At 43.6% G+C, this 72089-nt stretch overlaps 1 protein-coding gene across 2 annotated transcripts; it reads right to left on the reverse strand.

Annotated features, from left to right (window-relative positions):
* Nucleotides 1–21282: 21282 nt before the first annotated feature.
* Nucleotides 21283–54523, reverse strand: LOC143887592 (Acyl-CoA N-acyltransferase with RING/FYVE/PHD-type zinc finger protein). Of its 2 annotated transcripts, none has more exons than XM_077391682.1 (9): nt 54274–54523; nt 51580–54052; nt 50758–50890; nt 50524–50612; nt 26755–26993; nt 26122–26208; nt 24912–25011; nt 22587–22800; nt 21283–22503 (listed from the first exon to the last, which is right to left on the reverse strand). In XM_077391682.1, exons 2-9 carry the CDS (start codon nt 54028–54030, stop codon nt 22073–22075), a joined length of 3744 nt encoding a protein of 1247 aa, XP_077247797.1. In that variant the 5' UTR covers nt 54031–54052; nt 54274–54523; the 3' UTR covers nt 21283–22072. The 2 variants fall into 2 exon arrangements, with proteins under 2 accessions (XP_077247797.1, XP_077247796.1); XM_077391681.1 differs by having other exon boundaries at nt 51580–54172.
* Between the last annotated feature and the right edge of the window lie 17566 nt (nt 54524–72089).

Here is a 72089-nt window from a genome sequence, read left to right on the forward strand (position 1 = left end):
AGTTCCTTGGTGGGGCTCTCCTTCACGTGGATGATCCCGAGACTCGCGTGGGGGCCCGTCCCCCCGCCTCTCTCGGATCGGGGTCCACAGAATGGCGACTCTGCTGGGGACTTTTTGAAACATTGCCTAACTCTGTAAAAATGTCGTTTTTAATTAATTTTGAGGAAATTTGGGTCAAAACCAAGTTAAATGGTAACGTTATCGTTAGAAATCCAGGGGCACCAAGTAGGTGCGTAAATAAAACAAGGGATTCACACACTGCACATCATGCATTATCATATTCTTTATTTCTTTCATTATTTTCATTATTGGCCTCAGGGAATAGATATGACGCGTACCAGATGGGTAATTATGACCTTGAGGGAACCGTTGTATCTATTTCCGAGCTATGCGCCGGAGCTGCAGCCGTAGACACTGGGTGTGCTGGTGTTCTACAGCAGCCGATGAGCAATGAACATACTTTGTATAATGCTGGGTGTGCTGGCATTATACATCAAGGGTATGGTCATAAGCATAGTACCCTGCAGAGATGCCTGGGCCCTACTTTTACTTCATTATATTATGTATGTATATATTAGTTGCTCCCTTTAGAACCAAAATTAGGGAACCCTTGCTAGGACACTATATATATGTACTCATATAGGACGAACATGTGCGACCAGCATATGTGAGCCTAGGATAGAAGTCAGCCTACCCATGTAGTGTAGAAGGGTAAGCCACACCGTGGTTACCCGTCGCGTTATCTAGTACACTCACAAGCACTTTTGAGTCAAGATTTTCTTGGCTCCGCTAGATCAGGTTAGGGCCGGTGCCCCTGGTTAGGATATGTATGTATATATGTACGTGTATGTGTTGTATTTATTCTCAGATTAGGACCTGTCTCCTAGATTAAGTTTCTGCGTCTGTCGCAGTCGTGCATTCCTTCAAATCTGATCGATGACCCTCACTCTTGCTTGGTTGTCAGCTAGATCATGATTTACCCTGTGATCTCTTATCATATGGTCACCCCGGTGTGTTGGGTTCATGTGTTTGAGTTGTTCTGATCCATTATCATCAGGTAGAGTCTATTCCTTCTTTCAGTTTGGGTCTGGCCGACGGTTTTGTTCACCACCTTTCATGGTCATGGTCCAGTCCTTGATTCCTTATTTTCCTGATCGGTCTTTGTGCTAACTTATTAGACCAGGGTCTGTCTATCAATAGAATTTTCTGGTCTAACTATCAGCTACATAGTTTCATTCCCCAGTCTTCAAAATGGTTAATCATTTTCCCTGGTCTTTATCCTGATCATGGTCTATGTTTTGTCTCCTGAGTGTACGGTGGTGTTGTTCTTTTGTACATGTATTACTCGCTGAGTCGATGTACAGTTTTGCCATCTTCTTGTACATACCCTATTTGTCGAGTCGGTCGTTCGGATCAGGCTCCCTTTTGCAGTAGGTGTTCCAAGCCTGAACCATCCTATTCGCACTACTTCGATGCAGTCGATAGTATTTCTTTTACCTTTGTTGAGACTATATCTGTCGTTTTGTCCTCAGATTGTACAAATCTCTTTGGTATGTTCTGTTTTGTCGGTTGGTTAGATCAGAACCCTCTTTTCCAGTGAGGGATTCCTGGTTCAATCAATCATATGTACATTCTTTCAGAGTCACCTGGTTAGTGGTCTATACTCGTCACTCTCATGGCCATTCATGTGTCATAGATCCGTGTTGTGTGTGGATATTACTCATTGGGTTAGATTTTCGCTACTTGCATGCTCTGTCTTAGATGTGGTTGATGGCTTGTCCGCTGTCTCTATGACCATGATCTATCATTATCGATCCTCTTGATCATACATTTGTCAATGTCCATCATCAGATTTGAGATCCAGTCTATGACCTACTTCTGTCATTTTGTGGCCGTGGTCTACCTTTCTGATCTATTCGAAAGTCTATGATTATTGATGAACAAAATCAGTGTCACCCGTTGTATCCTTCCCATATGATCGGTCAAGTTTATCCCTATTATTTCGTTATTCAAGGTTATCTTCACTCTCTTCTGATCTTATCCTATCTGTGATTAGGTTAAATCATGTCGAACAAAGTGATGAGGGTTTGGATAAGTGAGTCAATTCGAGCTCTCCCGCGCGAGCATGCAGCGTGGAGTATGGCCGACAGGTTCATCAGCACGTTTAATAATTTGAGCGCATCCGGTGTGAATTGGCAATTTCTTCAAGCAGCTGCAAGACTCTGGGATCCTATTCTTCATGTTTTCCAATTTGGTCCCTTTGAAATCTGTCCTATATTCGAGGATTGGTGCGCCCTATTAGAACTCCCACCCGAGGGACTCTGGATCCAACCATCGAGTATAGCGTCTCCTCGTTCCCTTTTCTGTAAGCTTTTCGAGAACAAAACTGTTGATGCTATGCCTTATTTCAAGGACACGTACGTGCAATTCGATGACCTCATTGGGCATTTTTCTAAAAACGTTGACCCTATCAATTCCCGTTTTCAAAATTGTCGACGCAGTGCCTTAATCTTTCGTGTCCTTGCACGTCACGTCGTCCGTGAAGACTCCAGTATTGCCCCTGTGACCTTACTGAGTGTAGTCGATCAAATTAGCGAAGGAAGGAATCCTGTCCCAATCATGCTAGCAGAAACCTTCTCTGGGCTGGATCTAATTGCTCGGCAAGAGGTGAAGGATAATTTCCATGGGTGCGTCAAGCTACTTTATTTATGGCTCAGTGAAAAACTCACCATCCTTCGGCCACAGAGCTCCCTTCAATACACCCTCAAGGATCATCTTTCGTGGCAACCAATGGCCAATAAACCCCAATCCATTGATGAGTGGCATAATTGGTTGCAACACGTGGAGAAGGATCAATTTCACTGGGTGAGTCATTCATGCTTACATGTCATCACTAGCACCTGCCCGCATCCATTTGTGTATCTTATGGGTTTGGAAAGGTCAACCTTTTATGCACCCACTCGTCTGCTTTACCAGATCACGGGAAATCCATGTCCTCCCGGATTTGTAACCCCTCCTCCTTGCGAAAAGCTTACTCCTGGTCTCATAAAGTCTATTGTAGCAGCTTGGGGAAACAAGGTTACCGCTAAGAGATTTGCTCTATCATCTAAAGTTCATCGGAAGGAGTTACCAGAAGAGCCTGCGGGAAAGAGAGCTCGGATCATGGAGCATTGAAGACCCTTTTCATACAAATTGTCATTTTAATTTCAAGTTTCATTATGCTCACTTGGTTCCATTTACTTGTAATTAAAAGTGACATGTTTTATCAATCATAACTGCAGTTTGATTTATGATCAATGAAAATGTGTTCTCTTCTATTTCTCTCGTCTTGAATTTGTGTGAAGTATTCCATCTCAATTATCAAATGTGCAATCTAACTAATTAACTTCCATTCAGGAGTCTTAGCGGGACATCATCGCTCCCAAGAAAGTCAATTCGAAATCGGCCTGGTCCTGTCAGTCTTCAGATTCCAGGCTGAATAGACTTTCTTTTTCCCCAGAATCCTTCACCTCTCCTGCGCCGCTTCTCCTTGGTCGTCCAGAAATTCTTTCATCCTCTCCACTTGCATTTGAATCAATGGAAGGGACCGGAAACAACAGTCCTGATACGAATGAAATGATGAAGGCTATTCTCCTTCAGTTGATGAGTGCCATGAAGGATGATATAGCCCTCCTGAAGAATGATCGTCTTTCTACCTCTAAAGACCCGGCCAATCAGCAGTCCCCAGTTATACCTTCCGTTCCTCTTGTTTCTCCTAGGCCAGCTGTATTGCCTGAAATTGAAGACTTTGATGAGTGCCAATACGCAGCAGAGAACTGTCTTCCTAACCTGGGAAATCCTGATAAAGCACAGGAATTGGCTGACCAAATTGAGAAGCTGACCCGGGATATGGAAACCATGAAGTGCCAAGGTCCCAAAAATTTGGATATGTCTGAATTCATGATAGCTCCAGGGGTCGTGCTTCCGCCCAAGTTCAAAATGCCAGACTTTGACAAATACGACGGAATGGGGTGCCCTCGTAGCCATCTCAAGTCAGTCATTCCTCTGTTGCAGCAGCACGGTTTATCCCCAGAGCAGATTGCTTTAGTGTTTCCTAGGACTTTGACTGGGACAGCCAAGAAGTGGTTTTTGCATCTGAAACCAGAAGAAAGCAGGACCCTTGAGGGTGTGGCTAACAAATTTGTCCAGCAATTCTCCATGGAAGAGGGGATTGACGTGACAAAAAGGGACCTGAAATCGCTGAAGCAGGGACCCAATGAGACCTTTACTTCCTTCATTCGGCGATGGAGGAGAAAGGCAGCCCAAATGACCCACAAGTTACCGGATGACGATCTTATCAAGATTGCCGTCAAGAATCTTTCCCCTTTTTACTTTCCTCATATGTCAATCCAGTACTTCAATGACTTCGATCATCTGATCAAGACCGGGACTAGAATCGAAGACATATTGGCTAAGGGAGGCTTGAGAACTAGGGCCTCCTCATCAGATGTCAGAGAGGGGAAAAGGCCTATGGCGCCTCCGAAGGAAGTTAACAATGTGAATACTGCTCGTCCAGTTAGGAGAGAAGGTCCCGGAGGAGTTCGTCAGGAAAGAACCGAGCCCAGACAATTCACCCCTTTACCCTATTCTCTATCTGTGGCTCTCAAAAATCTGTTGAGGGACAAGAAGATCACTCTACTAGAACCCCGGGAAGCCCCAAATCCTCTCCCGAAATATTGGAGAAAGGATCAGTACTGCGAATATCACCAGAGTGTTGGGCATTTGACTGACAGATGTATGGCGCTAAGGCATAGGATCCAGGATAAGATCGAGGCAAAAGAAATTGCGCTGGAAGCTTTCCCTAATGTCACCAGGAATCCATTGCCAACGCATACTATGCCTCATCCAAATGTCTATGCTATTCTCACTGAAGAGGTTGTCCTGGATCATTCCCGTATATGTGCCGTTATTTCTGATGAGCCGTATATCCTGAGGTGGGAATCCGATGATGAGGAAGTTAAACGTGAAGAGCCTTATGTCTTGTCCTCTGCGCAAGAAGTTGGGGAATCCTCTGGATGCCCTTATGTCCTCAGATTCGAGGGGGAGGAAGAGAAAGGCGAAGTCCCGTATGTCCTTAAGCTTGAGGATGATGATTTGCTTCTGTTGAACGATCCCTGTGATGAGGTTCGCCATGTTACTCGTGGTGGACGCGTCTTTAAGCCTCCCGAGCTGAGAGCAGAGAATCCCGCTGAGATTGCCAGAGCTGTTGAAAATCAGAATCAGAGGTTGCGTCCTGAAGAAGATGAAGACGTTTTGTTGAAGCAGCTTAGAAAGACCCAAGCTAATGTTTCTATCTGGGGTCTGTTGATGTCATCACCTAAGCATCGTCAGGTTATACTTCGCGAACTGAATACAGCACAGGTGTCTGTGAATATAACCCCTGACGAGCTGGTTGGGCTCGTATCTATGTCCAGAGCAGCTATGACCGTGTCTTTTTCTGATGAAGATCTGACTCCAGAGGGTAAGAATCATATGAAATCTCTCAGAATTACCGTCGTGTGCAATAAGAAGAAAGTGCCGGAGGTTTTGGTTGACAACGGGTCAGCTTTGAATGTGTGTCCTTTGAGCACCGCTACTGCCTTGGGGTTTGGGCCAGATGACTACATTCCGTCAGAGCAGGGGATATTGGCTTACGATGGGACCAGAAGGGATGTCATTGGAACTTTGGTCACCGAAATCGAGATTGGAGGTGAAATGTTTGACATAGAATTCCAAGTTCTGGATATCAAGACCTCCTTCTTTCTCCTTCTCGGCCGACCTTGGCTTCACAAAGTCGGAGTGGTTCCTTCCACTGTCCATCAGAATCTCAAGTTCATCAAGAATAACAGAATTATCACAGTTAGAGGGGACCCAGAACCAGAGGTTGGACAGATATCCGAAGAGCAGATTGGTTCAAGCACCATAGATGTCAGTCTGACTGGGTTTTCACTCGAAGTTTCGACCATTACTATGGCAGAAGCTATGAGCGAAGAAATTCTGTTTATGTCCAGTGCAAATGCGCAGGTAGCCCGAATAATGCGCAAATACGGGTATATTCCTGGAACTGGTCTAGGGAGAAATCTGCAGGGTTTAACTGAGTGGCCGGAGCTGAAGGTCGCGAACAATCTGTTTGGGTTAGGATATGAACCCACTCGAAAAGAGATCAGGGAAAGAAAGCAGTACATGCTGAAGTGGGCAGAGCTGCGTCGTCGGGGCCTAGAGCTGCCTATGGGACCGTTCAGTATGTTGATGAATGGTAGGTACAGGAAAGAAGGAGTTGATCGCCCGTTCTGTGGTTTCCCCGAGCCGTGGTTGGATGAGTCTGGGAAAGAGCTGCCAGGTTTTGAAATCTTTTTCGCTGATGAATTGCCGGATGAGTACTTCCATGGGCAGATTACAGCTGTCGAAAAACAGGAATTTGATTGGGCGGAGAACTTAGAACCGCGCCTTCTAGACTCCCTCTTCGAGGTTGAGGCACCGGTCACTGCCATGATCGGAGAAGATGCGCACATCCTGAACCCTAAGGGCCGAATTACCCCAGCTGAGGTACCCCTTGATAACTGGACCTCTCAGGTCATTCCTCAATTAGTCCTTCAGCATAGTCACGTTCCTCCAAAAGAGTCTAAAGTTTCTAAGTATGTGTCTGTTTCCGAGTCAAATATAAAGTCTGTTATTTCTAACAATTCTTTGGATGCAGGTACCTTAGGAAGCTTAGACATTCCTGGTGTGGGTGGCGAGTCCTCCGGTATAGATGCTGTCTATGAAGATGAGTCTGTTATAGAATATACCACAAAGTCCATACATAGTCCAGTTGAGTCAGGTGTCAATATTTCAGTTGACGATACAAACTTTTCTTTTGAGCATACTGTAAAGCCTGCTGTGGGCCAATTGATCAATGATGTAAATTTTGATTCTATGAATGAAATGAAAGACTCGTTTCAGTATCTTCCTGTCTCTGTCTCTGTTTCTGCTTCTCAAATTGATAAAACTAATAACAATGATCAAGACTCCCCCTCTTATGAGGATGCCGACGAAACTCCCCCTGAGATCAAACACATGATTACTCAGGAGGAGTAGCGTCGCGCTAAACCACTTGAAGAAGAAATTGAAATCGTCAGCATAGGCGATGAAACCTTAATCCGGGAAATACGGATTGGCAAAACGTTATCCCCGGAGGAGCGTGAAGAATTAATCACTTTGCTTAAGGAATACAAAGAAGTTTTTGCTTGGTCCTATGATGACATGCCGGGATTAAGCGAAGACATTGTCCAGCATCGTCTTCCCCTAATCCCAGGTGCCAAGCCGAAAAAGCAAAAACTTTGAAAATTAAAACCAGAATGGGAATTGAAAGTCCATGATGAAGTCAAGAAGCTGTTAGACGCGGGCTTCATTCAAGTGGTTGAATATCCGGAATGGCTGGCTAAAATAGTACCGGTGCCCAAGAAGGACGGAAAAGTCAGAATGTGCGTGGATTTCAGAGATTTGAACAAGGCGAGTCCCAAGGATGATTTTCCTTTGCCGAGCATCGATCTCCTGGTGGATAATACAGCTGGTCATGCTTTGCTATCCTTTATGGATGGGTTTTCCGGATATAATCAGATCAAGATGACCCCTGAGGACATGATAAAAACTGCGTTCACCACTCCATGGGGAACATATTGCTACAAAGTGATGCCGTTTGGGCTGAAGAATGCAGGGGCAACCTATCAAAGGGCGGCTACCACCTTATTGCATGACATGATTCACAAAGAGGTCGAAGTTTACGTCGATGACATGATTGTTAAATCTAAGACTCGACCAGAGCATGCCGTAGTCCTGAGGAAGTTCTTTGAAAGGATCCGGAAGTATATGCTTCGCTTGAACCCGAGCAAGTGTGTTTTCGGGGTTACTTCAGGGAAGTTGTTGGGATTCATTGTCAGCGAAAGAGGGATCGAGGTAGATCCTCAAAAGATCAAAGCAATCCAAGAGATGGAGCCACCGAGGACCGAGAGGCAGATCCGTGGTTTCCTGGGAAAGGTTCAGTACCTCCGAAGGTTCATAAATCAGTTGACAATGACGTGCGAACCCATCTTCAAACTATTGAAGAAAAATTCTCCAAAGAAGTGGAATGATGAGTGTCAGGAAGCATTCGAGAAAGTCAAGCGGTGTCTAACTTTGCCTCCTGTCCTGTCACCAGTTATTCCAGATCAGCCACTGTTGCTGTACCTATCTGTCACCGACACAGCTATGGGTTGCATGTTAGCCCAGCAAGACCCTGAGTCGAAGAAAGAAAAGCCTATCTACTACATCAGCAAGAAGATGCTGGAGTACGAAATCAAATATTCTATCTTGGAAAAGACTTGTCTGGCACTGGTTTGGGCAACTCAGAGGCTCAGGCACTACCTGCTATCAAACAAGGTTCTCTTACTCTCACGGATGGATCCGTTGAAGTACTTGTTCGAGAAGCCCGCCCTCACCAGGAGAACATCCAGATGGTTGCTGCTATTGTCTGAATTTGATATTGCCTATGTAACCCAGAAATCAGTTAAGGGGCGTGTGATAGCTGAGCAGTTGGCTGATGCGCCTGTAGATGAGAATGCAGTTCTAACGGCAGATTTTCCTGATGAAGAGATCATGGCTATAAAAGATGAGGTCCCAAGCACCAGATGGTTGATGTACTTTGATGGTGCTGTGAACAACCGAGGTCAAGGGGTTGGGGCAGTGTTGATATCTCCGAAGAAAGAATACATCCCCGTATCCATCAAATTGCAGTTCAAGTGTACCAACAATGAGGCCGAATATGAGGCGTGCATTGCTGGTCTCGAAGCAGCCTTAGCTTTGCATATTCAAGAGATAGATGTTTTCGGGGACTCAATCTTGATCATTTGTCAGATCAATGGTCAATGGAAAACAAAGGAGGATAGATTGATCCCGTATCACACGCATCTGGATTCCCTGGTCAAGAGATTCAAGAATGTTACATTCACTCATCTGTCGAGGACAAGAAATCATTTCGCGGACGCTTTGGCTACACTGGCCTCAATGTTAGATATCTCTGCATCAATGGAAGTTCAGCCTCTAGCAGTGCGGTTACAATGGGCTCCAGCGCATGTGAACGCTATAGAGATAGCAGCTCGATGTCCAGATGGAAAGCCATGGTACACTGATATAAAGAATCTCATTCTAGGCCAAGGGCACCCCCCTGAAGCATCAGGAAAAGAGCGGAGGTCTCTCCAGAAGTTGGCGGCTAACTTCATTATCTACGGCAATGAGCTCTTCAGGAGGTCATTTGATGGAATCCAGCTTCTTTGCGTAGATGAAGATCGAGCAGCTAATCTCGTAGAACATACGCATGAAGGAGTCTGTGGGCCTCACATGAACGGGAAGATGCTGTCAAGAAAGATCCTGAGACTTGGGTACTGCTGGCCAACCATGGAAGCTGACTGCTTCGCATTCGTGAAGAAGTGTCATAAATGTCAGGTTTACGCCAACCTCATTCATGTGCCGCCTTCTGAGTTACATTCTCTGACTTCGCCGTGGCCGTTTTCAGTCTGGGGAATCGATATTATCGGAAAGGTGTTTCCGAAATCTTCAAGTGGGCATGAGTACATCCTGGTAGCCATCGATTACTTCACTAAGTGGATCGAAGCCGCATCGTTCGCATCGCTGACTTCAGCCTCAGTTGCCAAATTCATCCGAACAAACATCATCTGCAGATATGGGGTACCGCATGAGTTGATCTCAGACAATGGATCGCACTTCAAGAAAGAAGTGGTACGCCTATGTGAGGAGTTCAAGATTAAGCATCACAAGTCCTCACCATACAGACCCCAGACAAATGGAGCCGTCGAAGCTGCAAACAAGAACATCAAAACCATCATCAGCAAGATGACAGAGACGTACAGGGACTGGTCAAATAAGCTACCATATGCTTTGTGGGCTTACAGAACGTCAATCAGGGCCTCTACGGGAGCTACGCCATATTCCCTAGTGTATGGGATGGAAGCGGTCCTACCAGTTGAGCTGAGAATTCCTTCGTTAAGGGTAATGATGGAAGCTGGTTTGCCAGAATCAGAATGGGCAAGGGCCCAGTATCAGGAGTTGCAGATGATTGATGAGAAGAGGCTCAGAGCTCTGTATCATGTCCAGGGGTATCAGCGTCGAATTGAGAAAGCCTTTAACAAAAAGGTGAAGATCAGAGATCTCCAGAAAGGTGACCTCGTTTTGAAATCCTACAGGGCACCGGTCCATGATCCTCGAGGGAAGTTCAGACCAAACTGGTCGGGTCCTTACATTGTCGATGAAGTCCTGCCTGGAAAAGCCGTCAGACTCCTTGATCAAAATGGTGAAAAACTAACAGAACCCACAAACCTTGATCAACTTAAAAAGTATTATGCCTAAGACACCAGAGGCCGTCCTTGGTCGATCTGAGCTTCAAGTCCAAAAATCGAATTGAAAAAAAAAAAGAAAAGTCAAAGACCGTTTGCAAACCCTTTGAGCCAATAAGCAAAATCAAAATTTCTTTGTCACCCTCAAACCAGGGGCATCTTTTATGACTTACGCTATAAAAGACGCAAAGCCTGAACTACGCCATGACCTGATCCCTTTCCACAGGGTACGTAGGCAACTTGACAACGTCGGGTTCGGTCAAATCTTTCAAAATTGCTGAAAGGAAAGAAAAGAAAAGGAGAAAGCAAATCTTTCAAAGCTGTTGAAAAAAAAAGAGAGAACTTTCAAAAAGAAAAAAAAAGGAAGTCAAATCAAAACAATCTCAACCCAAAGTCCCCAATGGGCGAACTACGCGGACCTGATCCTCACTCTTTGGAGGTACGTAGGCTATCTGGAAGGGTCCAGATTCGGTCCAGTCAATGCAAACACCCTGATCCAGTTCTTTCAAAACCTAACCCACCTAGAAGTCCTCCTGGTGTGATAAGGCAAAGGTTTGTGGAGAAACAGAAAAAGAAAAAATAATAATGGAGTCTTAGACCTGTTAGACTGAAAACCCGAAAGGGCGGTCTAGGCAAAAGTTAGGGTCATTCGCCCGCTAAGCTGAAAACCCGAAAAGGCGGCTTAGGCAAAAATCAGGGTGCAAAGCCTGCTGGATGGAAAACCTGCAAGGGCAGGCAGTCCAGGCAAAAATTAAGGCAAGCGGTCCGCCAGATTGAAAACCCAAAAGGGGCAGTCTGGTCATGGCAGTGACTTCTCGTAAAGGACTAAATTTCAGAAGCTAGCAAGACCTTCATACCTGTATCGGCCTCACTTCCAAGGTCTGAATAGTGCCAGCAGGGCTTCCTTTGATATTCTTCTAAGCTAAGGGTTAAAACCGAGCAATCCAAAGGGTATAATAACCATGACTAAATACCAGAAAGAGGCGAAATCACCTTAAAATGTGGTATTCAAAGAATTCCAAGAGTGGTAAGCTGTACGATCTTAAAACAATTATCAAATTAAGAAGCAGATTCAGTCTTTCCTGAAAGTCAGTCTTGTAAATCGGTTGTGTACTCACCAAAAGTCCTTTGTCAAGCAGTTGTCAAGGTCATTCTTTGTCAAGTCAAAGTCATGTACTCAGTCGAGTCAGGTGTGTCCCAAAATGACCTATTTGGGTCCAGTATCCTTTCAAAAGCTGGGGTAACAGGTACCAGAAAATGAAGTCGCATCTCCAGAAGGCGAAATGACTTATACATGGTCTAGAAGTGCGGCAAGCTCTCGGGCCCATTTGAAATTCCTGCAGCAGGCAGGAGGTTGAAGATGTGTCAAGCAGAATTAGTCTGCTTGGAAGTTGAAAATCATTGTAACCTGAAATTCTGACATCTAATGGAAAATTGAGATTGTTTCAGGCAGAATCAGTCTCTTGTGCGTTTTGAAAACCTTTGAGGCCCGGAGCCCTGCTATTGGCATAAAAGTGTTAGGCCTTTCAGCAAGAGTCAGTCTCTTGTTCCTTCAAAATCTTTGTAACCCGAGTTTCATAAAAGAAAGCTTGAATCAGTTTGAGTTTTGTTAAGACTCCTGAACTGGAAGCGAAATTATACTAGGCATCTTTTATAACCTGACGAAAGTCAGACCATAAAAGATACCTAGCATGCATTGATGTTTGAGATATCAGTTTGAACGAATCAAGATTTGAGAAAACTTGAACGCATTTTTCAAATCAATTTTCCAATTTAGGTTTGATCATGATGCTGTCTAATCATTCCGCTCTGTTCATCTGTCAAGATGCTGTCTTCTCAGATCCCAATTTAGGTTTGATCATGATGCTGTCTAATCATTCCGCTCTGTTCATCTGTCAAGATGCTGTCTTATCAGATCCTAATTCAGGTTTGATCATGATGCTGTCTAATCATTCCGCTTTGTTCATCTGTCAAGATGCTGTCTTCTCAGATCCTAATTCAGGTTTGATCATGATGCTGTCTAATCATTCCGCTTTGTTCATCTGTCAAGATGCTGTCTTCTCAGATCCCAATTCAGGTTTGATCATGATGCTGTCTAATCATTCCGCTTTGTTCATCTGTCAAGATGCTGTCTTCTCAGATCCCAATTTAGGTTTGATCATGATGCTGTCTAATCATTCCGCTTTGTTCATCTGTCAAGATGTTGTCTTCTCAGATCTTAAATTAGGTTTGATCATGATGCTGTCTAATCATTCCGCTTTGTTCATCTGTCAAGATGCTGTCTTCTCAGATCTTAAATCAGGTTTGATCATGATGCTGTCTAATCATTCCGCTTTGTTCATCTGTCAAGATGCTGTCTTCTCAGATCCTAATTCAGGTTTGATCATGATGCTGTCTAATCATTCCGATTTGTTCATCTGACAAGATGCTGTCTTCTCAGATCCTAATTCAGGTTTGATCATGATGATGTCTAATCATTCCGCTTTATAATCTCCAAATCCCTGAGTGGCTTAATTAGAGGCTGTCTAATCATTCCATTCTGCAATTTGTAAGAGTCTGTCTCGCTATCCTTGGAGAGTCCATCTCAGTTTCCTTTTCGAGAATCTGTCTCGTCAATTCCTCTTATCATTCCTTCTCGATGAGAATCTGTCTCGTCGATCCATCTCGCCCCCCCCTTTGCATCCCTTCCATTTGAAATTCTGGGCCAGTCAAAATGTGTTGTCTGCTCGACTTTGGCTTCCGTGCGACAAGCACACTCTGCCAAAGAGGGGCATCTGTAGACACCCCATTTTGACAAGGCCCTAAAGTCCCCAAAATTGAATATCCAATAGAATTCCCGAATTTCGAGTCCCCAGATGTCCCGAAATTAATCTCAAAATTCCTGAGGGGTGGCCCTAAAGTGAGAAGAAGGCTCGTGCTCTGGGCATCGGGTTGTGCACATTTATGGGTACAAATCCCCCAAGAGGTTGTTAGTATTCTCGAGAATCCCCCTGCAAAATTTCAGGGCAATCGGGCGAAAAATAGAGAACAAGGCGGGCGAGTGTGTGCCATCATCAAAACGGGCTGTGCTCATATCATTCCCCTCGTTCGATGCAAAATGAGGGTGCGCCCATGTCGGCCCATTGGTCAATCGGTGTAAAAATTCGGAACAGGTTAGCGCGGCTATCGAAGCAGGGTAATATTGGTGTTATCTCTCTTTATTACGAAAGAGGGGGTTGAAAACAACCAAGTGAGGGTGCTCATTGATGGAAATAAAAGCAAGTAGGGCATAATGGCAATAGGGTAAAATCGCTTTATCTTGGGGGGCATTTTATAAGGATGGGCATTACTTCCTTTGCAAGCAACATACTTAGGCCATTGGATTAAAGAGATGAGGTGTAGGGTCTAGATTAGTTAGAACACTTTAGGGTTTTAGGGTTTCTAAAATGGAGTGTTTGTGGAGGAAGTAGATCAAGGGTGGAGATCACCCAAGGAAAGGAAGATACCACATAGATGGTTAGGATTAGAGTTAGGGATTTAACCCTAAGTATAAAGCAAAGAGAATCCTTGCATGAAGGAAGAGGAGCTAATTCAAAAATAAAATAAAATCAATCAACAGAGGAGGCCTCATTTTCTTTCAAAAAAAAAAAAAATCAAGAACAGAGGGAGGAGCTCTGCCACCACCTTCCTCTTCCTCCGGCCGAAATCCGGCAATACCCAAGCCACCATCACAACCCCCCATTTCTTCTCCTCCACCACCATCGGCACCACCACCATTTTTTATTTTTTTAAAACCTCCAAACCCACTTCAAAAAAAAAAACCCAAAATCCGGCCGGCCCATTCTCAGCCACCATCGCCTTCTCCTCCACCGAACCACCACTTCGAAAACCCATTTTTTAAAAAAGATCAAACCCTCTCCCATCAGCAGCCGGCTCCACCAACTCCTTGAAACCCACTCCCAAGCCCAAACCCGTCTCGTTTTCATCTTCATCTTCTTCCCACCATTTTCAACCTCCAAACCCATTTTTCCCTTTTTCCACCTCCTCCTCCATCTTCTCCGATCCCACTCTGCCGGAGCTCCGGCCAAACCACCATCTCCAACTCCCCCAAAAGTTAAACCCGATCCATTTAAAAACCCATACCAGCCATCCTCATCTTGTCCAACCCCACTTGCCGTCCATCACTTGCAGAACAGCCACCATACCCCTAAACCCATCTCCGAAGAACCACCGGCCATCCTCTCCCTCCCTGCAACTCCACCAGACCCTAAAAAATCTAAAATTTGCTGAGAGAGAGAGAGAGAGAGTGAAGGAGAGAAGAGGGGTTGTCGTTTTTTTTATATATATAAAAAATAAAAAATAAATAAATAAATAAAAAAAAAAGAGAGCATTTTCCGAAAGGGGAGCTCGAGCTCCGCTTTCCGGACACTCCGACCAACCCCGTTTCATCCGCCGAGGCCCCATCTCCCCATTTCGTTGTCCGCCATCTGCTCTTCGCTTAGGTAACTCAAATATCTCATCCATTTATTTACTTTTATGTTTATTTATTTATTTATTTATTTTTATTCTTTTTGTCTTTCTAATGTTGCATTGCATGTGTGGTTGTTCGAAGTTGATTCTTGTTTTATTTAGCTTGGTTATTTTGGTAAACTGTAATTGGATCCTACCAATGCTATTAGGTCATATTGGGAACTTGTAAATACGATTGTGATGGGTTTAATGCTGTTTCATTTATTGTTTCAAATTTTGTGAAGCCTGATTCATTATCTCCTTGCGTGAGTTCACTTCCCTCATCATTGGAGTCGATACTCATTCCAAGCCCTCATTTGGTCTCCGTCTTAGGATTTATCTAACCCCCTTCTAACCCTCCGACCATAATAATGGATAGATCTCAATCTCTTAGGATGCTTGGTGAATTAGTAACTTGAACTCATTGAACTCTATTTGGTCCATGGAATACCCTTACTGATCCGAGTTCCTGGGTGCTTACCTCATCTTTGGCTGTCATGGAACTTTAATCCTTGTATCAAAAAAAGAAAAGATCAGGAATGAATTTTGTTCCTTGACTCATTTACTGAACCTCAATTGTGGACAAAGAGAAGAGTCAGGCCTTGTGGTTAAAATCCCATTCTGAGTTTCGAGCTCGTCGGCTATGACGGAATGCTTCTTGAGCCAACTCCTTCCCTTCCTGCCTTAGAGTCTTCGCAGGTTAATGGATTTCTTCCTCTTTAGAGTCAGTCCTAGAGAGTTTAGGAGTCAGTCTTACCATCCTAGGGTTTAGGTGTCTGTCCTTCCCCTGTAGAGTTTAGGATTCTGTCCTATCCCTTCATAAAATTTAGGATTCCGTCCTTGCATCTTTCAGAGTCAGTCTTCAGCATAGGAGTCAGTCCTTCAGTCTTTCAGGAGTCTGTCCTATCATCATAGGGGTTAGGATTCTGTCCATCCCCTCATCAAGTCATGTGATTTTCATCCGCTCCTGCAAGGTATATGATGCTGTCTAACCCTTGCAGAGTCGTGATTCTGTTCATTTCCCCCCGCAAAGCATAGGATGCTGTCCAACCTTTGTGGGGATATCAGGAGTCTGTCCTCCCCTTATGATGATAGGATTCTGTCCTCTTGTGTCGAAAAAAATCAAAAACATCTGAAAAATCAAAAATCTCAAAAATCTCAAGTCATTAGAGTGTAGTTAGGAAAATCTGGTCCCTAGCTGAGGGGTACGTAGGCAGCTCAGGCGTGCAGCTGGCATCCTGAGTTCAGTCATCTTTTTTGTAAATATTTCTCACAACCTTCACAATTTTCACAACTTCAAAACCTTCCAAAACTACAAAAATTCTTCAAGATAACCTTGCAAACAATTTTCAAAAGATCTTCCTATAGAGTTAGGAGTCTGTCCTAGGCGTTTGGGGTGTCTTAGAGTTAGGAGTCTGTCCTGATCTTGTGGATTTGTCATGCCTGGTCGTGTGAGTGTCCCTAGAGTTAGGAGGCCTCAGGTCGTGGTCGGTTAGACACTTAGTCGAGCCGATGACTAGATTAGAATGCGCTTAGATAGCCCATGGTTTTCCTTAGGACGCACAGCCTAGTCGCACATAGGGTGTAGGGTCCACTTGCATTAGTTATGGCATATAGGGAGTCCTAAAAATTACCATTCACTTGAACTTAAGTAATGGCGCAAGAAGCTTTAAAAACTAGTCAGGTCTAGTTGATCGAGTCTAGGATAGCGGTCCTAGAAGGTTAGGCATTGTAGTTTAGCATAGGTCGCCGAACTACGTTGGCTCTGATTCTTCCCGAGGCCGGGATACGTAGTGCAGCTAAGGTGGATGGCCATCTTGGTCCGAGTCAATTATCGCATTAGAGTCTAGGGTTTGTCATATTGTATGTTTTGCTGTGTTTTCTTACTTTCATGTACAGATCCTATACTTTTAGTTGTAGCATACATGTGTTTGTCCACCAGAACATAGACACCAATTAGGCATGACACTCATAACCTAGCTATTCTTAGGTGTCATATCTTTCATTTCTTTTTGTATGTGCTTCTTATTCATCTCCGAGATATGCATGATTAGCTAGACGTTATCTCAGGGATATTCGTTCCCATTTCACATGATTTTTACCCAAAACTCTTCAAAGTTAATAATAAATGGCATAAGAGACCAGGTGCTCGCACTTGGGCGAATCGGGGGCGCCTAATCCCTTCCCCATTCGTCATCAGGCACGGACCTTTTATATCTCTGGTTATCTGTTGCGACAGAGCACAACATGGGATCCAGGGCCCACTTCCTTGGATGGTGACTCTTTCTTTGTTTAAGGTGCGTCTCGAATCTGGGCTAGTCCCCGAATCGAGAGGTATCTCACTTCACATCGCCGCTCATGCTGTGAGGGGCACTCTTTCGAGAGTTCCTTGGTGGGGCTCTCCTTTACGTGGATGATCCCGAGACTCGCGTGGGGGCCCGTCCCCCCGCCTCTCTCGGATCGGGGTCCACAGAGAGTAACCCTACTAAAATTTTCCCCCCATCATGTCTTTTTCTAAGAAAGAAATAAACATGCATTCATAGAGTAGGCCCCAATAGAATGACCGAATCCAAGATACAATGCAAAAAAGAATGTTGCACCAAATTAGGAGGATCACAAGATGCCAAAAGTGGGGGCTGTTTTGGCGTCTTCTCTCTACAAATAGAAAATTTCTATTTGTAATCATCATCCAAAATAGCAAGGAGAGAGTGTCGGTTAAGGTGCATGTTGATGTGTTATGTATGACATGTGTGTCAACCACCTCATCTAAAATCAACCGAACACCCTTTGCATTTTATACAAGTTGTGTATGAAACAAAATGTAATGTGTGGGGCCCTCATATATTTCCCAAAATACCAAAAACCGAATAGAGCTAGATGTGAAAAATTCTTGCTATCAGTTGCCATGCACATGCATGCATTATTATACGTAAATGCCCCCTTTTCTTTTTAATCATATTTTTTTCATGCAAAACCGAAATTGAGATCCAACAGCAAAACCGAATAAGGGAAAAATATGAGTGGGCCCTACTTAAAAAATAAATAAGAAAGAAAGAGTTGTTAGAGTTGGGGCATCATGGGACTAATCCAAATCGTTCACTTGTTTGAGCTACTATATAAAGGGGCGTGTCTTATAAATCATTCCCACAAGCTGATCCGAACCGTCCATTTTAGTGGTCTTATTGCTACTTGATTATGCCCATTAATGGAATTCCACGGAATGATCCAATCCATTCAAACGATGGGCTTCAACATAAATGGATTGTCCCTCTAATTCATCTCCATAAACTGAACTGGCCGTCCGTTAGATAATCCAGACCGTGGTGGCCACAATGTAAATGGGTTGCCCTCCAGAACCATTCTCATGAGCTGATATGAACCGTTCAAATGACAAGTATTTGGTCGAACTGGTTGTACCCCCACAAATTGCTTTCATATCACAGCCATAGGACGATCCAAACTCCCCAATTGATAAGCCACAATAGGTGATGCAAAAATCCAACGGTTAGGTTGCCCAACGAATGGTTCGGATCATCATTTGTAATCAAAATTTCCACCCTCTATCTCAATCTAAAATGGACCATAAGGTGAATTGATCACGGCCCCTTAATAAGTCTCATAGGACGATGCAGATCATCAATTTTTTGTGCCACAAGATAATTTGGGTTGCGTATAATTCAGCCACCTTAATCTCTAGTTAAATTCGGCCAACATTGGAAATTGGTTATTTCTCTTCAATATTTCATCTTTTACCTTCAATTTCTTCAAAACTCCAATTAGAACCCTAAAACACCAAAAACAAGCGAATACCTTAGTAGTACCGCTTTAAATGATAAAACATGCATATTTCCTATCACTACCATTCACACATAAATGTGCTCATCACTAGTGTTTCATCCTCAGGGTAAAACCAAGGCTACAAATTCAGTAACATGAACCTTGAGGTCAAATCACGCAGTCACGAGTACACATCTCAATAGCCACAAATGGGCAGACAAATAGAAGGGCACACATAACAAGCCAGCATTCTTACATGGGCATTTGGCACACTGGTAGGTCCCAGTAAATCATGGTTTCAAATTTCAGTTTCGGAATGAGTTTTGGCCTTCACCGAAATCGAATTTTTTGCTGAAATGAAATTTCGGCCGAAATCCAATGAAACAAAAAAAAATATTATTTTATTTCATACCAAAGTTTGGCTGAAAAAAATGAGATTTTTGGGTAGAAATCCCTAAATTTCAAACGAAATTTAAGAAAAACAAAATTTCGACTCAAATTTCATAATTTCTGCTGGAAAAAAAAATGTTACGGGCATCCCTGATTTCAGTTTCGGGGTTCATTGTAATTCAAGAAATTTCAATTTCAGCCGAAATCCAACGAAACAAAAAAAAAAATTATTTCATACCAAAGTTTGGCCGAAAAAAATCGAGATTTTTGGGTAGAAATCCCTAAATTTCAAACGAAATTTCAAAAAAACAAAATTTCAACTGAAAAAAAAAAATGTTACGGGTATCCCTGATTTCGGCTTCGGGGTTGACTGAAATCCAAAATTTTTTTATTTCGGTCGAAATTTAATGCAGCTATCCATCAGCAGAATCTCTACTCACAGATGCTTCAACAGATTGCAGCAACAGGAAAAAGACTTCATGGGCTGCCATCTGCCACATCAAATTTCAACTGAACATGCCCATGATCGCAGGAGAATGATTATAGGGAAAAGTACACTTATGTGGTTTCAATTTGTGTGAGGTAGACCCCCTCAGTTGACGGTTCATCCACAGATTGAAGGGTTAGGATGATCCTATGGAGCTGATTTTTTTAGCACACCCTATCTATATCAAGGCCCATCAAATGAACGCTTTGGATCATCCAAACAATGTGGGCCCATTGTGTTTTTGGTAGTAGGCCCAAACCCATACCCGAATCCAAACACTAATAAAAACACAGTGGGCCCAAATTGTTTGGATGATCCAAAGCGTTCATTTGATGGGCCCTGACATAGATAGGGTGTGCCCAAAAAATCAGCTCCATAGGATCATCCTAACCCTTCAATCTGTGGACGAACCGTCAACTGAGAAGGTCTACCTTACACAAATTGAAACCACTTGAAACCACAGGGGGTCTACTTGTAACTTTTTAAACATTAGCGGTTAAGTTGAATGTGTCAGAAACCACAGGGGGTCTAAGTGTATTTTTCCCCTGATTATAAGAAAGGTTTTACTAACTAGTGCCTGGCACTGGTTAAGCATCATTTAATGAACCGGGATCATGAAATTGACATACTTTGATGAAAAAAATCTCAAAATGGGTGTAAAAGTATAAAAGTACGTGTAAAATCATTCACAATGGTCATTAAATGATGCTTATAGCAAAACCCTTATGAAAACACTACGTTCGAGCTTCCCAATGGGACTACACAGTAAAGAAGTTGTTAAACAACCAATTACCCGGAAGCTTAAGCTGTCGGAGAAGGGGTTATTTAATCTTTTATACTCTAATACTCCCCCGTCACGGGTGACCCCTCATTTGGGTTAGCCACTACACGTGGAATTTTAAAATCAGGGAGTTTTGAACTCGGGACCATTTGCTCTAATAGGTGGGTTGCAACTTGGGTCGGGTTTTACCCGACCCGCATCGACCCGACCAGAAAATAACACGGGTCATGTTTAGAAATCATGGGCCTTGCGTAGGGTCGGGTTTTAAATTGGAAAGCCCGAATCAATAATGGGCAGGGCCGGGTTTAAAGAAAAAAACCTGAAACCCGACCCAACTCAAATGGGTGTACTGTGATTTTCTTAAATATATCTTGAATGACATAGAAAATTACTTTCCAATATATAAATACAATTGCTTTCATTGAGGTGATCATCTCTGTTATGTAAAAATATGTAAAAATATAGCGGTCTTAAATTTATACACCTGATGACGTAAATTTAGAGATTTTTTGTGTGAAGATATGTTTTTTTTCTTGAATCTTTAAAATTGGTCCCTATCCTACGCTAAAAATGAATACCCGACCCGACCCAACCCAACCCGAGAAATTATCTTGGGCAGGGTCAGGTTTACAAATCTCAGGTTTTGTTGTAAAAAATTAGACCCGCAGGACCTGAGTTGCACCCCTATGCTCTAATACTATGTTATTGTGTACGAAGAGTGAGGGAGAAGATGGAATCTCCTTAGAGTGCTCACATGTAATATATATATATTCCCAAATAGGGTTACATGTACAAAGACTATAATGCCCTTTAAAAATACCCTTCAACACTCCCCCCTCAAGCTTGAGTATATATCATACAGCCCCAGCTCGTTACAATTATCTCTCAACTTAGACTTCCCCAACGGTTTGGTAAACACATCAGCTAACTGATCGGCAGATTGAGTGAAGGAGGTGCTAATCTCTAGTTCTCTACCTCCTAAAGTTTCTCACCAACAAAATGACAATCTACTTCAATATGCTTTTTCCTCATGAAAAACTGGATTGGAAGCAATGTGAAGTGCTGCCTTGTCATTACAATAGAGTGATGCTGGTGATGAAAGGGGAAAACTGATCGGCAACAGTAGAGACCTCAACCAGGTCAACTCTCGAGTGATAAACTTTGAACCACGATATATAGAACTCCACATATTCTCAAAAATTATACTCAGCAGTACCATCAGCTTCTTCCACATAAAACTGACTCCCTGTACGCTGACCAGAGTAATAAATATCACACTCAAGAGAAGAAACTGCAAGCGACTTATTTGCTTCCTCGGACTTATCAGGATGAGCAGCATAGGAAACAAACAAGAAAGAAGCATCATGAGCAGCCTCTAGGTTTTCATCCAGACACAGTTATGCTGTGCATTAACCCAGTCAGAAGCTTGGAAATTGAAACCAGAAATCGCATGTGGATATTTACGGATCACCTCGGAACTACAATGTACAGAAGTCCTGCCATAAGCATGGAGATTCAGTCTGCCACCACCGACGTCAACAGCCACTTTATGGGAACCTCCCATCACAAGATTGAAGGTTAGGCTCGATACAAAAAGTCACAAAAGAGATTGATTTTCCAGATCAGGTTTATCATGATGAACCACACGAAGGAGAAATGACACGCAGGTAAAAGAAACAGGCACCTTGTACTGCACCTCAACAGTAAAACATACACTTCGCTCGGCAAAAATTTGAAACCTAGAGCCATGAGATGCACCCAAGGCTAAGGCACCTCAGAAATATCATATGCAGAATCATCACAAGCATGGGGACCAGGGTCACCAACAGCAACAATGTCTATTGTTTCATTTGTATCATGGACCATACCCTCTTCGGAAACATTAACCTCAGACCCTAAAAAAGACGGCGCAAGAGATGTGTTTGCCACTTCAGTCCTATGAAGATGGCCGCTTCCAGAAGTTCGAAAAATAGATCCATGGGATGCATCTAAAGTCTTAGGCACCTCAGAAATGTCGTAAGTGGAATCATCGCAAGCATGGGGACCAGGGTCGCCAACAGCAACAATGTCTCTTCTTTCATTTGTATCATGGACCATACCCTCTTCAGAAACCCTAAGTTCAGACGGTGCAAGAGATGTGTTTGTGACTTCATGCCTATGAAGATGGATGTTTTCGAGTTCAACTGCCGTCTTAACTGTAAAAACATCATAAAAGGTCAGCCCAAAGGTGATGGTTATGAAAATTGATGAAATGATATTTATAATAAGTAATGCTTACCTATATCGGCAGTTGTATTTGCTTTCGAGCATTGGTGCTTCAGAAATTGCTTATATAACAGACCTGTCCCCGGAAAAACCAACATATTCATGGACTTCATTTCTTCCTTGTGTGATTCCTCAAGAGGCTTGAAGCCGAAAACTATAGTCCATGTATGCATGAGTTCAGATATAGCAGGTATTATCAGCTTCTCAACATTGAGAGAAAAGAGAACCTATTAAACAAGCAACAGAAAGAATAATTTGATCAAGAGGTAAGTTCTAACAAAATAGTTCGTAGAATCATAAGTTCAGCATCCATTTTACACATATCCCATGAAAGATACAATGGAAAACATAAGGTAAATGATATTGAGACAGCTCCTTTGGTTCTTGCTATCCATCTCTTTTATTCAGAATTTGTTCGTTGGTTTATAGTCATTGTACGTTGCATGAACCAAGTAAAAAATTCAATATACGAAAGATGGGGGCAACGACCAAAACAAATGGGTAGCAATAGCCGCATCCAAACCATAAAGAAAACAAAAAACTAAATGAAGTGTGGGTATTTTATCATGCTTTAAAGAACCGAATTTAGGCTCAATTCCAGATTACTTACAGAAAACAAAAAACTGAACAAAGTTCAGGTACTCTATCGTGCTTTAAAGAGCGTAATCCAGGTTCAATACCAGATCACTCGCAGAAGAAAAAAAATGAAAAATAAAAAAACACTAGTATCTATAACCGAAATAGCTGAAAGCATCATGGAATACATTATTAGAAAAATAAAATGCAATTTTCAGTATGCATTTTTCAAAAATGTAGCTTAAAAAGGATTTAATGAAATGCCAACCCATAGAACCACTTTGGATACGAAACCCCCACAAATCATTCCCCACATCCACCAGACCCCTCTTGATGGTGTTTTGTCTGACTGCACAAGCTCATCCAGAAAAATCTAGTAGTTACACTCTGTAACCCTCTGACAAACTCTGCAGTGAAACACAAACCCCACAGAGTTACCATCTTTAGGCCTTCAATCCTTTAAAAAAAAATAGTCCGGCGGCCCTAGAATATCCCACGGACAAAAAAAAAGTTCAGAATGGGCAACAATTTGATGTACCCACTATCCAATGCCATGTCATGCCCGCATAAGAAATCTGAGAGAACTTTGATAACCATCCAACAATGCTCGGATAAAAGGGGAGATGGAGAAACTGAAGCAAATGAAGGACTAACCATTTTCCAAAATATCATACATTGAATATACATGAAGCTTTTCTTGCCCGGTCAAGTGAAAATTATAGGGGAAAAACAGTGGTATACATTGTCATTAATGAAGTACAATCTACTTTCCAATTTTCAAATTTGTCAGCTCAGTCATTTGCTTCTGTCAGTGGGAGACACTAAATACCATTGAAATAAACATTTAACTGAAGAAACCACACGGGATATTGTGGGAATAGCAAGCCATCGAAATATGCAAGACAAAAAGAAGTGATGGGATGCTCCCATATAGCCACCCTTCCCATTCACTGTGTAAAATCTCCATCGAAATATACAAGGTGGGGTTACTTTTAGGAAGTACTGGGATATCCTTGGCAACAGATGGAATCATGGAACCTTAGGCCACAGAGTCCTTTTTCTTGGTCCAGGTAAGAGACCAAACAGAATATTACATTTTTTCCCGAAAGGCAGAACTATTATAATTTGTAAACAACACATCTTTAGTAGATTATAAACAAAAGAGGTCGTCTAGGCAATTTCGCAAAAAACTATTTCACAATTCAGATTTTCAGGAGAGAACAACCACCTTGTAGAAGATTTTGCAATAAATCGTGACTGAGGGATAGGAGTATAGGACAGCTTCAAAATAAGTACATTAATTATTACTGTGATATTTCATCTCTACAGGAAAAGGTGTCAAAACTGAAAACACCATTTTCAAAATAATAATAATAAAAATAAAAAATAAAAAAAAACTGAAAACAACTGCACAATAGAGGTGAACTGAAATTGGATGGGTAAAACCTAAAAAGCAAATTGGAGACATAGTTGCATAGGCTTTATTGTACAACTTAGAGCCCTATCTCGAAATAGGTTGAATGAAGGATTCAAAACTAATGCAAAACCATGGAAATAAATATAGACTGCTTAAATTCACTAAATAAGAAAGCTCACTGAGGGACATCAGACGCTGATTAGTCAAACAGATGCAATCCCCACTAAGTTGAACCACAATAATGATAAACTCTTCAATAAAAGACCAAAGCAATATACACCTGTCAACATAGCGACATTCACACAGAAGGAAATTAATCATTAAAAGAGAATCTTCATAACATACCGACTCTATTGCATTTAGAAGTCGACGGCACATCCCTTGACGCCTATAGATATGACGAGTCCCAATGAAAGGCATCTCTGCTAGCCTGGTTCCATGAATCCTATTTAAACAGGACGTAAGCCCTATTAAGGTTAGAAATTCCAGGGGAGTTAAAAATTCAACCAAGAAAAATCTCGCATATCATTCGTTTCAAGATCGTACAAAAAACTAGTGACTGAATGCACAATTCATGCAAGATACCTGGTACTGCATTGATTAGTTAAGGAAAAAGATAAAGTTAATTTGACCGTACACTGAGCTTAAAGAGAAATGTGGGTAGAGATAATTAGGCACATATTCATAGGTCAGGGGGTAAAGCAGAAACATAAAACTAAGGAAAGGTGTTTCCTGAATGATGAATTTCCATATATTGAAATGGAACAGTTATAAAAATAAATAGAGTGAATACTAAAAAGATATTTCCAAAATAAGAAACCGTGGTGTTCTGAAAGAAAATGGAGTGAATAGTAAAAATAGATGTTTCCAAGATAAGAAAGAGTGCTTACTAGATTTTACTTTTTCTTCTTCATTGTTTTGAAATTAAGAAAAGCATTCTCGGTGTTTGAAATCTGCTCCTTGGCCCTTGAAATAACTTCCATTTTTTTTTTCTTTTTGCCAGAAAGAAGCCAGTTGTTCATTTAAACAATCAAGTATCTTCGCAAAGTTTGACAATAACCAAATTCCAATACCCAACATTTTTGTATTAGCTCAAAGATGGAGTGAATACTAAAGAAAAGATATTTCCAAAATAAGGAGTGGTGTTCTCAATAAAATGGCGTGAATACTAAGAAAAAGATATTCCCAAAATACATAAGAGTGGTTCCTGGATTTTATTTTATTTTTTGTTCATCATTACTTTGAAATTAAGAAAAGCATTCCCGTTTATTAGCTCATTTTTTTGAGGTTGTGGATAGGGATATCAATGGGACGGACTCAAATCAGGCTTAGCCAGAAAATGAATAGCCCAAATCAAATTCCAAGGTAATTTTGGATCTGATTAGCCCATGGGTCCAAATGCCGACACTCCTAATTTAGACAACCCGAATTCCAGTTCTAGTACTTCAGCTATCAGCTGCATAAAATTGGGACATTTCGGCAATGATATTTAATAGTAATGGCCCCGTTCGTAGAAGCAACACATGGATCACAAAGAATCAATGGAGATGCATACCTGATAGATGCTGCAGAGATAATTTCATCGTCCCTCTCCAAAACAATAGTATAAAACCCACTGTAATTCAGCCGATTAAAGTTTGACCTGCAAATGAAAAGAAGCAATCAAATAAAGACACCGCGTAAAGATCTAACTAAATTTTACTATCAAATACTGGTAATATAGGTGACGCCAATAATCTAAGATGCCTATCAATCTAGCTGAACAAAAGGTTAATTTGGTCACCAGAGCCAAACAACTATTAAAAATACAGCTGTGAAGTGCTACTACTATACATAAGAAAGCACAAAAAAACCATCGAAACAACAGAAAAGGTAATTGAAAGACGCGCAGCCCGAAATTCTGAACCAATAAATAAAGTATCCAAAAATGAAATGACATCTAGCCAAAAGACAATTATTCATGACTCATAAGCACGGTTCTGATGGCCTAGAAGATAATCTAGATATCATAAAGAAAGCACCTACTTCTAATTCCTGAAAGATAATACAGATGTCATTCTTTTACTTAAATTAATGACTTTGGCATACTTAAATTATAAAGAAAGCATCTACTACTAATTCCTGAAAGATAATACAGATAGTCATTGTTGCACCTGTGAACGAGGAACATACGTAGTTGACTACTTACCCGCAATTATAAAGAACATTGTGAATCATATTGATACCACTCCTCTGGTCAATTATGGGCATAAAGCATTCATCCATGACAGCCAGTGCAACAGCAAGATTGGAATTGCACTCGGCCCTCTGAGCTAGTGTGCGGGGAGATGTGCTCGAGTCTTCATCAAAACGCTTAATGAGCGTCCATGAAAATCCCGCTTCCAAATCATGTTTAACCCCGAGAAGCTTCTCCAATTGATTAAAGAGCTGCAGAGAAGGCAAGCAATAAAGGTTCATCCAAGCGCCTCCAAAGACCAGAAGGTAAAGAGTTCAACCATGATTAGTTTAACTTTCTACCAAATTCCTCATCTATTGATAGGAGGAACAGCAGGAAATAGGGGGAATTTTAAATAATAAGTTACAGGTGTAAAGTATATGCTTACCACATCAGACATATGATAACATAGAGAAATTATATGGTGCCCGCCCGTGAAGTCAAGTGTGGGCGGTACGACAGAGGTACCGCCCTTGATATTTGATCCAACAGCTTAAAAAGTGAGTTGCTGTTGGATCAAATATCAAGGGCGGTACTGCCTGTACGGGACTTCACGCTCGGGCACCATATAAAAATTCTGATAACATATTAAGATGGTAGGAGTCCCTGATCATCATTTCATTTATCAAACCTAATTCCTCAAATAGCAAAAAAAAAAAAAACAATATAGACAGGCAACTGATCAACACAAGTCAGTAAACAAGATAAAATCAAACAATGCAAGAAACTATAACAACAGCCCACATGTGAATACAAAGCAGATGCATGTCCATTGTCCAGTACATTCCATGGTGTTCCTAAATAGGTATTAAATCGCATGTGATATGAGTATGATAACAAGTTCTCAAGTGTTACCATTAAAAAAAATGTTCTCAAGTGTTATTCCAAAAACTTTCTGTGGATCTAAAAGTCACTTAACTTCCAAAGTCACAGAAAAATAAGGTAGAGAAAACAAATGAGAAAGATTCCTCTTCTGTTCACGTACTTGGTTTTCCTTCTAAACAGAAGACATGCATAAAACCTAATGAAGAGTATTCCATACATTTAAATAATAAACAAAAGAGGTGACAATCAGAACATATTTCTTAAAGAGAAAGAGGTGTAAAATGGTAGAGAAGGTGAAAGGGAATATGCCTTGAATGTTTCTAAGAAGACAAAAGGGAATATGCCTTGAATGTTTCTAAGAAGACAACTCCTCAATCAATGATGTCCATGGAGATCCAGGTCTATAAAAATCTAGAAATGATCATCAAGAAAACAAATTCAACCTTTAAGAATAGCCCATCCTTTTTCTCGCATTTACCAAGCCTGCAAACACCAACAACTAGTTCTTATTTACCTTTGATGATTTAGCCCAAAACACCTCACAACCTGAGGGGACTGCCCTTGACCAATTACAGCCTCATTGAAGTATATAAGATCAATAAAGCTTTATTGCTATTTGTTTTATGCATACGACATTCTCCCAAGTGACGATCGATTTTCTTCCTAACTGATTTCCACATTGTGTTACAAAAAGCATGGACAAATTTAACAGTTATAGAACTAAGTATATATAATATGGAATTGTTTCAAGAGGAATGATAGATGCAAGGGAGCCCTTGCATAAAGAGCTGGAAAAGGGCCCTTGATTGGTTCCACATCATCAAGTGTAACCGAATTTACTTGTTGAAAGCGGTTACACTTGATGATGTGGAACCAATCAAGGGCCCTTTTCCGGCTCTTTATGCAAGGGCTCCCTTGCATCTATCATTGCTCTTATTTCAATGATAATGATAATTGAGAAAAAAGCTGGTTTCGATGGCTTAAGCTTAACTTATAAGAGATGCGTGTTGCCAGGGAGGGGGGTCTCGAATCCTAGTTGTAGAATAATATTCACAGCTGAAGGTACTTGCGGAGATGGGCAAGCGCTAGATGCTGAAGTCAAAACCACCTGGTTCAAAATAAAATATCTGAAGGATCATGATTGTTAGAGAGTTTGGGTGGAGGCTGATTCACTCAGTACTATATCTTGGATGAAGGATGAGTGTTGCCCTCCTCAAGTGATTCTTATACCCATTCAAAAGAGCAAGGTTTAAAATTTCAGTTTCAATTTCGGTCGCCACTGAAACACTGAAACGTAGTTGTATATATAATATGGAATTGTTTCAATGTAATGATAATTGAATGAAAAGCTGGTTTCAATGGATTAAGTTTAACTCATGAGAGATGCAAGTGTTGCCAGGGAGACAGACAAACTATAGATGCCGAAGTCAAAACCACCTGGTTCGAAATAAAATATATGAAGAATCATGATTGTTAGAGAGTTTGGGTAGAGGCTGATTCACTCATTACTATATCTTGGATGAAGGGCGAGTGTTGCCCTCCTCAAGTGTTCTTATATATGTCTAACAATTTTTTATTTTTTAAATTTTTATTTAAGTTTTTTGTTTGATCAAGGTAGCCAAATTTCATTGAAAAACAAAGCGACCGAGATGGTCAATACACAGAGAGAGAGAGAGAGAGAGAGAGAGAGAGGAAATAAAATACACATTTTAAAAATAAAGAAATAAAATAATACAAAGCGAAGCCATAAGGAGGAAGCTCATCATTTTTATTTAATTTTTAACTATTTCAAAAAACTATTTAAAAATACTATTTAAAAATATTTGTCCAGTTCTATCGTCCTTTTCAAAAAGAAAAGCTGAAACATCTTGTCCCATTGACAAAAAAAAACGTCGAACAAAACGGTATTGACAACTCATCCTTTTTGAAATAATGCCTGTGAATGATGAACTAATGCTTTTGTTTAAGATAGCATCATCATAGAACTCAATAAAAAGTTAAAAACAGGCATCAAGCCTACTTTGATACAGTCCAAAAATTTCTAAAATAACGCTAAGCAAAAACCATCTGACCTTGCACACTATCCCCTTCCACTGTGAAGACAGGATTCTCCACTTCCTCCATGTACAACTACATCTCTAGGATGGTCTAGCCATCCTCATCTGATAATTCAATCTACAGCTGACAGGTTTGGGCTAAAAAAAAAACCACTTCAGAAGACTAAAGGTCCATTTAAAAGTGAACTATAATTTATGATATACGTTGCATCTCCATTCACCATTAGAGTGAGGACCCCTGATGCAGAATAATTGAAGAGAGATTGAGGGGAAGAAGAAGAGAAGAAGAATTAGAGGAGAAGAGAGAGAAGAATAGGGGAGGAGAAGTACACGAATAATAGAGGGGAGGTAGCAAATCGTCTCAATTCAATTATCATCCAAAAAGTGAGCCCAAACGTGTGGTTTAGGCCTATAAATAGTCAGATTATAACCCAATAAAATAGAAAGCTACTAAAACTAGAACTCTAAGAAATAGAAACCTGATAAACATGAACTATGACTAAAATAACGCTAACTAAATCTGAAAATAACAAAAAGGTCCCTGTGGGGCCTAAATAAGAATAAAAACAACTCTATGGGCCTCTCGGAGGGCGGGCCCGTCTCGAATAGACGCGCAAAGGGCGCCGATCTCCATCATTTCCCCCTGCTGAAAAGAACTCTCCTCCAGAGAGTGAAGAGAGAGGTACTACTACAGGATGTCAGGATCTAGACGGCGAAGCTCGTCCTCTGTAAGCCAAGTAGCGTCGGAAACAGGACGATCACACCACTGGACAAGGTAGCGCTGAAAACCACCATGGCGGGAGGAAACGATCTGATAGTCAAGTATAGCCTCAATCTAGTCTGAAGGAAGTGGTGGAAGGAAGTGGTGGCACTGGTGCAACCACTGGCACTGGTGCTGGAACAGAGCTGGCAGTCCGACCTATAGAAACATCGGTAGGAATAGAAGGAGGCTCAAAGGTACTTCGATATGGGATTAGATCTTCAATATTGAAAACAGGACTAATATTCATATCAGCAGGTAATTCAATTAAATAAGCATTCGGGCCATACTTACGAAGAATACGAATCTGATGGCTCTAGCATGCAACTTTTTAAAAGAATGGCGAGGGTAACGTTCGAGACGAACACGAACCAGTACATAGTTGCCTTCATTAAATTCAAGGTTCCTACGATGTACATCAGCTGCTAGCTTATAGTAAACATTACTAGTAGCAATCCTACGACGTATATCAGCATGAAGGTCATGGATGTACTGGGCAAAAGAATCGGCTGACTGAGAGGGACGGGCATCAGGTGGTAAAGGTATAAGATCAACAGGCTGACGAGGGTTGACGCCATGAACACTCTCAAATGGGCTCTTTCCAGTGGTCCTATTGATGGAGCTATTGTACGCAAACTCAACAGTGGGTAACAACAAATCCCATGTACCAGGACAATCTCCAACCAAACAAATCACCTAAACTATGATTAACTGCCTATGTTTGACCATCAGTTTGTGGGTGAAATGCTGATGAAAATTTCAACTGGATGCCTAAAAGTTTCCAAAGTGTCCGCCAAAAATAGCTAACAAATTTGACATCTCGATCTGACACAATGGAAATAGGGAGCCCATGAAGTTTGACAACTTCCTTAAATAACAGCTTAGCTACTTGCACGGCATTAGCTGTCTTGCTACACGGAATGAAGTGATCCATGAGAAACGATCCACTACAACCATGATAGAGTCATGTCCTCGAGCTATCCGAGGCAAACCACGGACAAAGTCCATGCTGATATCTTACCATGGAGAGTGGGCAATAGGCAAAGGCGTATATAATCCAGTATTTTGTTTCTTAGCCTTTCCTAATTGACATGTGCGACACGATTCGCGCTACATCTTTCTTTAAAGATCGCCAATAAAATCTCCTCGACTAACGCGATCATGTTATCACGGCCAAAGTGTCCTGCTAGGCCTCCAACATGCATTTCCCAAACTAAGAAATCGCAAAGGGAAGTGCGGGGAATGCATAGCCTAGAACCTCGAAAGAGATAACCATCGTTTATCAAGAAATCAACATGTTCTCGACGGTTACCCTCATGGACATCTTGAAGGATGATGCCAAAATCAGGACACGTAGGATATTCGTCCTTCAGTCTATCAAAACCTATGACTTTGACACTCATGGACTGTAAGACCATAACCGTACGACTTAAGGCATCGGCTACCTTATTTTCAATTCATGCCCGATGATTGAGTACAAAAGTATACTCTTGGAGAAATTCTATCCACTTAGCGTGACGTTGACTTAATTTCTTCTGCGAATGAAGGTATTTCAACGCTTCGTGGTCAGAATATAAGAAAAACTCCTGAGGTAAAAGATAATACCTCCAATAGGACAATGCTCGTATAGCAGCGTATAATTCTTTATCATGTGTAAAAGCGTTGTTTAGCCTCATTAAGTTTCTCGCTAAAATAGGCTACAGGCTGTCCTTCTTGACTTAAAACACCTCCTATCCCTACTCCTGACGCATCACAAGAGACTTCAAAGACTTTAGAAAAGTCAGGATGAACTAGGACAGGAGCTTCCATCATCTTCTGCTTGATACTTTGAAAAGCTCGTGTAGCAGAAGGGACCTAACGGAACTCGCCTTTCTTCATGCAGTTCGTTATTAGAGCCATAAGGGTACTAAAACCCTTAACAAATCTGCGATAAAATGTGACCAACCCATGAAAACTTCGAACCTCGGGAAGTGTAGTAGAAATGGACCAATCATTAATTGCTCGCACTTTTTCAGGGTCTGCAGATACACCATTTTCCGAGACAATAAAGCCTAGGAATATCACCTAGGTTTGCATAAACGAGCACTTCTTGAGATTTGCGTAAAATTTAGATTCTTGAAGAATCTCAAGAACTTGCCTAAGGTGAACCAGATGTAATCCTTTTGATCGACTAAAGATCAAAATATCGTCGAAGTATACCACCACGAATTTGCCTAAGAACGGACGTAATATCTGTGTCATTACCCTCATGAATGTGCTCGGCGCATTAGATAAACCAAAGGGCATGACTAACCATTCGAATAATCCGTCTGGTGTCTTAAAGGCTGTTTTCCATTCGTCTCCTGAACGAATCCGAATTTGATGGTAACCACTACGTAAGTCGATCTTACTGTACCAACGCGACCCAACTAATAGATCTAACATATCCTCAAGACGGGGAATGGAAAATCTGTACTTAATTGTAATCTTATTGATAGCACGACTATCAACGCACATTCGCCATGATCCGTCTTTCTTGGGTGTAAGTAATGCGGGTACAGCACAAGGACTAAGGCTGTCTCGGATCACACCACGCTCTGGAAATTCCTCCACTTGTCGATGTAACTCTGCTCGTTCAAGAGGATTCATGCGGTAGTGTGGAAGGTTGGGCAATTGAGAACCTGGAACCAGGTCAATCGCATGCTGAACATCCCTCATGGGTGGTAATTCTACAGGAAGCTCTTCAGGAATCACATCATGAAATTCCTCTAATAACTGGGTGACCTCAGGTGGTAGGTCAACTGGTTGCTCAGAAGAGAGCTAAAGAGCTCCTTCATCCACTAAAGCCAACATGTGTCCTGTCTCTTGACTTGCTCCTTCAAATTCTTTACGATTCAGGATATGGAGACTCTTTTGTTTAGCTGGCTTTGATGGTGGAGTAGGCTTAGAACTCTTAACTTTCTCGACAAGTAGCGCGGATTTTTGCCTAATTGTTCTACCATGGTGCTTGAAGACATGTGAATTTTCTCGCCCATGATGAAGTACGTCTATATCATAAAGCCAGGAGCGGCCAAGTAAGATGTGGGCAACATCCATGGGTAGGACATCACACCATATCTTGTCGGAATAATCTCCCATCGTGATAGGGACAAGACATCGCTGGGAAACAGGAAGGCATGTCTTATCAACCCAAGCAACTTTGTACGGCTGCGGGTGTGGCTCACGTTTGAGCTTCATCTTCGTAGCACCTGCTTGGGAGACTACATTCATTGAACTTCCTCCGTCAATGACGATCTTACAGACTTTGCCTCCACAATCAAGATAAGTGTGGAAAATGTTAGTGCGCTGACAATCATCATTTGCTGTAGGCGTAGACAAAATACAACGCACTACTCCAACACGTGTATCATCAGGTGCTCCATCAAAGTCTTCTTCATCTGCCGAATCATCAGGTTCTTGCTCGTCATCGTCGGCTTCATAATCTTCACCATGCTCCTCGTCTATAGTAAGGGTACGTTGTGGACAACGAGAAGCTAAGTGACCTTTTTTGTGGCAGTTATAGCACGCTGGACCCGATTAAGACTGACGGGTGTTTGATTGCACAGGGCCTTGACGAAAATTTGAATTTACTGGACTTGTATTGCGATTTGTGCTAACTGTTGAACACAAGCTGTTGCTACCTCTAGAAACATTGTTTGTGTTTCTAGAAGCAACTGGTCCTGACTGGCCGACTCTACCAGTCTGCTGTGAGGACCATGATCTATTCGTTTGGGTCTCTCTCATTTGGGACATTCCACCTCTGGGGTTGGAGTACTTAAAGCACTTTTCATAATCAAGAGCCCTATGAATGGCATCCTCCATGGTCTCTGGAGAATGGAGCTCAACCTCTTTCATAATATCAGGTCTCAACCCACGTATAAACCTGGAGACAACCATGGAAGAGTCTTCCTTTATATGGCATTTTAGCGCTAGCTCTTCAAACTTAGTCAAGTACGCAGCGGCCGTCATGTTCGATTGTGTCAAGTCTAATACTTTTCTCCTAAGTTGAGACTGATAGAAAGGGGGAACATACATATTCCTTAGCATGGTCTTCATCTCATCCCAGGTGAAACTATTTAGCTGTCCTCCAAGACCTAGATCCTTTTGAACAGATTGCCAAAGATGCTTGGCTAATCCTACCAGTTTTATCTTACAAAATCGCACGCGCTGGAGATCATTCATATTATACCACTCAAAGAAATCTTCTAGGTCTTCTAACCAGTCAAGGAAGGCACCGGGATCCATCCTTCCATCAAAACTGGAAATTCACTGCCCTAGGGTTGACTTCTCTTGCTATAGATTGCAAGCCCTGAGGAAAAGGAAGAAGGGGGCCTCTTGTACCTACGGGGTGTTCAACATTATTATCTGATCGGCCTATATGAGACTCAGGTCCATCCACATGAGTGGCTGGCTTGTCACCTAACTGACTCTTTGCAGGGCGGCTGTCCCTGACGATTCTCATTTGCCTAAGTTCTTCTAGGATTTGTTGCACCGAAGCTTCGGTTGCTGTAGTTCTTCTCTCAATTCGTACTAGTGACTCCCTAAGAGTGTTCATATCGTCCTCCAATGATTTAACGCGGTCTTCCATTTTGGTTTGTGAACTTGTTTGTATGCTCATGAACTACGGTAAGGAAAGAATGGGGTTTTGGCTGATATACGACGCAAATAACGAAAAGTAATGCAACTAAACTATGCTAATGTAATGCAAGGAAACAAGTCCGTGAACGTGTTTGTATGCTCATGAACTACGGGTAAGGAAAGAATGGGGTTTTGGCTGATATACGACGTAAATAACGAAAAGTAATGCAACTAAACTATGGTAATGTAATGCAAGGAAACAAGTACGTGATGGGACACAAATACGGCGTCGCCCCCAGATATCGCCATGTGTCGCCCACGCACAAATAAGGCACAGATCATCATGAAGAAAGGCGTGGGAAAATGGCAAGACCATACGGTCACGACACGTGTCGCTCTCTCGCCGTCCAGGCCTCATCATCACAAGTTATGGAAGGAAACACCCAGCGAAGCAGGGGAACGGCCCAATCTCGCAAAGGAAGGTTTTATCTCCATAATGATGAAAAGGCCCGCCCGCCTCCCTTTAAAAGGGAGGGAAGGAAAGAAGGGAGGGATCCACGTTTTCGAGAGAGGTTTCCCCCATTCTCAGCTCCCGCAGAACAACCAGAGAAAGAGGCGAGGCAACAACAGAGGAGATTAGGAACTCGATCCTACTCTCCCTGCTAGTCCCCTCCGACCCACTCATTCTCACCCATAAAAGAACCCGCGTTTTGGTCCTGGTAACCCTGATCAAACCCCTTCCTCTTCTCGTTGTCCTTTATATTGATTGGTCGAAGGATCTGACTTGGGTGTCGAAGTGGTCGTCCGGGACCCACCTCGGACCCCCTGACCCCCTTTGTTTGTGATTGCAGACCCCGCGGAGGCCCTCTACCGACCGCGCGATCGCAGACCCGGATTCAGACGCCATCATATTGGCGCCATCCGTGGGACTCGTCGAGTACCGAACGCCTTATGACGATGAGAAACCACACCCAACAGCAAGAAATAGGGGTGATGACCAGGAGCCAGGCTCAACGCGCACAAACCAACACCTCAAGCTCCCAAGAGCCCAACTCACCGCTCTCGGGCCGACACCAGCCCTCCTTTAGCGCACCGCAAATGGTCTCCACCATGGAGATGTTCAACGAACTCCGCCGAGAACTACTCCAGCGCTTGCCTCCTCCGGCCCCGGAGAGGCCCCTGACAACGCAGGACCAGACGGAAGCCTATAACGAAGGCAACGAGGAACAGCCAGGAGAGCGTCACCCCCGGCGAAAGCGAGCACCGACTCGAGGGTCCCCATCGGCGAATAGCCCTTTGCCCCCCGCAGCTAGGGGACACCAGCGAGACAGCGGGAAGCAGGCCACGCTAAGCCGCGCTCCCTCTGTCCGGGCTGCCCGTTTCCAGGAACCGCCCCTGGCTCGGGCGGAAGAAGTAGCAACCTCAGCGCAACCGCCCAGCACAGATCCGATAGCCGACCTGCAGAGGCAAATCCGAGAGGTAAAACTGGAAATGAAAAAGCCCTACGCCCACGGCATCCTCGACGAATGGGAGAGGGAAACGGCATCCCCATTCACCTCGGAGGTCTTAAAAACCCCAGCAGAAGCAGGGATAGACCTCTCCCGTTTCGGTCTGTACGATGGAAGCACAGACCCCCTCGAGTTCCTCCAAACTTTCAAAAGGGTGATGACGCTCCGGGGCGCGTCGGACGGATTCATGTGCAGAGCCTTCGCCTCCCTGTGAAGAAAAACCGCTAACGACTGGTACATGAGATTGGAGCCCGACTCCATCGCGTCCTTCCACGAATTTGGAAGGAAGTTCAGCGCAAGATTCGCCAACAACCGCCTCCGCCATGATCTAGCGGACGCCCTCTTAGCCCTCCAGCAGGGAAGAAACGAGACCCTAAGAGACTTCATGTTAAAATTCAACGCCGAATTGGCCCAACTTTTTAACATGGACGTCCAAATACCGGTCGCAACACTAAAGCATGCCACCACCGATCCGAATCTCAAGCTGCATCTCACCCTCAAGCCACCACGGGACCTGCAGGAACTTGAATCCAAGGCTGACAAATTCGTGCGAGCAGAAGAAGCCTGCGCCCGAGAGCAGAACCAGCCCGGCCCCGATGAAAGAAAAAACGACGGCCGAAGGATCATGAGGCCACGGGCCGAGGAGAAACAGGCGAGCCGGAACCCCATCCCCGTCTTCGAAAGACTGGGAAGCGCCCCACTAAAGGTTCCCCTCTCACATGTCCTACTAGCTATCAGGGATCAGGTCTCCTGACCCCCCCCCCCCCCAAGAGAATGGCCACGGACCCAAAGAAGCGGTCCGCCAAAAAGTACTGCGAATTCCACGGGGACCACGGCCACGAAACTGACCATTGCTTCCACCTCCGCCTCCAGCTGGAAAAGCTGGCCGAAGAAGGGCACCTGAATCAATATCTCAGGAGCCCTGGCGAAAGTTCGCGCGAGGTCCAACATCCACCCGACGAGTCCAGAGGCAGGCATCAGTCACCCAATAGGCGCCGGTCCAGCGGCCGCCGCCGGTCCAGCAGCCGACACCGATCCCCGAGCAGGCATCGCTCCCGAAGCAGACGTCGATCCCGCGCAGACACGACGCACGCCGCCACCAGCGCCAGCGCCCCCGGAAAAAAGAGCCCCCCGAACAACCGCAGGCCCGCGAACAGCCGCCTACCATCATAGGAAAAATCAATATCATCACAGGAGGGCCGGCAGGGGGAGGGCCGACAACAGCTGGTCGGTGGGCATATGCAGAGCGGGTGTTCTCCATGGATATGCCTTCCAAAAAGGCCCGAACGGATCCGCCCCGTCAAGACCAGATCATCACTTTTTCCAACGAAGACCTCGACGGGCTACAAGTCCCGCACGACGACGCACTGGTTGTCAGGCTAGTCGTCGCCAACTCGACATAGGAAAGATTCTAGTCGACACAGGAAGCTCCGTCAACGTATTACACCTCGGAACCTTCGAAGAAATGAAACTGGGCCAAGAGAGGCTAGGACCCGCAGAGTATTCCATCTACGGGTTCTCCGGGGCACACAGGAAGCTCCGTCAACGTATTACACCTCGGAACCTTCGAAGAAATGAAACTGGGCCAAGAGAGGCTAGGACCCGCAGAGTATTCCATCTACGGGTTCTCCGGGGCATCGGTGCGGGTCAATGGCAAAATCGACTTACCCGTGACTTTCGGGACGTACCCCCTCCAAAAGACCATCCTGACCACCTTCATGGTTGTGGATATACCTTTCACTTACAACGCCATTATTGGGCACCCCGCTCTAAGAGATTTGGGAGCAGTAGTCTCCACCCCCCACCTCAAGATGAAATTCCCCACTCCAACCGTAGTAGTGGAGGTCCGGGGGCACCAGATGATAGCACGCCAGTGCTACGCGGCAAGCCTATGAGGGACCAACGCCCCGGCCGAAAACTTCACGATCGGTAGTGAAGATCCCCGGCAGCGGGCCCACACAATCAGAGGAGAACCCGCCGAGGAGCTAGACTCCATCCCCGTAGCCCAAGATCAGCCGGAGAGACAAGTCCGGATCAGTTCCCTACTGAAAGGCCCCTTGCGAGACCAGATGATCAACTTCCTCAGAACCAACAAAGACATGTTCGCATGGTCTGCTAAGAACATGCCCGGGATACCCAAGGAGTTGGTCGTTCACAAGTTAAACGTGAACCCAGCCCTTAAACCCGTCCGGCAGAAAAAGAGGAACTTCGCGGTAGAACGTCAAACTCACATAAAGGCCGAAGTGGAGAAGCTACTACAAGCCGGGTTCATCAAAGAAATCCGGTACCCCGAGTGGCTGTCTAACGTCGTCATGGTCAAGAAAGCTAGTGGGGGCTAGCGGGCCTGTATAGACTTCACAGACCTAAACCGGGCCCGCCCAAAGGACCCCTACCCCCTCCCGCGCATAGACCAACTCATCGACGCCACATCCGGGCACGAACTCCTCACCTTCTTGGATGCATTCTCGGGTTACAATCAGGTGAAAATGCACGAGCCAGACATCCCAAAAACAGCGTTCATTACCGATCAGGGCGTCTACTGTTACACCGTTATGCCCTTCGGGTTAAAAAACGCGGGCGCCACCTACCAGCGGCTTGTAAATAAGCTATTCCGGGCGCAAATCGGAAGGATCGTAGAGGTGTATGTTGACGACATGCTGGTGAAAAGTCTGGAAGCCTCCAAGCACATCTCCGACCTTCAGGAAACTTTCAACACCCTACGACGAGCCCGGATGAAGCTGAACCCCGCAAAATGCGCGTTCGGAGTAACTTCAGAAAAGTTCTTAGGGTTCATGGTTAGCCGGAGAGGGATCGAGGCCAACCCCGAAAAAGATCCAGGCCATCCTAGACATGGAGCCCCCTACAACGGCGGTAGAAGTACAGAGGCTCGCAGGGCGAATCACCGCCCTCGGCCGATTCATGCCCAAGTCGGCAGAAAGATGCCAGCCCTTCTTCAAACAACTAAAAAATATACGAGAATTCGAATGGACCCCGGCCTGCCAAGAAGCCTTCGACGCCTTGAAGCAATACCTTCAGACACCACCCGTACTCGCCAAACCCGAGCCGGGGGAAGAACTATTTTTGTGGCCATCAGCCCCACGGCGGTGAGTGTGGTATTGGCCAAGCAAAGCGACAAGAAGGAGCACCCGGTGTACTACGTGAGCAAGAATCTCCACGGTGCAGAGGTCCGGTACCTAAACATAGAGAAATTCGCCCTCGCAGTCGTCAGCGCCGCCCGGAAGCTCCGCCCCTACTTCCAGGCCCACCCCATTGTGCTTCTGACTGACCAACCCCTGAGGAAAATTCTTCAAAAACCAGAGACCTCGGGCAGGATGGTAAGTTGAGCCGTCGAGTTGGGAGAATTCGACATACAGGTCCGACCGAGGCCGGCTATTAAATCCCAAGCCCTCGCTGACTTTATAGTGGAATCCACGGCCCCGGCCACGGAACCAGCAACAATGGAAAATGGCGAGGGCCACACCGAACAGACAGCTCGCGAAGACATGGCGCCAAACTCAGCGGAACAGAGCGACAAGATTCACTGGACCCTGCACGTTGACGGCACGGGGCGGGAGTGGTCATCCGCGGCCCAGAAGGATTCATGCTGGAATACGCCTTCCGGCTAGATTTCAAAGCCTCCAACAACGAGGCCGAATACGAAGCCTTACTGGCAGGGCTAAGTCTAGCCACGGAGCTCGGCGCGGGAAAGTTAAAAGTCTATAGCGACTCCCGGCTCGTCGTCAACCAAGTGAACGGAATATACGAAGCCAAGGGCCTCAGAATGAAGAGATACCTCCAGAAGGTAAAAGAAAAGCTGCAGAGAATGGGAGAGGTCGAGATCCTCCAGGTACCGCGAGACATGAACAATCGAGCGGATGCATTGTCAAAAATGGCCGCCGAAGAGACCCATGACTTCGGCACCGTGCTCACAGAGAAACTACCCCACCCCAGCATCGACGAGGTGCAAGTTTTGGAGATTCCACCTGGACCGAACTGGATGGACCCCATCATGCGATACCTGAAAGACGGGATACTGCCCGCAGACAAGCTGGAAGCCCGGCGCCTAACCGCAAGAGCCGCCCACTACATGGTCCACGGGCCCAGGCTCTACAAACGGTCATACACATGGCCGTATCTCCGATGCCTGGTACCCTCCGAATCAGAGTACGCGCTACGAGAAGTACATGAAGGAATCTGCGGAGACCACGGAGGCAACAGGACTCTGGCTCATAAAATCATGAGGCACGGCTACTTCTGGCCTACGATCCTCAGGGACGCTAAGGAGTTCCTCAAGAAATGCAGCCCATGCCAAAGGTACGCAACCACCCCTCGTCAACCGGCCACACCATACACCGCGATGGCAGGGCCCCTGCCTTTCGCCATGTAGGGCATGGATCTACTCGGACCCTTCCCAAAAGCCTCCGGGGGGCATACAATGTTGTACGTCGCCATCGACTACTTCACCAAATGGGTCGAGGTTATAGCCGTGGCAAAGCCCAATTCGAAAGCGACGGAGAAGTTCTTTTATCACGACGTGGTCTGCCGTTTCGGCATTCCAAAGACACTTGTAACGGACAACGGTCCCCAGTTCGCAAGTGCTGAATTCGGCAGATTCTACGATAACCTAAGCATCGAACACCGTTTCGCCTCCGTAGCACACTCGCAGGCCAACGGGCAGGTGGAGGTAACTAACAGGATCTTGCTTCAGAGCCTCAAGAAGCGATTGAGAGAAGCAGGGAAAAACTGGGTAGAGGCGCTCCCTAGCGTCCTCTGGGCCTATCGAACGACGCCGCGGACCGCGACTGGAGAATCCCCTTTTAGCTTAACCTTCGGGGCCGAAGCGGTCGTTCCGCTAGAAATCGGCCTCTCCAGCTTCCGCACGGAGAATTATGACGAACAGGGAAATTCCGAACTCCTCCGGAACTCTCTCGATCTCGTGCTCGAAAAAAGAGAGCAGGCCCTCCTCCGAACCGCCACCTACCAGCAAAGAGTGGCACGGTACTACAACGCCCGAGTAAAAAAGTGGTAAAGCCCGGAGACCTGGTACTATGACGGGCGGAGGTATCCGACCCCCGCAACGCCGGGAAACTCGCACCTAAATGGGAAGGACCATACAGGGTCGTTCAGGCACTCCGCCCCAGGGCCTACCAGCTAGAACGCCTCGACGGGACGCCAGTCCCTCGAAGTTGGAGCATGGACAACCTCCGAGAGTTTTACCAGTAAAAAGATAGGGTAAGTTCCGTGTTTTCCTTTAAAAGTATGACGAGTGTTTTGTTTGTTTCTTTTTGTGTTTCTAGAAGCAAAGATGTATTTTTCTCCTTAACAAATCAATGGAATAGCGTTTCTACCTGAGCCATACGCATCTCCACTTTTCGGCCCATGATAAATAAGGGACCCAAAAGAAGACAGGGAGTGAGACAGAGGTACCATCGGGGCCGCCCCCCCAAAGATACCCTAAAACGCTCCCCATGAAAAAAAAGAAGACAGGGAGTGAGACAGAGGCAACATCGGGGCCGATCCCTCCGAGAATACCCTAAAACGCTCCCCATGAAAAAAAGACCTCCCCTTTAAGGGCAGGCGGAACCCATTAACCCCGAACTGATCACTCGAGGGGAAGATAGTCCTTCCATAAAAAAGACGCCCTACGGGGTGCACTAGGAGTACCCTCTCCAACAAAGATCACAACTTAAATAGCCCGAAGAGCAAACTTCCCGAGGCATCCGAACGTTACTGAGCCCCCTCAGAAGTCTCGGCAACTACAGGATCTACCAAGGCAGCCACCTCCTCCTCGGCCGACCCCGGTACTTCCACCGGTACCGGCGAAAGACCCTCCGGAGCGCCTCCCTCAGCCCCGTGCATCAGCTTGTCGAGAGGGAAGGAAGGATCGACCTCTTGAACACGCCGCCGGCATTCGACAAAAGCATCAATCTCAATGTCCACACTAAACGCGGCCGCGGCGTTGAGAAACTCCTCGGAGTCGCGCCATTCCTCCCGCGCCTTCGCCAGTTCCCTGGCATGCGTTCATCGAGCCACCGCCAATTTGTCCTCCGCACGGCTTCTCCCTTCTATGGTTGTCCGGAGGTCTGCCCGAAGTTGAGCAACAGTATCATCAAAGGCCGCTTTCTCCGCCCGGGCTTTGTCCAAGTCCTCGCTCAGCTGCCGGACTCGCTCTTCAAAAGCACCTATCTCAGCCTCATCCTCGAGCAGGCACTGCACCATCCTCCTGGCATAGCTTTGAGACTGCAAAAGCAAGCCATCAGAAAATTTCCAACTTACGATCTCAGAAAAAAAAAGGGAGAAAAGCACAATCAGAAAAACCGGCCACTCGGTACTTACGCAAGAAGTTGACTGAAAATACTGAGCCCCCAGGGCCCTACGATCGAAGCCCTCTAACTCAGCCTCGTCGCCAGGAAGGGCGGTTGTCACCCCTAGCTCCACCCCAACCCGGGGATTCGCAAGAACGCTATCCTCAACGCCAATCTTCCAGTCAGGTTTAAACAGCTCTCCTCACGCCTGGAAGCACTGCGAAGGAAGCTCCACCCGCTCCAGAAGAAGCTCGGTCATAACCGCCCCCTCCATCCGACTCGGCGCGTCCTCCGTAAAGGCGGGAGGATGCGCCGCACGGCCAGCATCCCCCTGTCGAGCGCCAAAAGGGACAACCCTCTTGGCGGAAGGCTCTGACTCCGGGGGAGAAGGCCTAACCGCCCCCTTTTCTCCGACCGTTCGACCAGAGGAGCTGGACGGCACGAATGCCGGAAGCCTCGCTTGCGACCGGCCCAACCTGGCCGCGGCCATAAAATCAGAAGGAATCTTCTTGCGGCTCATCAGACTCTTCGTCGCCGCCGCGATCTCCTTCCCCTTACCAGCATCACCGGAAGAAGACATACCTCCTGCCAAAAACAGGAGAACAACAAACCACTCAGAACGAAGGGAGACAACAAAAAAAAAACTGCTCAAGGCGCATGTAGACAAACCCAAAAAAAAAAGGGGGGCTCACCACGATGGTTGGCGGAACTCTCCCCCGTTCCCTCGCCCAAACAGCGGGCCCTCCTCTCCACAGCTCCCAGCAAACCGAGCCTCTTCAGACCCCTTTCCCATCTAAACTCGGAAACATCAATAGCCTCCCCAGAGGCGAGCTTCCTCAAGTCAAACTTGCTGCAATCGGACTCGTCGGGGAGGGACTTCCTTCGCCACTCGACGGAGCGCCTACAAGAGCGAGGAAAGTCCCAGCCGTTGGCTGATGGAGGAGTGATGAACACATACTCCTCCTTCCACTTTTTGATGGAAGAAGGCAAGTTCGCCGCAATTTTCACCTGAGGACGCTGGGTCAGATATAACCAGCTGTCCTCCCCCTTCACCAATGGGCTAAGGGCAACGCAGGCCCGGAGCAGTGGGAGGGTAGGCTGAACCTTGTGAAGACCCGCCTTGGCCACAAAGGCCAAGAGAGTGCGCCAACTATTAGGCGCCAGTTGGGAGGAGGCCACCCGGTAAAACTCAAGGGCCTCTACTATAATACCCAAGAGCAGGAACCTAACCCCCGCCCGAAAAGCCTCCACGTAGAAAGCTACCTCTTCCTCCGTGGCACCTTCACACACCCCCTCTGCAAAGGAAGGAACCCTAATCCCATAATCATCGGGAATGTGGAACTCCCTCCTAATCTTCTCCGCCGCCCCTTCTCCCAAAGTGCTCCTAAAGCACGCCACCCTGCCAGGACGAATAACGGCACCAGACCGAATGTCCCTAATCTCCGCTTCACGAGCAGTAGAAACTCGAGCGAGAGATTCCGAAGGAGCGGCCCCCACCGATGATCCAGAGGCCCCGGAGCTATCTTTCAACTCCGTAGGCTGCTGTACCTCTCGAGAGTCGCCGCCCCCTCCCTCTACGAACAACCGCCTCCTTTTTCTTGGTGGAGCCCTCTCCACTATTTCTACCGACTCAGAAGAGGGACTCTGAGGAACAATCGCGACAGACATCGTAAACTATCAAATGTCGGATGAAATAAAAGACACAGAACTCACCGGAAGAAGGTTGGTGAAGAGGAATAAGTAGAAAAATCGCCGCGGAAGAAAACTTGTTTCACCCGAGGAAGACGAAGAAATAAAACAAAGAACGAAATCCCCAAAAAGGCTTTAAAAAGGGCTAGGGTTTCGACACACGTCGATTGATCTCCCTTCCTTTCTAATCCGATGGGACGCGCACACGTGGCGCCGATTGGGAAATTCAAGGGAACCGCCAAAAGTCGAAGCGCCATACTGAAAAGACGTCGCTACCCCTACCGCTAAGTGACTTCCCCAGCAAGCCATCCCTAAACCCTCCCCACGCACGATGGCAAAAAGCCTCGGGACCCATCATAAGGGCCCAGCGTACAAATCCACAAGATGGAAAAGGCCACGTACGATGGCAAAGGGTTCGGGACCCTTCACAAGGGCCCGGCATACAAATCCACAAGATGGAAAAGTCCACGTGCGATAGCAAAAGATTCGGACCCCGTCACAAGGGGCTGGTATACGAATCCGCAAGATGGGAAATACCGCGTATGGCCAAGAAAGGCTCAGAGCAAGTCACTAGGGCCCGACATACAATGCCGCCAGACGAAAAAATGCCAAGCACCGCGAAAAGGGCTCGGATTGCGCGAGAAAGCAAACATGCGAAGGGAAAGCAAACATAAGATACAAGTCGTAAAAAACCGAAAAAAGAGCCATTCATAAACTACTTCCTTCTGGCCCACGGGCCTACAAAGAGTGAGTGAAAACAAAAAAGCACACAGGCCCGGGCCCCCAAAACCCCCAACAACAAAAAAAAAAAAAAAGAGGCCTCCTCCAAAATTCTGCTCATCCCGCCGCCTCCAGCTCAGAGAGACTGGCCGCTGAAGGAGTTTTCCGCATCGGAAAACTCCTTATCACTCTGCTCCTCCTCCGAAGAGCTCCCCCAACGCCGATTCTCAGCAAATCGGGTCTGGTCATTTAACCACTGCACCCGATTCCTCAACAAATCATTCTTCGCACGCAAGGCCGCAATCTCCCGATCCATGTCGATCATCCGGCTACAAACCGCCATTTCCCTACGATGGACATGAGAGAAGAACGAGCGGTGGCGATAAACAAAAGCTTCATGGGACTCCCTCTTGTAAAGGGGAGGAAGATGAGAGCGCGGGGAACCTTGAGGCGGGTTCCTCTCAGGAATCGTTTGCCGAGGCCCCAACCCGTCACGGTTGATCTCGGGGCTACTGGGAGGACTCCCCTCGTTAGCAACTCTCCCCTCGCCACTTATAGAGAGACCCTAGAAAGACGACGACATCTCCGACGAGCCCGAAGAAAGGCTGAAAGAAAGCAAAGAAGGGGAAAGGAACGGAAGGATAATCTGCATACAAAGCAGCAGAACTCGCTCCTTATAAAACCTATGGGAGACCCTTGGGTAGGAAATCGAAGCAACTCGCCTACGCGTGCCCGTCGCCCATTGGATGGCCAACCGGCACCGCATAATGACACAGCAGTTCCTCGGGAAGGAGCCGCCGGACGGGACGGCACGTCCTCGCGTACCCCAAGGCTCCCATAAATGCTTTCGTCACGATATTCCTTAAACCAGGCAAACAAGCCTGCTCCCTTGGACCAGTCAAGGGACCAAAGGTAGTATTATGATGAGACATAAAAAACGGCGCCGCTTTCAGCTTTCGCCACGTGTCGCCCATACACCCATGCAGCCAAACCTTCGTAAAAAGAGCCGATGGGAAACAGCAACACCATATGAATTCGACACGTATCACTTCCTCGCCGCCCAAACCTCACCACCACAAAGCACTTCTGACTCCTCTTCACCAAATGAGAGGGAGGGGCCCAGAGGCGGGAAACCAAGCAGAAGCACCCGACCTCAGCCCCACCAAAGAAAAACCCGCGCCTAGGCCCGAGGCCACGGCGCGCGAACACAACAGGTGAAGGAAATTAAAAACACCAGGAAAAGGCTCAGAATCTCTCGCAGGTTCGGACAAGAACGTCACAACTCCTCACAATCAAGATAATTTATATCAAACAGACGGAAAAAGCAACACAAAGAGACACGGCACAAATTCATAAAGATTGCCCATTCACATCCTCCTGGCCCACAGGCCTACAAAAAAGAAAAGGAAATCAAGAAACAAAAGCAAGGGCACGCAGTCCCCAAAATCCCCGATAGGAAAGGGGCAGAAAGAAAAACACGTAGAAAAACAGGAAAGGTCAGGGACTAATCCGAAGAGGACTCCTCTCCCGAAGAGTTCCCCCCTTCCCCCTTCCTCCCAGGAGCTCTCCAGCAGGGGGTTCACCTCATATTCAAACAACTGCTCAGTGAGGAAGCGAACCTTCTTCTGCAAAGCTTCGTTCTCCCGTTTCAAGTCCTCGATCTCCTTACCCATCTTCTTGCGACTAGCCGCGGGGTCCTCCCCCGGATCAGAAGACAAGTCGGGGTCACTCGACGATTCCTGGGGAAGACAGGCCTTGCCCCTGACTCGCGAAGGAGAACCAGACATGTTGTTGAAGAAAGCACGAAAGAATGCCTACTACAAAAAAAGGGGGGACGGAGAGCCACAACAAAACGCCAGGGTAATTTCCTTTTTTTAAGCTCGAAAAAGGAAACCCGGCGCCTCGAAACAAGGCGACCCACCTAACGACGCCACCGCTTCCCGGGGACGGCTGCCGGATAAAACGGCACGTCTCCTCGTACTCCGGAGCCCCCATAAATGCCCTCATCATGACGTCGCTCGAACAAAACGTTACTCCCTTGGCCCATTAAATGGACCAAAGAAGTAAGGGGGAGTTATGATGGGACACAAATACGGCGTCGCCCCCAGATATCGCCACGTGTCCCCCATGCACAAATAAGGCACAGATCATCATGAAGAAAGGCATGGGAAAATGGCAAGACCATACGGTCACGACACGTGTCGCTCTCTCGCCGTCCAGGCCTCATCATCACAAGTTATGGAAGGAAACACCCGGCAAAGCCACGCGCGCCGGCGAAGCAGGGGAACGGCCCAATCTCGCAAAGAAAAGTTTTCTCTCCATAATGATGAAAAGGCCCGCCTGCCTCCCTTTAAAGGGAGGGAAGGAAAGAAGGGAGGGATCCACGTTTTTGAGAGAGGTTTCCCCCATTCTCAGCTCCCGCAGAACAACCAGAGAAAGAGGTGAGGCAACAACAAAGGAGATTAGGAACTCGATCTTACTCTCCCTGCTAGTCCCCTCCGACCCACTCATTCTCACCCAGAAAAGAACCCGCGTTTTGGTCCTGGTAACCCTGATCAAACCCCTTCCTCTTCTCGCTGTCCTTTATATTGATTGGTCGAAGGATCTGACTGGGTGTCGAAGTGGTCGTCCAGGACCCTCCCTGGACCCCCTTTGTTTGTGATTGCAGACCCTGCGGAGGCCCTCTACCGACCGCGCGATCGCAGACCCGGATTCAAACGCCATCAGTACGTAATAAAGGAAACTACTTAAAGTTGGTGTAAAAATAGGGTTCGAAAAATCAAGGTAAAAAGGGGTTTTAATGTGGAGGAAAAAAGGGTTTGATGAAAACAAGGTGAATATGGGCCCTAAGTGCAAATTTAATAACTATCTACTAATAGGAATATTAAATCTTGATTTCAGTAAAGAAGATGCGTACCTCGGAAGCCTACGAATAGCCTAAGAAGTGCTGATGGTCTTCCCGACAACAGATCTGTCAAGGATCGTCAATCTGAAGGTTGAAAGCTAATGATCTGATGAGGGGCGTGATCAACGGTCGAGATTGCTCCAAAATTGTGTTGAACAATGCTGTGTGCTGCTGAAACTGATATGGATGTGCTCTATTAATCAAGTACTTCAACTTTCATGTTGAAGTCGCGGGCAAATTTCAGCAAGGGGGGTGGTCCAAGGTAAATAAAGGGATATAGGAAGTACTTAATGTTAAAAGTAGTAAGAGGGGGGGTGTCAACTGGAAAGATGGGGGGTTGAATGTTACCTTATTGATAAGGTATTAAATGACTTAAGGCAGGGGGGTGTTATTCTTCCGTTTTCTTCTTTAATCGGGACAGAAGTCACAGAACCAGAGAAAAGAAAAATGGAAACCCGATTGGGTTTCTACCTCTTCGTGACAACGGCAAGGGGTGGGGATCCGAAGGAGGAAGAAGGTGGTGGTGGCACGGTGGTGGTAGCAGCGGTTGGAAGCTCCGGCGAAGAGGGGGCAGCACACGGTCCTTTTCTTTTTTTTGTATGTTTTGGGTTTAAAACCTGCAATCTGATTTTTAGGGAAGATTGGGTGGGCTGAGAAGGAAAGGGAGAATATGGGTTTGTCTGTGTAAGAAGGGTTCTCGGTTTGGAAGATGGGGATGCAAAAGGATCAAGGGCTGAGATGGGGTAGAGTGTAGGGTTTCAGTTGGGATTGGGATTATGGGTAGGGTTCAGATTTTGGGTGGAAAAAAAAAAGAGGCAAAGGTTGGTTTTGTGTTCGGAAGAAAATTCCAGGCAGCAGATTTTGAGAATTTTCGGAGACTTGGTAGCAACTTTCTGCGGATTTTTTTGGACGATTTGCAGCTCATTCTTCGGAGACTGATCTTCTGCAACTTGGATCTTTAGCTTTGATACCAATTTGATGCAGAATAATTGAAGAGAGATTGAGGGGAAGAAGAACAGAAGAAGAATTAGGAGAGAAGAATAGGGGAGGAGAAGTACACGAATAATAGAGGGGAGGTAGCAAATCGTCTCAATTCAATTATCATCCAAAAAGTGAGCCTAAACGTGTGGTTTAGGCCTATAAATAGTCAAATTACAACCCAATAAAATAGAAGGCTACTAAAACTAGAACTCTAAGAAATAGAAACCTGATAAACATGAACTATGACTAAAATAACCCTAACTAAATCTGAAAATAACAAAAAGGTCCCTGTGGGGCCTAAATAAGAATAAAAACAACTCTAGGGGCCTCTCGGAGGGCTGGCCCGTCTCGAATAGACGCGCAAAGGGCGCCGATCTCCATCAACCCCGCTATACCTCCTAGTGTTTTCTATGGTGTGAAAGAATGTTGTGTTCTTGCCACCTTCCTTAAGCCAGTACACTCTTGTCCTTTGTCACAATTTATTTTCCTCTTGAATGGCCAATCTTTTGGCCTCTTGCATGGCCATTTTTGAGTCTCCAGCTCATTTTTAGGCAAAGGCTTCAACTCCTCTTTTCTATAAAACTCTGAAATATTATTAAGTATTTCTCTGCTGCTTTCTTCTTTAACACCAAAGGGCCTTGACAACAATTGTCTGGAAAGTTTCGTCAATATGGAAACAGAAAAAAGCTCACCCGGAGTATTAGAACAACATACAAGGAACACGTAATTGTGAAGATGATATCACATCACCACCCTCACGCGCACACACAAACACATTAATCCGTCAAGGTATATTGCTAATGGTATTAATAAGCAGAAAATTAGACGTCAATGATAGCCATCAAATTTCCACACCACCAGGGAAGTTGCAAAACTGATGATAAATTAAGTAGCAAATAATATGTGCAGCCATATTAAGCAGTGTGGAAGTTTATGACTATAACTAGATAGAAGTAAGAGCGCTCCCTTGGATACTACGCAAACGGAAAAGCAAAATATGGAAGCTTGTGTGCATTTTTTTTCTTTTGATCCACTAACTGCCCATGAACATGTTAAATTGGTTTTGATTTGGATAAGGGAAGAAGAGGTGCCAAATAATTGAAAACGGTAATCTCATTAAAGATAAAATGATAACAAACTGTGGCGGTTCACTATGAGTATAGTCAGTGATGATATAACAATTGATATAATATCAGCCAGGTTAGATGCATTTCAAATATTTAGTATGAATTTATAAGCAGGTTATTAGGAAGGTTTATGCAAGTCCAACCATGTTTGACACTGCAAATTATATTCCAATTTAAAAGAACTTGTAAAGCCAACATCATAAAATGACCAGAAGCTCGAGTAAAATGATTAATACAATCAACGAAAAACTTGAAATAAGAAGGGCTACCTTTCTGCAATTCTTTTCACAGAAGGAAGTGTATAGAGTGCTAGAATCAATGGGTATAAAATTTGTTTCCCACATACACTGTTGGTGATCTACAACATACAAAAAAAAGTTGTCAACAGCTTTTCAGCCTTCATTACAAAATGAATTCTTAATATCCGAAAGGAATCGAGAAGTAAAGAACTTAAGAGGCTAGGCAAGAATTAAGAAATTGAGCTAAGATGGAGGAGTAAATACATTTTTCCTCGCATTGACCACATGAGAGCAGTGAAGTAACAGTGACATCATCACCTTGAGAATTACTACCATTAACTACACCACAGAATCTGCATGAACAGTTTGGACAGTGCCAATCACCAGAAGGGAGCATCTGCAACAAGGAATATGAACACTTCATGTCCTAATTGAGCTAACAATTCATGAAAAGCACACCCTTCATGCAATATGTGCTATAGGAATACATTCATGCCGCATTCAGTAACATTGTCGCCAAGAATTTATACATTGATTTATTTTCCCAATTATTTTAGGAGGAATGGTAAAATGAAGGGCGCCCTTGCAAAAATCAGCATCAAGGACGCCCCTATTGGTTGATTTCAGCAAAAGTCAAAGCCGTTTCCACTTTTTTCTCTGCCATCCACTTTTTTCTGCGCCACCATTTTTTAACTTTTGCTGAAATCAACCAATAGGGGCGCCATTGAAGCTGATTTTTTCAAGAGCGCCCTTCATTCTATCATTCCTCTTATTTTAGAAAAGAATATTTAATTTGAGAAAACCCTAAAACAGTTCTGCAGAAGCAAGTGTTCGTTTCCTACTGGTTAGCACCCTCCATTTTTTGTTCATTGATTTTCATCCTTTATGACTAGTCTCACCAAAGTACTCACCTTTTTGGCCAAAAAATAAGAATAGAAAATATCAAAACAAATATAAAATACTGCAGTTTTTTTCTCATTTATATATAAAAAATTCCCACAAAAAAAAAATGAAATTACAAAAGACTCCATTCATTGGTGAATACGATAAATATAATCCATATATAGTTCAGATATTTCCACATACCTGTATATTTAAGCAGCATTGATGGAAAGTTGAAGGACAACCATCACAACATATCAAGTCGCCACCATCACCACAAATACCACAGGTATCATCATGGGGATCATCGCCATCAATGTTTATGAAATGGAACCCTTTGCGTTCAGATTCCTCTTGTTTATTCCATGCATCTAACTGGCATTGCAAAAGAGAAATCCCTCTCTCCACAAATATGTTTTGGAAAGGTTGGCTCATTTTGCTACCAGCATGAATCTCAAACTTCGAAACTGTGAGGATTTTACTACAACAACTGCAATGAATGCCATCTCTTCTAATCCATCCCTCTAGCATAGCTTGTGTGCATTTTTTGTTCATGTACTTCACCTTCCCATTTTCAGGCACTGTTCCTGAATCTATCAGCCAGGAGAGGAGAGTTTGCTTTCCAGCATATGGTTTAAAATCATCGGTATCAAAACTTGCACATTTATTAGAGCCGCGAACCAACAAAGCGCATCCTCTTTGTTTTTTATTTTTCCTTCTGACTGCATCCTTCATTTTTAAACCAACTGAGTCATTTTCCTTTGTTCTCCCTTTTGATAACTTACCATCAGAGCCATTACCTTTTATTTTGTTATCCATTTCTTGATTGATCTTCTTCTTCGTTCTCCTTGTCAAGATACTGAGATCATCCACCGGTATCACAGAAAATTGGGAACTTGTCTCATTATGCTCACAATCACCGCCAATAAATGTCCCAGGCAGCTTATTATCGAGATGATTATCTGAACTACAATCATCAATCTTATTTTTTCCGTTTAACTCCTTTTGAAATGCATGATATGCCTTAACGACTGACCAATGAGTATGCCCTATGGGAGAGATGTACACAGCATCTAGATAATCTTTGCTCCTCCTAGGCCTATAATCAATACTCCAACCAGCATTCAAAAGTATATTCTTTATCCGATCACGTAGCTGTTGCTTTTCTGTTGCACGGCCACTCTTCCCTCCAATTTTTTTCTTTTTGGCTGGCATGGGGGTTCCCAAGGCCGGTATGCTCTCTCCTTTACTCTTGACACCTGTTTTGGTATTACGGGCATCCATTTTATTCAGGGCCAACTGCGAGGATATATCCTTCTTCTTTGTTTGCAGATCACGGGCTTTGATTTTTTCAGTGGAAGAAGACTTTTTCATATTCAAACGATTCTTCACCATCATAACAGAGGGATCTGAATTTTCAGCTTTCTTTCCCCTGGAAAGTGAAGTATCCCGCAACGCATACCGATGAGCAACACTGTCAATCCTAGTATCCCTTCTCTTTTCTTTAGCTTTCCTTCGGTCATAAGTTTTCTCAAACGTACCCACCTTCATCTTATTATTGGGCACCAACTTCAAAACATCGCTCTTTCCCTTCAGCCCAACACCTTCACCACAACGTACAGTAGACTTCACTCTAGACGGTCGAGCAGAACAAAGATCTTCACATTTTCCCAGCCTAAATCTCTTCTTATCAGACCGATCAGATCCCCTTCTTCTTTCAACTACCAACCTGCCATTCCTATGAATATGAGACTCTGTTATCTCATTGATCACATCGCTTTCACTGTAATCTCGTTCACCATCCCTGGGGCCCACTTTATTCTCTACTTTTACTTCTCTGAACTTCAACGATTCCATCCTTATCTTTTCCCTATCAATTTCAACACCTTTCCTTAATTTAAGAGAATCTGCACTATTTCTCTTTCTCTTAATTCCAGCTTTTGAAATTATTTTCCTATCATCTTCAGTGTGTTCTCTATGTCTAACAAGACCATCTAAACCCTCAGTCACTTCTTCCTTACACTTCAATTCCATCTTTATATTTTTCTTACCATTCCTACTACTCTTTCTCTCCGTTGCACGAACCCTAACCCTTTTCCCAATGGTTTCACTTTCAGCATCTTCCAAATAACCAATCTGCTCTAACCTATCTTTCTTCCGATCGATTTTAAATCCGCTCTTGACTTTTAAAGAACCCACAGTCTTCTTTTTCAGATCAACAGAACCATTCGCATGTACTTCTCTCTGTCTAACGAGACCATCTAAATCCTCATTCACTTCTTCCTTACACTTCAAACTTTCCATCTTTACATTTTTCTTATCATTCCTCCTACTACTCTTTTTCTCGGTTGCACGAGCCCTAACTCTTTTTCCAATGGTTTCACCATTTTCCACATAACTAATCTTCTCTAACCTAGCTTTCTTTCGATCGATTTTAAATGCGCTCTTGACTTTTAAACAACCTACATTCTTCTTTTTCAGATCAACATTACCATTCCCATTCCCATTCTCAGTAGAAACAAAATCCTCTGATTCCAAATCAATAATTACCAACTGCCTATTCTTCTCTTTCTTCGATTCGTAAACCTTGAGCTTTCTCAAACATGCTCTACCTTTCTCCAAGGATGAGTTTTCAGATCTCACCTCCTCTTTCATCTCGTAAAACAACCTCAAAACCCTAATTTTGAAATCAAAATCAGCTCAAATCCAACAAAAACATCCAAATAATCGGCATAGAAAGAGCAAAACTGAAATTTGGAAACCCTAAATCACCGTCAAAGACCTTAGACCTGAAACCCTAGATTTGAGATCCCATGGACAGTAAAAACAAAATAAGTAAAAGGGGAAGAGAAACGAAGCAACCAAAAAAACAGAACGGCTAAAGGAAAAGAGGGATACCTCGTTGTAAATAAAGTCAGTAGTTTTGTGCTTTTGTGAGCTTCCGATCAGATTCCAACGATCCAGATGGACGCTGATCAGATAACGAGAGCGAGGGTTTTTCTGAGAGAGAGAGGGTTAGGGTTTTGTATGGTGTGTTTTTTCCGTGTGTGTGTGTTTATGTATATTTTCTTTGAAGAGCGAGGATTGTGAAGATTTCATTCGTTGGTTTCCCTCCAAGCCATTTCGCAAAATAGCTTTTTTAATTCCAGAGTCTTTACGTGAGAGTGCTGGGGAGTTCCTTTGCAAAAAAACAAAAAAGAGAGTGATTTTTTCACCCCACTGTAGGATAATACGCCCCATTGTTAACGTTATTTAATGATAAATTTGCCCATTTTGTTAGCGCTAGTGTACGTGGCGTCAAGTACATCACTCTTTACTCCTTACTCTTTAGTCATTGATTCACCGCTGTTGGCTGTCCATAGTAATCAAAAGGGGCGGATATATCACTTCCCAAAAAAATTCACATATTATCAAAGTAAGATTGGAGATGATATCTCTTTTTTTTTCTTAATGATAGTTAAGCTGGGGTTAGGCACACCCCTATCAGATTTATTAAAATAAAGAGGAGTTACAAGTTACAACCTTTCATAGAGGGCTCCCGAGGAGTCCAAATACATTGCTTCCATTAGAGGAGAAGATCGGAATTTAGGAATTGAAGGATTTGAACCCCTTTGAACTGATAGTCATGCTTAGAGAGAATGTCAGGTGCACTATTTGCTTCTCTCCAAACATGAGAGATTTTCCAAGAATCAAACTTGCTGAGCTTAGAGAGAATCATTTCCAGACACGGGATTTTGGCCGGGGCCAGCACTGGGTTCTTTCGATGACTTGGATTGCGTGAATAGAGTCAAATTTGATCCACAGGTTACGAATCTCCAAATTTTTTGCAAGGGTAATCCCATTGAGGATTGCCTCAATCTCCAACTCATGGATAGCTTCAGCCATAGTTTTAATTGAGTAGAAGGCAGCTTCTAACACCCACTCCCGCCACCACCATTCCGATTCTAAGACTTCAATAATAAATGATATCACCACCAGCACGGAAATGATATCACCATTCTTTTTATTTCACCAATAATAAATGATATCACCACCACCTTTTTCAGCAACTTCAACACGTACACCCAATCCCACTCCCACTCCCCTAGAATAAAAAAGAAAAGAAAAAAGAATTGATAGTTTTTCTTAAAATTGAATGCATTTCCACCTCTAAGGCTTTCTGTTGGATTACTGATATAAAATCACTTGGATTAACTTCTTTAAGTGGGGGCATTCTTGAAATGTGGTTTATAAGCCCATTAAAGAGAGGTTTATCTTTGGTTGGGACTTATTCTAAAGAAGTGAGGTAAAGAGCTTTTCTCTACATAAGAAATGGGTTTTTCTCTCTCGAAGGGTTTCTTCTTCTTCTTCCTTTGCAAGGGTTTTGATATAAGGTTATTGGGCTTCTTTTAAGGTGTTTTCGGGGTTGTAAATGCACTCTTGATTTGTTGCACACACCCGTTTGAGCTAATTCCGTGGGTTGCTAGAGGCTATTTGTTGTTGTTTGGTTCGAGTAGTTTCCGATACTAGATTTCTAGCGGCGGGTCTTGCCGCAACAAGTGAACGCATTTCCACCTCTAGGGCTTTCATTTTTGGGAATGTCCTAAAAAGAACGCATTCTTGCTCGCGCATGTAAGGTGCTTGGTCTTTTAGGTGTTCATATCAACATTAGTCCAGCCAAATTCCCATGCAAATACCATCATGGAAGGATCACACGTTCAACCCATCAAAAAAGAAAAGAAAAAGATCACATGTTCATTAATTATGAAGGGGACCAGTATCATGTGAGTAGCCTCATGATGCTCTACAAGATCAACGATCTTGATTTTAAGTTCATGTCTCACGTAGGACCCAAAAATGTGCTTTTACCATTCTCTGTGAAAGTGACTTTATGTTTGTCATTCTCTTACAAGAAAAGACAAACTTGATGGGGTGGAAATATCATTTTCCTTCGATTAGTTGGTATGGTTTTTACAATTCCCATTAAGCTATGGCGGTGATAAATCCTCCCCCCTTGATAAATTCAACCCATTTACCAGTTGTGAAGCCACAACCTAACGAGTACTCTCTCTCTCTCTCTCTCTCTCTCTCTGCACAAACTCTTGGTAGGCCAATAATGAATACTCTAGATCTTTCAAAAAGGCCGACATCATCAAAAGTGTATTTTTAAATAAAAAATCACCTGGGCCCACTACCCCCAACGTAAATATCCAAACCGTTCATTTGTTTAGCCCCAACTCTCTCTCTCTCTCTCTCTCTCTCTCTCTCTCTCTCTCTCTCTCTCTGCGCACATACTCTTGGTGAGGCCAACAATGAATAGTCTAGATCTTTCAAACAGGCAGACATCATAAAAAGTGTAATTTTTTTCAAAAAAATCACCTGGGCCCACTACCCCCAACGTAAATATCCAAACCGTTCATTTGTTGAGCCCAACGAAAATAGGTCTCGCCTACAAAATCAACTCCTTAGGATGATCCAAACCCTCCGATACTGATCGGAGAGTTAGGATCATCATATGCAAGGAAGGAGCCAAGAAATTACTCCACGGGAAGAGAATGGTTGTTATAGAACTATGGGGCCCACCATTTTACACATCATGTTTTGATAGGTTTACCCACGAAATCGCCTAACCCATGCATAAGGTGGAGCACACAACTGACACATCATATTTTGATGTAGTGGGGCCCACTATTTATACCTCATGTTTTTATGGATAGGGCCCGCTATTTTACACCGGTGCATAGCATTGCCCATGAATGTCAGTGATTTGACAAATCACTAAAAAGATAGTTTTTTTTCTTTGAAAAACCCAGTAATTCCCGAGATTTTATGTCATGTGAGCGTACAGTCTAATATTTTTTACAAAGTACTATGGGCCCACTTCATATGATGATCTAAACCATTCATTTGTTGGGCAACAACATGAATGGGCTGCGCTGTGTAAGTCGTCTCCATAGGAGGATCCTAACCCCTCGATCTACAGAGGTTTCTATAATGGGAAATCTCACTATAAATCCGGGTTATGATCATCCTATGGAGATGATTTACAGGGTGCAATCTATTTACATCGTGGCCCAACAAATGAACGATTTTGATCATCCTATGAAGTGGGCCCCACAATACTCTTTGAAAATAATGGACTTCACGTGCACACAATATATAAAATCTCATAATTATCTATCCAGATTTTTTGGAAGCTTAGTGAGAGAGGCGGAGGGACATTAATTTTGGGATGGGTTACCCCTTGAGAATGAATTATGATAGGATTTTGCCAACGAGTGCCCTTAGGCACACTTTGAGGTGCAATGGAAAAGAAATTTACCATCATTTTACACATGTTTTCATACTTTTACTCATGGGTCAGAAATTTGAAAAAAACAACACACATTAATGGAACTGATGGTGCTCAAAATCCGACTATACGTACTAGCTTGGTCGAGCCTGTGAACCTGCGCTCACAGAAAAAGCGTCAGCGGGCCCGGAGTCGTGGCTTCGGACGGCCACTTCGACACTCAAGTCAGATAAGGGCAACACAGACTATGGACGAAGAATAGTGGAGGCCAAGGCAAGTTACCAGACCAGTGGAGGAGGAAAATGTATTTCGATCCCTTTGCTTGAGTGTATAGACGTCTTTTTATAGGGGGGAGACCCACGATGTTCACGACGCCAATCAGGCCTTTGATTTAGCCAATGTGGCGCGTGATGGGTGGAGGATAAGATCATGGGGATATGATTTCCTGGAATTCTGGGCGGAGATCATGCGTGGTGGCCTTGGCGGGGCGTTTTGTATTCAAATGGAGCGCCTTAAACGTAATGGTTGCCCGGATTGGTCGCTTAATGGTGAGATTTCAACGATCGTGTTTAGTCCCTCTTGATGGTCGGTGTCGGACTAGTAAAAATGTCGTGCGCGTCTTGTTGTGGGTCGGTGGCGATAGTTCCCTATGCGAGTTTATGTTGACCCGGTTGTGTGCTGGGGGTGGTTGTGAAGGTTGGTACCGGGTATACCGATTTTACCCCTAACATACTACTTTCTTGTCCCATTATGTGGGTCAAGGAAGTAGTTGAATTTCTAAGGGGTAGCTCGGTACCGGCCGTCTGGTGATGGAGTCGAAGCATCTTTAGAGAGACGGCCTTTTATAGGGAGGTTATAGAGGCGGGTGTCTGGTTTCCTCTCCCTCCGATTATAATAGATTTCTTAGATTTCTTCGGCCCCAAATTTACCCAAATGGGTGGAGGAGCCTTTTGGGCAACGTGGCCAAAAGTAAAATGGTGAAGGCCCCAGTGTCTCTGGACGTGATCCGAAAGTGTTTTCTAATTCGCCATAGTGACTGTTGGGTAGACGTAAGTTAGTGACGAACGTTGATGATCGCCGCCGGGTCTCCGTCTTCCATCAAACGGTGGAAGAACAAGTTTTTCTTTGTTAAGCCTCCCCCCCACTCGGCCGGTTGGAGGTTTCCCTTTGATTGGAGGGAGACTAACGATGAGAGGATGGGGTTGAAACCTTCTTTAGGGAAGCTTGGTATGTTGGTGTTCAACGATGTCATGGGTAGATGGATAGACGTAGGGAAAGTTTGGGTTGATGTTCGGGAGTTCAAGTGAGTTTGGTTTGAGTAATATGGTGTTAGATTCTGAGGAGGAGGTTGGGGATGATGGAGAGGAGGAAGAGGAGAGAGAGGATGTCGAGACAAGCGTCAGTGAGGGCCAAGCTGGTGACTCTCTTTTCTGCTCTTTTCCCCTGTATTTTAAGCTTTCTCATTTATTTCTTTTTCCGTCCTGTATTTTGAGGTGAAATATTTCTTTTTGCATTGCAGGGATGGCAGCGCAAGGTCCGGGTGCTAATATCTCTGCTTCGGCAATGGAGAAGGCTTGGAGGATAAAAACCGAGGAAGTAGCTCGGCAGAAATGGGAGAAAGCCACAGAGAGGCAAGCAGACAAGCTGGCTAAGGGCACAGTCTCGGCGTTAACCCTGGGGTGGTCACGGCCATGCCCGCGCCTTAGGAGAAGGTTGTAAAGGGCAAACGGCAAATAGACTTGGTAGAGGAAAGTCCGAGTAAAAAAGGGAAGTTGGTGGGAAACTCGGCCTCGAAGGGCAAGGAGCCGGAGGTTCCCACTTCAGCCTACATTCCCATCAAAGGCTGTGAGAGGACTAAATCTCTCTACCGTAAGATAAATCTTCCTAGCGACCGCGCCATTCCTCAAGGCCCATACTATGATCCTGGTTGGAAGGTCGGGACTGATGACTCTACGATGCACAACCCGAGGGTGGCAGTAGAAATGGCGATGACCAGCATTCTCCCAAAGGACTTGACCGAGCTGGATACGTTTTCATCTCCGGCGCTGGGTCGTGAGATCGTTCTTCTGGCGAAGAGGGTAAGCCATTAATCTCGGTTTTTTCGGTCACTTTTTCCTCAGGGAGGTTATAGTTCCGTTCTTTTGTGTTTGTAGCTGTCCGACGCTTGTGCCTATTCCTCGGGGCGCCTGGAGAAATATCAGTCTCTTTATGCCCAGGTGTCTAAGGAGGCAAAGACTTTTGAGGAAAGGCGGGTAGAAGATATGAAGGTCATTGACGAGGACTTGGAGAACATTAACAGTCTGCTTTCCAATGCTCGATCCGATCTTCAGAAGACTCAGGATGACCTTGAGGCGGAAAAAGTAGCGTGGGCCCGAGCAGTCTAGGTGCTGGAGAAGGCTGTTCAACGGGAAGGGGGGATTCGAGGCAAAGCAATTGCGGATTTCAGGTTGTCCCTAGAGTATGAGAAAGATATGGCTCTGTATGCTTTGGACAACGAAGCGCATGGATTCATTGATTGTCGGGCCCAGGTTAAGGACCTTGACTCTGAATTCCCGATCGACAAGCTGAAGGGACCGTTCGGTATTGACCTTTCTGAGGGAGAGGATTCTGACGCGACCGACTAGAATGACATAGAACCTACGGTCGTGTCCCTCGGAGACGGATCCTCTTTGTCCCCCGCTACTGATCCTATTGTGGGGGGAGAATCAGGAGAAAATTGTTTAAGGGCCGACCCCTCCTTTTTCCTTTTTGTAATCTTTTGGTGATTTTTGTGAACTTTTTATGTATGGATCTAGTTGTTGCAATATCAATGAAAAGTCTTTTTGGATCGTGTTATCTGTGTACTCTTCATTATACTTGTCATTTTAATGAGCCTTTCGGAGTGTCTATTTTCAAGCACACTTAATGTTAGAGAATTCAGAGAAAATGGGGACTCTACCAAGCTCTATTGTTGGAGAACTTCGGTGATGGTAGACACTCTACTGAACCTCGCTGGGCGTCGGTTTTAGAGTGTACCTAACGTTGGAGAATTTCGGCGATGGTAGACACTCTACCGAGCCTCGTGGGGTGTGAGTTTTAGAGTGTACCTAACATTGGAGAATTTCAGCGATGATAGACACTCTACCGAGCCTCGTGGGGCGTCAATTTTAGAGTGTACCTTTTGTGCTTCGGCACGTCAGTCGTTGTTCTCTCGTGTGATCAGCTCGGAGGTAACGGACCCGCTTGTCTTGACTTAGATCGGGACTATTATCCGTGATGTTTTGTGGTGATTTTCGGGGGATCAGACCCGATCACGCACGTATCATCTCGAGGAACCCTTTTATTCGGATGGCCCGGGAGCCCAACCGATGGGCATTAACTTCTTTACATAAGTTAAATGCCAGTTACTTGGAGATTTATTAATTTTTTGGGAGTAATCGCTCGATGAGTGGAGAATCAAAATAGATTTGGAAGAAAAGGAGATTTTATTACTCGGCGTGATGCTTACATTTCTGCAATCACCAAAGAAGAAAAGACAAACACATAGGTTTACTATAAACAAATAAAAAAGATTACACCTTGCCTACCGGTAGAATTTCTTCATATTGGACATGTGCCACGCAAGGGGATGGGGTTGCCCTCCAGACTTTCCAGCTGATACGAGCCTGGTCGAAGTACAAGGGAGACACGGTAGGGTCCTTCCCAGGTAGGAGCCAACTTTCTTGTGCTGCGAGGGTCAGAAATTTCGGCCCTGCGCAAAACCAGATCTCCCACTCAAACAACCCGTTCTTTCATCTTGGAGTCATAATATCAGGCGACCCTCTGTTGGTACGCCACCATCCGGACCCTTACTTTCTCCCGAGTTTCTTCCACGAGGTCGAGGCTGCTCCTCGTAAGTTTGGAGTTGGCTTGCTCATTATAGGCTTCAAGTCTCGGGGAATGGGCACTAATTTCCACCTGTATGACTGTGTCTACCCCGAAAACGCAATGGCGATTCTCTTGTTACTGTCCTGGGGGTTGTTCAGTTGGCCCAAAGCAGATTTGATAATTCTTCAGCCCACAATCCTCGGGCGCTTTCCACTCGCTTCTTCAATCCTTGTAAGAGTATCCGATTGGTCACCTCCACTTGTCCGTTGGCTTGGGTATGACTGACTGATGTAAACCTTTGCTCGATACTGAGCCTTCCACAGAAGTCCTTGAACTATCCACTTGTGAACTGAGTTCCATTGTCGGTGTTAGCCCAAGGGTTCCCCATGGGTTCACTCAATTACCTTGTTTTGATGATTAACAAACGCAAATTGATTAGTCGTTTATGGAGTGATCATTTGCCTTGAGTGTTGTGCTTTAGACAGGTCCTACACAAGTCAAATCATACTAGCACACACCTTGTTGGCCTATGCTTGAAGATGAACCAAACACAATGGCAAAAGAGCTCGGAAGATACTTGGACCAATCACACCTTGGAGGTACCAAGGAGAAGCTCATCATCAACCATCTCAAAGCATTGAACAAACAAAGGAAGATCAATGAAGGCCAAAGCTTGTGGATCAACAACTTGCAAAGGAGATTGAACCAAATGGTGGCATCATCCTTGGAAGGTGTCAAGCAAAGAAGCTCAACCTTGAAGATCCCAAAGCAAGCCATGCACTCAAAGAGAAGATCAAGCAATGGCTACCTCAAGAGTTCATTCAAGAGAATGGTAAAAAGGATAGATTGTATCACCTATCTCTCTTGTGTTTTCTCTTATCAAGGCACATCTTAAAACCCATAAAAATATATTTTTCAAAGAGACTAACACACCCTTTAAGAACTTAAATGGATAAGTGAATGGCCATGTGGTGTACCAACATGTTGGGACCCATATGGCATTCAACACAACATTGAACAAAATTGAGTTCTAAGAGTACAATCTGGACCAGCAACTAAATTCTATCATAACTTACTTAAAACATTTTCAAATATTTTTGAAAATATTTTTAACAGATAGCTCTTATTTTTCTCATATCCGTAGAGTATAAGAACGTCGAAATCCGACAAGAAACGAAGGAGATATGAATTTTTCAAATTGAAAGCTGATTGTTGGAAATCCAGTCTCGGAGCTCCGAGAATTTTCTCGGAACTCCGAGACATTTCTCGGAGCTCCGAGAAAAAAACCTGGACACAAAAATAGAGCCGTTGGGGGTCCAACGGCTAGTAGTTTGTTGACCCGAAAATGACCGAAATACCCCCAAAACGGTCATATTGAGTTGAAACTCTATATATACACATTGTATGGACCTAAAACAATTAGATGAACATGTTCCAACTCAAAAGAACTCTTGAAAACTACTTGCAATCATTTTTGGGTTAATTTTCTCTCACCAACCTCTTGTTCCTTGATTTGAGAAAATCATTTGAGATTGGTTTAGGCATTACATGTAATCATCTTTGAGAGTGCATTGTGAGCTTTACTTTGTATTAGCCTATCTAGAGGCAAGTGAGCAACATCGTCTTCTCTTCATTGTATTTGGTAACAAAGGGCGCCGTATTTAAGACCCTTGGAGCTTGGACGCTCGGATTGTACAAGGCGAAAGGAACGCCATATTTAAGTTCCTTGGAAGATAGTGGATACCTCAAGGAGAGCAAACTTGAGAAGAGTGGAGTAGGTCTTGGGTTTAAGACCGAACCACTATAAAAGTCATTGTGTCAAAGCCTCTTGTCTCTCTACCTCTTCTTGATTGGTGATTGGTACACATCTCTCTTACTCTCTCTTGTAGGTGCTTTAATATTCATATCCTTGATTGAGTGAGTGATTAGCACTTAAGTTGAAATTGCATATTCATCTCTTGCTAATTAAGCCTCTCATCATTCTAATCAAGTTATAAAATCAACTAGGGAATAAAGTTTACATCATTACTATTAAGCTTAATTAATCAAACTAACTTAATTGAGAAAAGTTAAAACTAGGATAATTTTGGTAAAGAGTTTTTAAAGAGAATAAGGTTTTTAAAGAAACCCAATTCACCCCCCTCTTGGGTTGCCTAGTGGGATTTCAGTCGGTCACTAGGACCCTAGGTATTCCAAACCTGTAGATGATGTCATGATAAAAGACATTCTCTGAAATTGGGTTTATAAAAATAAGTTTTAGCCTTTTGCTCTTTTGCCCAAAATACAACTCTCCAACAAGTTAAAAGATAAGAGATCAAAACATTCAAGCACACAAGTTAAATCTAAGGTGCAATGCAAATGTAAAGAGCAAGAGATAAGAAAGAGTGCACCCGAGATTTAAAGTGGTTCGGTCCTCAAACCCACGAGGCCTACTCCACTCCACCAACCAAACACGTTGATGGCTTCACTATGTTGATCTTCTTAACTTCGGCGAAGACCGGTGCCAATTACAATCTCCAATTGCTTTAACCTTGGTGGCAATCCTCACCATGGAGAGAGGGCTCCGCTTCTCCGAACACTCGCTCAAATACAATGTTTGATGAAGAAACAAAGAAAACAAAAATCCCTTCCAAAGGGTTACAATCTTGATGTAGAAGATGTACAAATAAATCCTAGCTCCAATCATTTGCAAATAGAATAAGAGAGGCTCAAGGGTGTTATTTCAACTCTAAATATGTTTAAGTGAGGCTTAGGAGTGTTAGAATTAAGTTTAGAAAGGTTAGAGACCTTTATATAAGGAAGGGAGACCAAAACTAGCCGTTATAGGGCTCCCAACTTCTAGTATGGAGTTCCATGCTAGCCGTTAGTCATTATTTGTTTTGGTCCAGAAGCCTCCACGGAGCTCCGTGACATCCCATGGAGTTCCGAGCACGGAGCTCTGTGGGATCTGGGATCCTAAACTGGTTTTCCAGGTTATAGTGGCTAACTTGTAAAATTCTAATCTCTTTCGTTTTGAATTGGATTTCGACGTTCTTGTACTTGATTTGAATGGAAACGATGAGATCTTTCTGATAAAAATATTTTAAAAAATATTTGAAATTGTTTTGAACTGATTATAATAGGTTTTAGGTGCTGATCTCAGTTTGGCCTTTGGTACTTGATTATTTTTAATTCTAAGCTATCTATGGCACTAGGGTCTTTGGTCCATGGGTATTTTCCTTATATTCTAATATTCTTTGGGACATTATTAATGCCACCTTTGAGCCTCAAATAAATCCTAAGCTAAGGATTGGACTTTTACATTCTAAGACTTGACAAATACTAGATTTCTTCAGTTTGTGTTCAACCTTCAAGTCTTTATCTTCATGGATCATTCATTCATTCTATTGGCTTCACATTGTTTTCATGACATGCTCCAAGCCTTATTCCTCCTTTGGCTCATCTTGATCTTTATGATAGGTTCAAGCCATGATCCATGTTGTTTCCCTTAACTTTGATGTTTGATAGATTGGATTTCCAATACATGCACTTAAAATATCAAACAAGTTAGAATAACAACACAAATCAACTTGTGTTTAGAATTATCAAAATATAGCTAAGTTGAGAACCATTGGGCACCTCATTTTTTATGATGACAACACACAAGGTGATTGCCACATATGCACATAATTCCAAAACTTCTCCCCCTTTGTCATCAACAAAAAGATGAGGTGAGAGTTAAACTTTAGAGAATAAAATATGCAATATATACTCCTACTTAGTCAAGGCATATATCAAATCTAAACTACCCCTTATTAAATATGAAAAAGCAAAACAAGGAGGGTAATAAACAAAATGGATTTTATAAGTAAAGCACATACAAGCTCCCTCTAAATCAAGTCTCCCCCTATTTGAAGATAAAAAGTAAAGTATTGGGGATCATCAAAAAATAAATTGCCAAGGTAAAGATAAATCAATTCAAAGAAGAACCTTGGGCATTTGAAATTAATTGAAAGATATTCAAATTGTAGTGCAAGCCCCTACACTAGGATAAAATATAAATAGAATCATGTGGGGGCTTTGGGAACCCAAGTTTTCTTGGTCCCACCGCTATCCCTAATCTTAGATGCACATTGGAATTGATAGTGACCATAAATTCCACAATAATGGCATCTAACATGAGGGTTAGATAAACTAGTCTTACTATAAAACATATGCCTAGGTCTATGACTAGCCTTTTTCAAGATTATGTCAATGATTTTATCACCATTTAAAAATCCATGAAGACATATTCCCAATCATTCATTTTCATTATGAAGATGGGTTATTTGTTTCAAAAACTCACTTTTCTCATCTTCATAATATTTGGAAGAGCTTGCCACATTTTGGAATTTAACTATTTGACAAGTTTTCTCATCCAAACTACCCTTAAGGGTATTAATCTCAAGTTTAAGATTTTTAATTTCTACTTGAGCTTGAGATTTGGAAGAAGACGATTCTTTTTTCAAAATATCAAGTTCATTTTCTAATTTGAAAATAGATTTGGGAATGCAAAGTACTACACAATTCATCATAGGACATGCTTTCGCTATCACTACTAGATGAACTATGAGACGGGTACGAATTTACCTCATCTTCATGAGTGAATGCCATGAAGCATAAATATTTCTTTATTTCCCTTTCACTTGAGCTTTTGCTTGAAGAGCTTGACTCATCCCAAGTGGCTACAAGTTCTTGTTTCTTCTTCCAATTCTTCTTCTTTCCCTTGTACTTCGAGGATGATGACTTGAGAAGTGGACACTTCGGTTTTTTGTGTCCTGGCTTCTTACAATTGAAGCATCTTATTCCACCCTCTAAGTCACTTTCTTTTTCTTCATTCTTCTTCCTTTTAACTTTCTTGTGCTTCTGCTTTTGAATTTTCTCAAAGCTTCTTCCTCATCGCTATCCGCTTCACTTGAAGATGATGAGTTCGCCTTGGTGGCTTTAAGTGCTAGGGACTTGATTTCTTTTTCTTTCTCTTTTGACCTCTTCTTCTCTTGTCGGCTATTGAGGAGCATCTCATGAGTGATAAGTGGAATGCAGGTATGGCAACCCAAGAGGGAGAGGGTGGAATTGGTCAATTAAAAATTCTTGGCTTAATTAGGTGGATTATTAAAGTTGATTTACTAATTAAGCAATTATTAGTCGAACCCTTGTTCAAATAAGCATATTAATGAAAGCTAGGGTTTTGACATTACTTTATCATGCATTCACTAATCCTTGTTCAATTAAAACATAAATATGAGTGAGGGTTAGAGTTTACCAATCACCAAAGAGAAGGGGATGAAGAGAAGCACAAGTACACCAAGATTTATAGTGGTTCGGTCTATCAACAAGACCTACTCCACTCTTCCAAGTTTCACAAACGCCTTCTCCCCTCCGATAGGACAAACCCTCTTCGCTCCGGATTCTCCTTTCTTAACGGGCCAAATCGAAGACCCTCTTACAATCAAGCTTCTCTTTAAGGCCGAAGCGAAAACCCTATTCACAAATAACTTATACTTTCTAAAGGGCCGAAGTGTAAAACCCCTCTCTCAACTCCACGATTCACCTTTCTTATCAGGCTGAATCGGAGACCCTCAATATAAAGAAGAACAATAAATGAAAAACTCTCAAAGCCTCTTAATAGGAGGATTACAACTTTGTAAGTCACAAAAACTCTCCAAAAGATAAGCAAATGAAAGCCCTATAGAGATCCTCTTATTGAATGTAAATTATAAATCAAAGCACGAAGAAGAGAAAACTAAGAACCTTTAGATTTAAAAGTTTTGGCTTAGTAGATTTGAAAATGAAGCTTCAAAAGGTTATTTAGTTGGTCTAGGATAGGGTATATATAGCCCATGAAGAAATGTGACCGTTTGGGGGTAAAACCGTAATAAACTGGGTTGAAAGAGTCAACCTGCGCAAGCCTCAACGGCTAGTTTTCGATACTGGCGCGGTTGACAGAGGTGTCTCGGTCGCCCACCCTAACGGGCGCTCACTTTTTTATTTTCAAATTTCAAACTGTCGCGGTCGACCGAGTCATGGCGGTCGCCCGACGAGAGCTAACTGAACTTTTATATTTTTGTCCAGTTCCCTATCCGCGGTCGCCTGACCCTATGGCGGTCGACCGGCTGACCATGATGGATTGTTTTTGGCTTTCCAGAAACACATCCGCGGTTGCCCAGGAATAGCTGGTTGACTGGCCTGCTATGTTTCGACAAGTGCTGGATTTCCAGCCACCTTGCCGCGGTCGCTCGGGGAACCTCGGTCGACCGGCCCTGTTTGAAAATCCTTTTTAACTAATAAAAATCCAGGGTCTTGGGCCATGGTCTTTGGGCTTTTGTCCAAGGTTTTCTAACATATTTTGGGGAGTGTTGGTGGTTTTCAAATATGTTAAATTTAACTATGAAAACCATTTGAAAACCTTTGAAAGTGCAAATTCAAATAACAAGAGGACTCCAAATACAATCTAAAAATATATACCTCAAGTCTTATTGGATTGCTTGGCTCCTCCACACTTTCTTGGACAACTCTGATTTGTGAGTGAACTCTTCAACTTACTTCAGGTCATGTGACTTCCTTCATTCTCCAAATCATGTTGAGGTACATGAGGTGTCACCAATGCTTGTTCAACTCCAAGCTTCTACTGGCACTTTCTAGGCAACTTGTGGGATCTTCAACTTGAGCTCTTGAACGTGAACATCTTTCAGGGATGATGCCTTCAATGTATGTGCATGCTCTTTGGTCCATTGAGCATGTTGATCCTCAAGCCATGTGTTGTGCTGAGTTGTGTAGTGGCGATATGACATGTCAAGTTCCTATCTAAGGCACAACACTCAAAGACAATACATTAGACCATAAAGGCTAATCAATTTAGGTTTGCTAGCATCAAAATAACAAGGTAAAGGTGAATGTATGAACCCATGGGAACCCTTGGGCATACATTCTCCCCCTTTTTTATGATGGTAAACCAAATTGATTAGGAATGAAGGAAATATAAAATAAATAGATAATTAAGCATTAAATGATATAACTATAGAGCATAGCTCCCCCTCACTATATGCACAAGTATAATATGTGAATATAAACATGTGGTGTATATAACCTATGGACTGCCTTATCAATTCCAAAAATTCCCTTCCTTTTGCCAATAGCAAAAAGGAAGGGTTTTAACATTTAAAGATCAACACCTAGTGCCTGTGGACCCCGATCCGAGAGAGGCAGGGGATGACCCCCCAAGTGTCTATAGATCATCCACGTGAAGGAGAGCTCTAATAAGGAACTCTCGAAAGAGTGCCCCTCACAGCATGAGTGGCGATGTAAAATAAGATACCTCTCGATTTTGGGACTAGCTCGGATTCGAGACGTACCTTAAACAAAGAAGAGTCGCCATCCAGGAAAGTCGGTCTTGGAACCCATACTATGCTCTGTTGCAATGGATGACCAGAGATACAAAAGGTTCGTGCCTGTTACAAATTTGGAAGGTCCAAAGAGCACCTCATCTGCCCAAGTGCAAGCACCTGGTCTCTTATGCCATTTATTTATTAACTTTGAAGAATTTTGGGCGAAAATCATGTGAAATGGGAACAAATATCCTCGAGTAAGCGTCTACCTAAACATGCATGTCTCGAGGATACAAAAAGTAAGCACACACAAAACAAATAAAGAAAGTGTCACCTAAGCATAGCTAGGTTATGAGTGTCATCCTAATATATGTCTAAGTTTTGGTGGACAAACACATGCATGCTACAACTAAAGGTATGAGGTCTGTACAGAAAAGTAGATATGAACAGGTAATAATGAGATAAAATAAGCAGGAGAAAGCAATAAAAGAGCTATAGCTAATCATGCGATTGGTATAAGTAAACAAGTGCTACAGCTAAACAGTTAATCAAGAAATAAAGGAACAGATAAGTGCTATAACTAAACATGTGAATGAGCAATAAGACAATGATCTCAATCTAAAAGGAAACATATAAGAAACAACGACAACTACAAACACAAACTCTAAAAAAATACTAACAACAAACCCTAAGACTCTAACGTTGTCCTCGACTCTTGAATGGCCTCAAATATCCATCCAAGCCGCCTACGTATCCCCGCCTCCACAAGAATCAAAGTGACTTAGTTCTTCGCACTTATTCTAAGCTTTGATGCCTAAGACATCTAGACCTCTATCATAGACTCGACCTAAAAGACCGGACTAGTTATTAAAGCTTTCTTGTGCGATTATTTGAATTCTAGTGGATTGTGCATTTTAGGACACCCCATATGCCCTAACTAAAATACAGGTTAGCCCTAAGCTAATGCAGGTGGTTCCTACAACCTATGTGTAACTAGGATGTGTGTCATAAGAAAAAATAATGGGATCATTAACGCATCCTAGACCCAGTCATTAGTCGGCGATGTGAATCGCTAACTGACCGTACGGAGGCGTTCCTAGCTAGGACAAACTCCTAACTCTAACACAGACACACAACAAACACACAACAAATCAAGGAGGAACTCATAACTCTAAAACTCTCTATCTAGAACAAACTCCTAACTCTAGAGGAAGAACTTTTTGAAAACAAGGTTTTAAAAGATTTTTGTGCTTTTTAAAGAATTCAAATGATTTATTTACAAAGTTTGGCTGGACTTGGGATAAAGATCACAAGCTGCACTACGTACCTCGTGGAAGAGGATTAAGCCAACGTAGTTCGGAAACAAACTTTTCTAGTGCGCTTCTAAAAACTATAAAAAACTTTTAGATATTTCAAATGTTTGAGTTTCAAATTTCTAATATTTTTGGATTTCAAATTTCTAATATTTTTTAGATTTTTAAATGAAAGCTTCACTCTTTTAGCCAAAGGGAACAAATGAGAAAGCACACTCTTCTAAAAATAGTAAACTAGCATCCCAAAACAAGCAAACAAGTGTCCCAAAACAAATAGAAATGATAGAATCACAAATAGGTAAGCCTTAGCAAGACTAAGCTAGCCTCTAACAAAAGGGAGTTACAACAACATCCAAGAATAAACTCCTAACTAAAAAGATAGACTACTAGTCTATAAGACAAGCTCCTAAACAAATATTATAGAATGGGTGGAGGGGGGGCAAATAAGTCAAAACATGACTGATACTCTATGAGGAGGTGCAAATAAATCAAAGACTGACTAACACTCCATGAGGGGTGCAAATAAATCAAAACATGACTAATATTGAAAAGGACAACTACAACAAATGAGACAAAGCCTGTTTCCTATGGCGTACGACTTTTCTACCGAGACATAGCTTGTCTCTTGAAAAGGAAAACACTCTTATAAGACAAAATGTATCTCCTCAGACGGAAAACTATCTACTGAGACAAAGTATGTCTCTTAAAGGAACTCCAAGTAACCTTATCATTGCCCTTGCAATGATAAGTAGGGTTTTAGGCAACTAAAAGACTAAGTTAGTCTTCTACTAAAAGAAAATATTCTAATCATGAGGCTAAGTAAGCCTCCAAAGGGGTAAACTCTCTAAATGAGACAAAGCTTGTCTATCAAAGATGAGAACTTCTCTACTGAGACATAGCTTGTCTCCTCAAAAGGGGAAAACCACTACGAGACTAAAGTAGTCTCCTAAAAAAATGGGGGCTCTAGATGACTCTTTCATTGCCCTTACAATGAGGAGGGTTCTAAAAATGATTGAAAATATCTGAAAGGCTGGGTAAGCCTACTAAACAAAAGAGGGGAGTGCTACTAGGACCGAGCAAGTCCCCTAAAGATGACCTTGGGCTATCGCCTTCATCCTCCTTGTCTTGCAATGACAAGGGAATCTAATGCCTAAAGGTATCTAAAAGACCAAGAAAGTCTTCTAAGAAGAGACTTCTAAAAGAAAGGGAAAATGCTACATGGGACTTGGCAAGTCCCCTAAAAGAATGGGAGAATAAGATGTAATTCATGGTAACAGATAACCACTCAACAGACATATATGATAAGAAAACTTCAACAAATGATCACCCATTTAAATAGGAACTACCATAATACAATAGGTTTCCTATAATAAGGCTAAAGCTGTAAACCACTATCAATTCAACTATACATCCAATGACATTTAATGCCACACGAAATATTTTACTTTCACGAACATTTAATTGAACTAATCATTATTATAAAACATAGCAGCCAAATCAACTGAACATGATTACCTAAATATAGCCATATAACATCAAGAACATATACTGTAAATAAGTCACCTATTTCTTTTGAATTTTTTGTGTGAAGAGACAAACAATATCTCTTCATGAATACTCTGTCTCAAATAAGACTGACTCAATTTTTTCATTATTAAAATATAAACCATAAGAAATAATAGTCTATGTGATGTCACTATCAATGGACAGAGCATTAGATAGAAGAATTAAACATCTGATTGAATAATCGATGGATAACCTTAAAAAAACAAGGTACACATGTCGCATGACTTAATCATCATTTTTGTAACTTCTTCATGACTCAAACCTTAGCTTTATATTTTGAAAATCAAACCTCTTTATGTTAACCTGATATTTTAAAACTTACAGATAATACAACCCTAGGACTATACACTAGGCAAAAAGATACAAAGCAAATAG

This window comes from Tasmannia lanceolata, unplaced genomic scaffold, assembly GCF_043159265.1.
Source record: "Tasmannia lanceolata isolate RefF3 unplaced genomic scaffold, GAP_Taslan_0.1 ptg000012l, whole genome shotgun sequence".
NCBI classification, from domain to species: Eukaryota; Viridiplantae; Streptophyta; class Magnoliopsida; order Canellales; family Winteraceae; genus Tasmannia; species Tasmannia lanceolata.

Excerpts from the sequence above, each read along its gene's own strand:
- LOC143887592 (XM_077391682.1), bottom strand. The coding sequence starts at position 54,030 with ATGAAAGAGGAGGTGAGATCTGAAAACTCATCCTTGGAGAAAGGTAGA. Across the intron at positions 26,994-50,523 it reads GTGAAAAGAATTGCAGAAAG|CTCTTTAATCAATTGGAGAA; the intron begins GTAGCCCTTCTT and ends CCTTCTCTGCAG. Across the intron at positions 26,209-26,754 it reads AATGTTCTTTATAATTGCGG|GTCAAACTTTAATCGGCTGA; the intron begins GTAAGTAGTCAA and ends TTTCATTTGCAG.